General features: G+C 42.3%; 1 long non-coding RNA gene across 2 annotated transcripts; it reads right to left on the bottom strand.

Annotated features, from left to right (window-relative positions):
- Positions 1-53,233: 53,233 nt before the first annotated feature.
- Positions 53,234-61,496, bottom strand: LOC122214927. Of its 2 annotated transcripts, none has more exons than XR_006200161.1 (3): positions 61,358-61,496; positions 55,167-55,318; positions 53,234-54,999 (listed from the first exon to the last, which is right to left on the bottom strand). It is a non-coding gene; the product is annotated as an uncharacterized LOC122214927 (long non-coding RNA). The 2 variants fall into 2 exon arrangements; XR_006200160.1 differs by lacking the exon at positions 61,358-61,496 and adding an exon at positions 55,402-55,545.
- Positions 61,497-72,089: the final 10,593 nt, after the last annotated feature.

Raw genomic sequence — 72,089 nt, 5'->3', positions numbered from 1 at the left:
CACGGACCGCGAGATCGTGACCTGAGCTGAAGTCGGACACTTAACCGACTGAGCCACCCAGGCGCCCCTGTAAATATTTCTATAAAAGGTTGAGTCATACTATTAAGACATGTATTTAAGAGGTGCCTGGGTGGCTCAGTTGGTTAAGCGTCTAACTTCGCCTCAGGTCATGATCTCACAGTTTCTGGGCTCAATCCCTGCATCGGGCTCTGTGCTGACAGCTCAGAGCCTGGAGCCTGCTTTGGATTCTGTGCCTCCCTCTCTCTGTTTGCTCCTCTCCTGCTAGTTCTCTTTCTCTCTCTCTCAAAAACAAAAACACTTTAAAAAACTTGTACTTAAATTGTCAGAAAATGCCAAAGCATATAACACAGGACATTAATTGTAAAATTAAGGAAATTGATGTAATAGAAATAGTAAAAACTTTGAAGATGAATTCTTGGAAACTTTGAAGATGATACCCTGGCCAAGTCACTGATCCTCTCTGAGAATGATATTCTATATCATAAACAGAGTAGGATTTTGAAGACAAAATAGGTAGAGGCTGAATGTATGCAGCTGAAATAAAAGAGAACGTTAAAAACTTAATTTATCTTATATATTAGCAAAACTTTCTGAAAAATCAGTAGTTTCAGTAAAAACCAATCTGACCTTCAATTGTCATTCAGTACAAAATATATCATTCATTTATGTAAGTTGCTTTTTCACTAGGATATTAGCATCGACTGTTTCTAAACAGAGCCAAGAGCTCGGAAATAAATCAGAACACTTGTAGCCCCCAGAAGTGCCATCATAAAGTTAGGGGCCTTAAACTCACTCTCTCAGTCCTAAAGGAATTCCTTAAAGTATTTATGGAAAATATGGCCACAATTTATATATTAAAAGCTACTATAGATACATAAAAAAGATTAGAGGGAGCAACTATAGATTAGTCATGCAAGAAGAAAAACAAGTCGCTAAAAATATGTAGGAAAAAGTTTCAATTTCGAGAGCAATCAAAGAACTCCAAATTGAAATAAAAGACTTATTATTTTAATTGTTAAACAAGCCAATATTTACTTTTAATGATCGTATTGAGTATTTACAGGAGTCAGGGAGCAAGGTGCAGCTGGCTCTCTTCCTGCACCGATGATGGACATATAAAGCCGCACAGCCATTCCAAAAAGTAATGTGGGAAATATTTGTTAAGTTCCTTAAAAAGTGTTGTCCTCTTTAACAAGGTAACTCCCTTTCTAGCATGCTATTTTAAAGAAGCAATTCAAATGATGGGCAAAATTTATGTACAAAGATGATTCTTCCAGCCCTATTCATAATAGCTAAAAAAAAAAAAAATAGGTTGAGATATATGCAAATTAAAATACAGCTATCATTGAAAACTATGCCTGCAATTCTAATGAAAAGAAGTCCTAAAAAAATTATTAATATCCTGGGAAGATGCTCGTGGAACAATCTTAAGAGAAGAATGAATGATGCAAAATATTACATGCAGCTTTATCCCGATCATGTAACATAGTATAATATAGATGACAACCTTATACGTGTAAATAATGCCTGCATATTTACATATAAACACACAAAATGTATCTGCATGTTTATGAGTAAATATATAAAGAAACTAATTTCAAGAGGCTCCAAAGGTAGTAGTATCATCTCTGACTGGTTTGCATATTACATTTTCCACTGTCCTTTCCTACTTTTTTTTTCAGAGTTTCCACAGTGAGTCCACATGATTATAGCATAATCAGCATTAAACAGTATACTTAGAAAAATGACTCATTAAATACAATTAATTTAAGATGCTGTTCAGAGCCTACTTGCTACGTGTTATGGGCCCAGTTCTTTTGAAGACGGCCATGTGGTTTCCTGATGCATAACTGATTAGGATCTGTCCATGAGTGAATGTCTAGCAGCCATGCTTCTCTGCAAGTACCCCTGCCCTCCGTGGGGTCTGTCTCACCTGGCATGTATCAGGTACCCCCACTGATAAGTCTCATCCTTAGCCGACCCTCAGAGGACCGGGAATGGAGAGTGGAAGCAATACATCCATAAAATGTTGAGAAAGGTCTATCTCTGCATATCTACGTTGAGCACATGACATGATGGTCAAGCCCTGAGGTCAGGAGGGCTGGTTTAGAACCTCAGTTTTGTCACTTGGTGGTGAGGTAATCTGGTGAGACATGCAAATCATCCTGGGGCTCAGTTCCAAATCAGAAGAATGGGAACGAACATCACGCCTCTTCTATGGTGGTGTTGTGAGTACTGAACGAGCCAATTCATGGACGAATGTAGGATCGCACCTGACAATGACGTTTCATTGTTATGATTACTGTCATTTTCAAAGTGATGCTTCTGAAGGCAAGGTTTCTCCAAGTGTGAGTCCCCTGACTGCTTGGACCAGAATCAGGAGGAAAACTTGTCACAGATGCAGATTCAACACTACAGAATAAGAATTTCTGTAATGCATCCCGAGAATATATATTTTTGACGAGCTTCAAGTTTGTTCTTATATGCACCAAACTTTGAGGCATACTGTACTAAAAATGTTACTAGGATTATAATCGTCTCTAAACGTCCCTAAGCCATCAAGGAAATGTCCAACAACGTTTCCTAACTCTGCATAGGTAGCTGGAAAATGCAAATGTCTTTGTAAATTGATATCTGACAAAAAAAATGAAGAAATAAAACTTTATTTCTAAGTTCATTTTATTTCAAAGAGAAAAGCTTTCATTATCAGGAAAATTCATTTATGTGGAACACGTCATTCCTTGAAGATGCTCGTTAAAGAATGTGTTACCGTATTAATGTCTACTTAGGTATCGTTTTACTTGTTGTCTCACAACATGAGATAATTGCTTTAAAATAGACTTGAAAGTTTCCAAACTTTCTCTAAGCTATGGAGAGATTATGTCTACTCGTAATCAGGTAAATCTGTCTCCTTCTAAATAAAAAGGATAAAGTCAGAGGTTATATGCTCAATATGATAAAAAATTCAGAGTCTAATTTTAGATTTTTTTTCTTGGTTGCTTTTCTTATTTGTCATCTGTACCTCACAAACACAAAGATTTTTAAAAATTAGTGTTTAAAACTAGTGATAGCAACTTTTGATGTCCAATGTTTTCAAGTTGCATTCTGACTCACAAAGCCCGATGCTTTTCTTTTCTTTTTTTTTTTTAAGTTTATTTGTTTTGAGAGAGAGAGAGAGAGAGAGAGAATGCAAGAGGGGTGGGACAGAGAGGATCCCAAGCAGGCTCCACACTGTCATTGCAGAGCGTGACTCGGGGCTTGAACTCATGAACCTTGAGATCATGACCTGAGCTGAAATCAAGAGTCAGACACTTCACCGACTGAGCCACCCAGGCGCCCCAAGCCCAGTGCTTTTCTGAGCAACTCCACAGGCCAGCGCTCCAGAACATGTCTACGTGGGCTAAATCCACTTGTTTTTCTACTTTGGCTCCTAACGCCGTGGGGGGAGTCACCTTAGGTCAGGATGGAAAATTCATCAAACCCACTCCGCATACAATTCAGGTATAAAGGGAAGGGAGTCCTACCCAACAAAATGCAGACTGACATCAATACACATACCATCATGGCCATTGGAGCAAACTGCTACTCAAAATCCAAGCATTCATAACTTTTAAAAGTTCTTCTGTAAAATAGGTTTACCTCAGCAAGCATTATCAAGACTGATTTCCATGGCAATTTTAAATTTCAGAATTTTTATCACTCCGAATGCATATTAGCAAATTAATCTAATTTATAGACTATACCTTACTTAAGTAGATGATTTTGTCTAGGTTTCCCTGAAATAAATGAGGATTTTGGATGACACTGATCTCTTTAATTATACTAAAGAGACAACCATCTATTTTAAGTGCATGCCATTCAGAGTTATTTTTAGTTCACGATAGATATCAAAATATTCATTTGAAAAGTTGAAGAAACCCGGGCTTGTTAAATTGGGGGAAGATAATGAGCAAACTCAGGAAACTTTCAAGACTATGGCTACTAGCAAAAGTTACTCGTGTCAGCACCCAGATATGCCTCAAGTTCCCATTAAATGCTCCTGTTCTCAAAGACAGTCAGTCACTTAATGACAGTCACAGTAGACTTAAAACCTTTTTTTAAATTTGTATTTATTTTTAAGAGAGAGGGAGAGGGAGCAGGGGAGGGACAGAGAGAGAGACACACACAGAATCTGAAGTAGGCTCCAGGCTCTGAGCTTTCAGCACAGAGCCTGATGCAGGGCTCGAACTCACAAACCATGAGATCGTGACCTGAGCCGAAGTCCCATGCTCAACTGACTGAGCCACCCAGGCGCCCCTGCAGTAGACTTTTAACGCATCAGAGGTCAGGATGATTTAGACATTTTAGGGTACACCCTTTCTGTTCCCAAATAAAAAATTCAATTTCAAGTGGCTAAAGCCATCATAATGCTGAAAACAATTGTCCCATGGTTTGGCCTCCATTAGTCTCTTAGAAGCTCATTGCCATATGCCTTATCGAAATAATACAGTAGGAAGGTGAACTTCAGTGTGACATTGTGGATAAGTAGGTAGAGTTTGGAAAATATATGATATAACACAGATGGGTCCCTCTCAATGAGATCAACAGGGAACCACCATAAAGGGTTCATCCACATGGGCTCATGGATGCCCCAGAGGATAGCAAGACACTATACAACCCCAAACGGTAACTGCCATTTGTTTGGGTGTGTTTGTTGGAGATGCATCCATTTATGAAATGGCATTTTCTCCCTAATCACAACATTCCAAAACCTAAAAAATTAATGCAGTCCTTTTTAAAGATTTTGACAGGCTTTCTATAAGGCAGTTCATTTCAAAAAGGCCCCATTTGTTTAAAATGACATTGACATTGTCTTGACATTGATTGTTGTCATTCTGATTCTGATGAAAACTAATATCCTAATCATACCAAGTAAAATTTTATAAACCGAAAAAAAATTATTTCTAGCTAATGATATTGTACTTAAATGTCCTCCCACTGAAAGAAAAATTAAAGGGAGGAGTTCCCGATGTTGAGTAGAATCAATTCTTCCATGTAAGAAAGACATAAAAAGGAAACCTCCTAACTCAATTCTTTCATTCATGACATCATATATTTTCCCCAGGAAGGACCCTCAATCCAAATGTGGCTGCAGGTTTACGTCTAATGGATGCTTATGTCCCCGCCCCCCATTCATATGTGGAAATTCTAACCCTCAAGGTGATGGTATTAGGAGGTGAGGCCTTTGGGGGTGATTAAGTCATGAGAGTGGAACCCTGATAGATAGGATTAGTGCCTTGGTTAAAGAGACCCCAGAGAGCTCCCTAGCTCCTTCCACCCTGTAAAGACACAGCGAAAAGACAGCTCTCTGGGAAACGAAACTTCAGCAGATATTGAATCTGCCAATTCCTTGATCTTGAACTTCCCAGTCTCCAGGACCGTGACAAATAAATTTATGTTATTTATAAGCCACCAAGTCTATGGTTTTTCTGTTACAGCAGCCTGAACAGACTGACAATGGCTTGCTCTGCCTCTTAGAGTTCCATAACTAAGTATGGCTAAGCGATTGGCTCCCACTTGCTGCTCTAGGAAGCCTCCACCACTTCTCTTGAAGGCTGTTGCCCAAGCCAACACCCCACCCTCTCCCCCAGATCATTTGCTTCCACTCCACCCTTGAATCTAAACCCCTTCCACACACCTTTGCACACTTCTGCTGGCTTTCATTGTTAAAGAGGAAGATGCAATTCAGTCTCTTGAATTAGATTCTCTCCAGAGCCCTAGTAATAATGCTTTGTACGCAAAAGAAGCTAAGTGAAGTATATTGCTACTTTATTCTATTATCACTGCATTTCCTAGCTTTTAATAGCCTAAATGCAGGCACGGGGTAACCGAACTCATCCTGTTGGGGCTCTCTCTCCAAACTCAAGAACCGAGGAGATTTGGAGACGATTTCAGAAAATCCTTTGCTGTCAAAATTTTTTGATTCACTTTCTGAAACTTAAACACTGATACGATGCTAGGATTTTACTAGTTAGCAAGACACCCGGGTGTTAGGCCTCACCACCTTTTGTTACCTGGGCAATGCCGAGCTTGTCATTTTATTTTTTTTAATTTTCTTAATGTTTATTTATTTCTGAGGCAGAGAGAGACAGAGCACGAGTGGGGGAGGGTCAGAGAGAGAGGGAGACACAGAATCCGAAGCAGGCTCCAGGCTCTGAGCTGGCAGCACAGAGCCTGACGTGGGGCTCGAACTCACGGACCGTGAGATCATGACCTGAGCCGAAGTCGGACGCTCAATCGACTGAGCCACCCAGGCGCCCCATTGTCATTTAACTTCACTGGGTCCCAACTGCAACATTTAATTTAATTCGACAGACACTTAGCCAGTACCCACTAACAGCTCAGCACCCTGCCTGTTCAAGGAGAGGACCTATGCCAATGTCCTGAGCTGTCCCTTCTACACGCTCAATGGTGTGGCTATTAAACACTTGAAGTGTGGCTAGTGAGACTGAAGAGCTGAATTTCAAATTTTAATTTCCATTACTTTACACTTAAATTGAAAAGCTGATATTTTATTCAGTCACTAGAAAAGTTTCACTATATTTGGAACAACCTGAGCAGGTAAATTTAATTTTTAGCTGTTAATTTTATGAAATCTTAATACAGGTCAGTTATTCCCAGTGAAAATTTCATGACCAAGTTAGGATGTGCTGTAAAGAGTCCCACATTTTGAAAGCTAGTAAAAATAGGAGTACAAAATACCCATTAATAATTTTTATATTGATTATATATTTAAGTGGTAATTTGTTGGATAAGCTTGGGTTAATTAAAATATATTTTAAAAATTATTTCACTGGTTTCTGGGGCACCTGAGTGGCTCAGTTGGTTAAGTGCCTGTCTCTTGATTTTGGCTCAGGTCATGATCTCATGTTCATGGGACCGAGCCCCGAGTCGGGCTCTGCATGAACAGCACAAAGCCTGCTAGAGATTTTCTCTCCCTCTCTCTCTGCCCCTCCCTGCTTGCGAGTGCGCTCTCTCTCTCTCTCTCTCTCAGAATACATAAACTTTAAAAAATCTTACAAAAATGATTTCACTGCTTTCTATTTCAAATGTTTTAATGTGGCTGCCATAGCTAAGATGTAGCTTAGATTATATTTTTATTGGCTAGTGTGGCTTTAGCGCTCCAACAGAAAGGATCCCATGTAACACATCTGCCTTATCTCTAGCTAACTTTCCATGTCCCATGCAACTATCTAGGCTTTTTCCCTAGAAAAAACCCAACTGTATTATTTTAGTCCTTCATACCCTGCTCACTTCTGGCTCTTCTACCAAAAACTGCTTGTCACAATATATTTGCTTGCTCTGCTGTTTCTCCCAGTATGTTAAAATTCCACGAGGAAAGAACAAACTTGCTTTGCTATTGTACATTCAGTGCCTGGCATAGCACAATGTCACCAACAGAGCAGGGGCTCACATGGGTGTGTACAAAACAGTAAGTGTAAGCATTCCTGAAAAATGTCTACATTTAGCACTTGAGGTACCAGGCTGTTGTTTTTGTTGTTTTTAATATAACAATTCACCTTCAAGTAGAAAGACACCTAAATTTCTTTAGAAAACCTTTCCAGGTTTTTAGAGAACCACAGGACAGGAGTTATTTCATCAAAACCATTAATGGCAGTCAATATAACTTAGTTCTTAATATTTTCACCCCAATAATTTGAATTAAAATTGGCACATCTTTAGAAGCACACAGACCATTTTCTCCATACATAGACACAAAAATAGTAAGTACACAAATTAATTTCTCCACAGCAACTACTCTTGAAGATATAAAGGGATAATACTCAACTCCTCCATAAAATCATACGTTAGTGAAGCAATTCGGAAATAGATACACCAGTTCGACCCTTTGTTTTTCCTCATTATATACTTTAACTTGTGCAAAAAGGAGAGAGAATGACTTCCCTGGCATCTCTGACTGTCACTTATGGCTAACATAATACATAGCAAGAGGATTGCTATTTGTGGTTTAATTAGATTGAATTCCCACTCATAATGTTATATGCGTTTGCATATTATTTGCTAAAATGTAAAAATAATGGAGCAGTATTCTTTGAAAATTTCTTCTGCAATCTGAACTTCCATTACTAAATGGCTTTTGCTTTCATTTGTCTTTTAATTTAATTATTATAACAGCAATATTATCATTAAAGAAGAAATGAGCTCAATTTTCCTCTGTGTATGCTGATGTATATACTTACTAGGAACCCTCTGGATTCTGATGAAAGAGTACCTGAAAAATAAATAGAGCTCACAGCTGTTTCAAGAAAAATATTGTCTCTCTACCATGTTATCCACCAACACTTCTGCCCAAAATGTTAACAACTGATCAGATAACAAAAGTGTGAGTCCTGGGGGCTAGAAGCAAATGCCAAAATCTGCTTTCATTTCAACGTAGCCTTTTGCCAAAGAAACCCTACCAATGAGCTACTTATGCAAAATCCCAATACTCCAGAACTCAAAACACAAAAGATCCATTGGATTCTATAGTTACCTTGACATTAGCAGCAAGAACAAAAGATTAAAAGAAGCACAGGATGAATGTGTAGAATGAATTAATAGAAACAAGATAATATATACACATTAGAATAAAAAGAGAGACAATCATTTCTGGAATGGTAAGAGCCTCTGAAAATCTGCCTCTCCATAAAGGCAATGGCGACATGGGCAAAATGATCAAAATCAATTTTGTCAGAACTGTGGAAATTATCCAAAGACTTGCAACAATCTGAAGAATGTTTATTCAATAAAAACAGCTGAATCTCGGTAAGAACAGTGAGCTTTGGCGCATTTTAACTTGCTCTATTTCTATCTTTTACTCTCCAGCTCGGCAGTAGCCTTGAAAAACGGCAGGCTTGCAATCATGATAGCCATGAAAACCAGTAGACTTGTAGCCACTGGTGGGTGCAGAAAGGATCTGGAATTACTCCAAAATCTCCCTTCGCAGAAAACTGTCATTGTTTGACCTGTCTGGAGGTTCCATGGGAACCTTGACTTGCAAAGCTTCTTTTCATTCAACGGTGAAAATAACCTCACTGCAAACAATCTCTTCTCAGAACATTTTTCAAAAACAATTACTCGCAATTGCTTAACACCGTGGCTGCCTGAGGAAGTGATATAGTTGAGGCAAATGAAAAGCTGATCAAGAAACTTAAAGGAAAATCTGAGGAATGAGATGTACATAGAGTCTTTGAAGAACTCTGACATATTCCTGAAAATCAAGATGTCCACATGCATGTGCTATACTGTGGACAGGTTCAGGAAACAACTGAGTAAACCTTCATATCTCACCTCTGGTGGACCTTGAGCTTCTGCACAAACAGAAAGTAAAAGCTATCAAAGAGTAGTAACCTGCCCCCTGAAGAGCTAGACACTCCAGAAGGCACACAGAGTGTATTCAAAAAGCTGGGAGTTATTTGTTCAAGGCATTTCAGGAAATATTGGTGTAATCATTAGCTGGTCACTAAGCTAACTGAGTAGAGAACTCAGTGGTCATAAACAAAGAATAGAGACTTTATAGAATTAGTTCAATAAAATCATTAAGCAAAAACATAGCAGGGTGCCTGGGTGGCTCAGTCGGTTGTGTATCCCACTCTTGATTTTGGCTCAGGTCACAATCCCAGGGTCATGGAATAGAGCCTGTGTCAGGCTTGAGATTCTCTCTCTCTCTCTCTCTCTCCCTCTGTGCCTCTCCCCTGCTCATGTGCTCTCTTGCTGTCTAAATGCAAACACACACACACACACACACACACACACACCCTGGGGTGGGGGATCTGATTTACATATTAGACACATTATATTATTTAAATGCACAATTATAAAATTATATATATATATAATATATATATATTATATATATATATTATATATATATAATTTGGTCAAATATTCTTTCTTTCTCTCTCTCTCTTAGCATTCACATTATGCCTGTATTGACAGATTGGATTGTGTTACACAGGTCTCTGAGGCTTTGTTCATGTTTTGTTATCATTGTTATTAATTATTATTTCCATCTCATCTTCAGACCAGATAATCCCAATTGACCTATCTCATAATTTACTGATTCTTTTTTCTGCCAGTTCAAACCTGCTGTTGAGCCCTCTAGTGAATTTTTCATGTCAGCTCCAGAATTTCTCCTTGTTTTTTTTTTTTTTTTTTATCAACTGTGTCTTTTTATTCACATTCTTTATTTGGTGAGACATCATTTTCATACTTTTCTTTAGCTCTTTAGACATGTTTTCATTTAGTACTTTGGTCATTTTTATAATAGCTGATTTAAAGTACTTATCTAGGGGCGCCTGGGTGGCTCAGTCAGTTAAGTGGCCGACTTCGGCTCAGGTCATGATCTCGTGGTCCGTGAGTTCGAGCCCCGCATCAGGCTCTGTGCTGACAGCTCAGAGCCTGAAGCCTGTTTCAGATTCTGTGTCTCCCTCTCTGTGACCCTCCCCCGTTCATGCTCTGTCTCTGTCTCAAAAATAAATAAATGTTAAAAAAAAAAATTTAAGTACTTGTCTAATAAGTCCAATATGTAGGCTTCTTCAGGGAAGGTTTCTACTGACTGCTTTTTAAAAAATGTGTATTGGCCATGCTTTCCTCTTTCTTTGCATGATATACATCATACATATCACACACACACATATATATATATATATATATATATATATATATATATATGTATATAATATATTAAGCAATCATTTAAACAGCCAAACTGTAGAAAGCCAAAGACCAAAAGAGAATCTTAAAAACAGCACGGGAGAAGTCACTCATTGCATTTACAGAAGTCTCAGTAAGATTAACACCTGGTTTCTCATCAGAAACTATGAAAGCCAGAGGCAGAGGAATGACACTTAAAGTGCTGAAAGAAAAAGATTGTCAACCAAGAATTCTGTATCCAGGAAAACTTCTCTTCAAAATGAAGGAGAAACTTAGACATTTCCAGATAAATAGCTGGGAGACTTGTTCACTAGCATACCTGCTCTGCAAGGAATACAAAAGGGAGTCTATTAGACTGAAATGAAAGGACTTGATACAGCAACTCAAAACCACATGAAGGGGGGCGCCTGGGTGGCGCAGTCGGTTAAGCGTCTGACTTCAGCCAGGTCACGATCTCACGGTCCGTGAGTTCGAGCCCCGCGTCAGGCTCTGGGCTGATGACTCAGAGCCTGGAGCCTGTTTCCGATTCTGTGTCTCCCTCTCTCTCTGTCCCTCCCCCGTTCATGCTCTGTCTCTCTCTGTCCCAAAAATAAATAAACGTTGAAAAAAAAAAAAATTTAAAAAAAAAAAAAACCACATGAAGGATAAAGAGCATCAGTGCAGTTAACTCATAGCTAAATATAAAAGACAATAGAAATGTTCACTTTTTTGTTTGTAGCTCTTGGTTTCTTCTATCTGATTTAAAAGACAATTGAATACAACAACAATGAGAAAGTTATACCCATAGGCTTATAAGGTGTTAAGATGTCATTTGTATGACAATAATAGCAGAAAGGATGGAAGAGGCAACAGAGCTGTATAGAGGCAAAGTTTCTGTACACTATTGAAATTAAAGTGTTATTAATCTGAACTTGACTGGTATTAACTAAGATGTTAATTATAATCCTCAGGAAGTTACTAAGAAATAACTCAAGTAATATAGTAAAAGAAACAAAAAGGGAATTAAAACAATACACAAGAAAACATTTCTCTAACACATAAGAATGCAGTAACAGAGAAACTGATGAACAAAACCGACATAGATATTTAAAAAAACAAAAAAAAAACAAAAAACAAAACAAAAAAACCCATAGAAAATGGCAATGTCCTGGGCTGAATTCTGTCTTCCCCCAAATTCATATATATGGTGAAGCTCTAATCCCTAGTATCTCAGAACATGACAGTATTTAAAGATATGTTCTTTAAAGAGTTGATCAAATTAAATTAGGCCATTGGGATAGGACTTAATCCAATCTGACTAGTGTCTATAAAAAAGGAAACTTGGACTTTCAAAAGAAACACAAGGGATATACGTACACAGAAATATACCATGTGAAGACACAGTGACAAGGCAGCCATCTCCAAGGCAAGGAGAGAAACCTCAGAACACATCTAACCTGTTGACTCCTTGATCTGGGACGTCTAGCTTCCAGAACTGAGAAAATAATTTTTGTTTTATTATTTAAGCCACATCGTCTGTGGTTCTTTGTTATGGCTGCCCTAGAGAACTAATACAAGTATATGTCAATTCTACCTTATTAGTAATTACACTAAATGCAAGTGGACTAAACATTCCCGTCAAAAGGCAGAGATGGACAGAGTGAATGAATTGGAAAAATAAAAAAAACAACAACCATGACCTAACTATATGTTCTTTCCAAGTAACACATATTAGATTAGAAAACACAAGGGGCACCAAACACACACGTGCGCGCATGCGCGCGCGCGCACACACACACACACACACACACAAGGGACACCTGGGTGGCTTGGTAAGCTAAGCATCTGACTCTTGATTTTGGCTCAGATCATGATCTCAGGTTTCATGGGTCTGAGCCCTGCATCTGGCTCTGCACTGACAGTGTGGGGGCTGCTTGGGATTCTCTCTCTCCCTCTTTCTCTGCCCCTCCTGTGCTTACACTCTCTGTCTCTCTCAAAAATAAATAAACATTAGAGATGCCTGGGTGGCTCAGTTGGTTAAGCGTCCAACTTTGGCTCAGGTCATGATCTCACAGTTCATGGGTTTGAACCCCATGTCAGGCTCTGTGCTAACAGCTTAGAGCCTGGAGCCTGCTTCAGATTCTTTGTCTCCCTCTCTCTCTCTCTCTCTGCCCCTCCCCTGCTCATCTCTGTGTGTGTGTCTCTCTCTCTCAAAAATAAATACACATTGAAAGATAAGTTAAATAAATAAATAAACAAACAAACACATATTAAAAAAATTTTAAACCACAAATATGTTGGAAAAGGGTGGAAAATATATGCCATGTAAACAATAACCAGAGAGAAGTGGAATAGATCAGACAAAAAGCCTTAAGAAATGATACTGGAGACAAAAAGAACATTGTGTAATGATAAGAGAATCAACCCATCAAGAAAAAAATTCTAAATATTTATGCACCTAACAAAACCCTGAGAGAATTCAAGAGACAAGCCAACATTACAGTATTAATACCTGGACACTTCAACACTCCATTTGCAATAATGGAGAGAAAAGCTAGACAGCAGGTAACAAGGAACCACAATTCTTGAACAACACTATAGACCAACAAGACCTAAAAACTTCTATAGAAGAGTTCATCCAATAACAACAGAACACACATCTTTTCAAGTGCGCATGAAATATTCTCTAGAATAGACCATATGTTAGGCCATAAAACACGTATCCATAAATATAAAAGAGCTGAAATCATACAAAGTATGTTCTCCAAAAACAATGAAATTAGAAATGAATACCGGAAGGAAAGTTGGGGAGTTAAAAATACATTAAAATTAAATTACACACTTCTACATAATCAATGGGTCAAATAAGAAATCACAAGTAAAATTATAAAATACCTTCAGATGAGGGGCGCCTGGGTGGCTCAGTTGGTTAAGTGTCCGACTTTGGCTCGGGTCATGATCTCACAGCTTGTTGAGTTCGAGCCCTGCATCGGGCTCTATGCTGACAGCTTGAAGCCTGAAGCCTGCATCAATTTTGTGTCTCCCTCTCTCTCTGCCCCTACCCTGCTTGTGTTCTCTGTCTCTCATAAATGAATAAGTGTTAAAAAAAATTTTTAAATACCTTTAGATGAATGAAAATAAAAATAACATGCCAAGATATATGTGATGTGTCCAAAGCTTAGAAAGAAATTTATAGCTGTAAGTGTGCATATACAAAAAAAAGAAGATCTCAAGTAATTATCCTCTCCTTCTACTTTGAAATGCTGGAAAAAGAATAGAAAGCCAAAGTAAGGAAATTATAATAATTGGAGCAGAAATAAATGAAATAGAGAATAGAAAAAAAAACACTACAGAAAATAAAAAATTGGTGTTTTGAAAAGATCAACAAAACTGGCAACTCAACTAGTCTGACAAAAAGAAAAAGAGACAAGACGGAACTAATTAAAATCAAGAATGAAAGAAGGGATATTACCACGATCTTTACAAAAAAAAAGGGATTATAGTCAATACCATGAACTATTCTATGCCAAACAAATTAGACAACTCAGATGAAATGGACAAATTCCTAGAAAGACATAAACTATCAAAACTGACTAAAGAAAAAAATTTAAATATGAAGAAACATATAACAAGTTTAAAAAAAAGAAAGAAAGAAAGAAAACTCCCCACAAAGAAAAGTTCAGGCTGAGATATCTTCACTGGTGAATTCTACAAATATTTAAAGAAGAGTAATACTGATCCTTCACAAAATCTTTCCAAAACTAAAATAAGAGGGAGGACATCCCAACTCATTCTCTGAGACCAATATTACTCTGATAATAAAAAGACATCTCAAGAAATGAAAACTATAGTACAATACTCATTATGAAATAGACATAAAAATTCCAATTGTGCACTAGCAAAAGCAATCCAGCAACCTCCAAAAGGGATTATATGCCATGACCAAGTAAGATTTATTCCAGCAAAGGCAAGGTCAGTTCAGCATATGGAAATTGATCAATGCCATACATCACATTCATCCAACAAAGAAGCAAAAAAGCACACGAGCATGTCCATTGAGGAAAAAGCATTTGACAAAATCCAAAATCCTCTCATGATAAGAAAACCTGATAAACATGTGAACAGAAGGGAACGTCCACAACCCGAGAAAGGAATCTACCGAAAAGACTCACAAACAATATCATACTTAATGGATGAACAAATGAAAGCTTTATCCCTTAGGTAGGAAACAAGACAGGATGCTGACTCCTGTCACATTTACTCAACATTGTACTGGAAGTTCTAGCCAGGAAGATTAGGCAAGGAAAATAATAAAAGACATCCAAAGAAGAAAGAAAGAAGTAAAACGATTTCTATTCTCAGATGGCTTGAACTTGGACATAGAAAATGTTCAGGAACACACAGACACACAGACACACACAGACACACACACACACACACACACACACACGGAAAAATACTGTAGGAACTAATAAACAAGATCAGTAAGATTGCAAGGTATCAAATCAATACACAAACATAAATTGTATTTCTGTACACTAATAATAAACAATCTGAACATAAAGTTAATGACCCCACTGACAATGGCATCAAAAGGAATAAAATATCTATGAGTAAACTTAACAAAATAAGTGTCAGACAAACACTGAAAACTACAAACATTGTTAAAAGAAATTAAAGGAGATCTAAATAAATGGAAAACCATTCCATGTTCATGAATCAGAAGATTTAATACTGTTAATACAGCAAATATCCCCAATTTGATTTAGAGATTTAACACAGTATCTATCAAAATTCCAGCTACTTTTATTTTTTCTGCATAAATTGACAAACTGATCCTAAAATTTGTATGGAAACGCAAGAGAACCATAATAGCGAATACCACCTAGAAAAGGCACAACAAAGTTGGAAGACTGCATACTTCTGGAATCCATAATTTACTACAAAGCTGCAGCAATGAAGACAGTGAGATGTGGCGTAAGAATAGACATGTAGCTCAATGGGAAATAACTGAGGCCCAGAAGTAAACCCTTATATTTGCAGTCAGTTGATTTTCAACAAGTGCTGCTAGACAACTTGATACCCCCATTCCAAATAACGAAGTTATATCTCTACCTATACCATATACAAAAATTAACTCAAAATATATCAAACAACCTAAATTTAAGAGATAAATTAAAAAAAAAAAAAAAAACCTTCTTACAAGAAAACACAGGCTTAAATCCTCATGAACTTGAATGAGGCAATGGGACACCAAAACATAAGCAACAAAAAAATAGGGGCGCCTGGGTGGCTCAGTTGGTTGGGCAACAGACTTCAGCTCAGGTCATGATCTCACAGTTTGTGAGTTCGAGCCCCGCACCGGGCTCTGTGCTGACAGCTCAGAGCCTGGAGCTTGCTTTGGATTCTGTGTCTCCCCCTCTCTCTACTCCTCCCCTGCTCACGCTCTGTGTCTCTCTGTCTCTCAATAATAAATAGATGTTTAAAAAAATTAAAAAAAAAATAAGTACCAAAAAAATAAAAGATAATTTGACCTTCTTCAAAATTAAATGTTTTTATGTTTCAAGGAACTCCATCAAGAAAGTGAAAATACAAATCACAGAGTAGTAGAAAATATTTGCAAATTATAAATTTGATAAGATTCTTGTATCCAGAATATATAAAGAACATTTACAACTCAACAATAAAAATGCAAACAATCCAATTTTAAAATGGTAAAAGCATGTGAATAGACATTGTTCCAAAGAAGATCTGCAACTGGCCTATTAGTTGATGAAAATTTGTTCAACATCATTGGTCATCAGGGATATGCAAATAAAAACCACAATGAGATATCACTTCACACCCATCCTGATGGCTATAATGGAAAAGATGGACGATAAAGAGTGTTGGTAAGGATGTGGGGAACTCAGAACTCTCATACATTGCTGGTGGGAATGTAAAATGGTTCAGCAGCTATGGAAAACATTTTGGCATTTCCTCAAGAAGTTAAACATGACACTATATAACCCAACAATTTCACTCTTGGCTGTGTATTCAAGAGAACTGAAAATACATACTCACACAAGTAAGGTAAACCTGAGTATTCATAGCAGCATTAGCTGTAATGGCCAAAAAGTGAAAACGAACTAAATCTCCGAAGAATGAATAAACAAAATGTGGTATATCCATACAATGGATGATTATTCATCCATTAAAAGGAATAAAGTATGAATATATGCTACAACATGGATGAAACTTTCTCGAAGTTTATATCATGATAAGTGAAAGAATATAGTCACAAATGATCATACACTGTAGGATTCCATCTATATGAAATGCCCAGAAGTGGCAAATCCACAGAGACAGAAATTCGATTAATGTTTGGCAAGGGCAGGCTGGAGGAGAGAAAGAGAAGTAATTGCTAATGGGCCCAGGTTTTCTTTGGGGGGTGATTAAAGTGTTCTGGAACTAGATAGTGATTATGATTATGGCTTCATACCCATGGGGGTCTATGATACTATCTAGTTCCATGATTTAAAAGCAATTATTAGCAATATGTAGAACAGATAAAGGGAAGTGAGCCAAACACCTGGACCTTGTCACCTCAGCCACCCTCTGGACACCCACTGAGGAAAGTGATGGAGGCAATGCCATCTGATACAGTGTCTACCCCTTGTTTTAGAGATGGAGACACTGAAAGACAAAGGTTAAGCTGCTATCACCATAACACATAATTCGTTCTTGGCAAAATATGTCCAGGCCTCGGGGTGAGATGACAAAGGCAGAGATGAGGTGCAGAGAACATTCGGGAATGGTCAGGAAAAGAATAGCGCAGTGTGGTGAGAGCCAAGACAATTGCATTTCTCTGATGAAGTCATTTAGACCCGGCATGAGTTTAAATTAGGCAGTGATGTAACCCCCGTTGTGTGGGAGCACGTCTTAAACACATCTGTCTCTTTCACAATGCCCTGCCCACAATAAATGTTTATTGATTCAATGAATGAATCAATGTTCTCCTTGGATGTGTTCAACGGCAGCCCCTGTGGTGGCATCTGCTACCTGCAGGATGGTCACAGGTGGCCCTCGGCGAGGAAATAAGATCCTTCTCTCTACCCCCACATGCACCAGCCCACAGGGAAACCCTAAGGGAGAGCGTCCAGAAAGCTTCTCTCCTTCTCCTCCAGGCTGGAGAAGGACGGTGGCAAGTTTCCTGCGCATATGAAACAAAAAGAAAAAAAAAAGGCCTGATAACAATATACAAAGTTCACATTTTGGTCCTCAACTTTCATCTTTTTGGTCAACCAGATCAAAACTGAACTGGTCCATTCTATAAATACAACAGACAGATGTTTCCAAGGGGTCCCCACCAGTCCAGCCTGGCCTTCACTCAGCACCCCAACAATTGGTACAGTCACTGGGGGTGAATGTCTCTGAACTTAGTCATGGTGTTGGTTGGATGGGGACAAAAAGTATATGAACTTATCTGAGAAGCAGAGACTGGTGAAAGAGCCTTCTAACCCGGAAGTGAGAGAAACCCTTTGTCAAGACATTTCCTAGTGTTCAATGCCCAGGGAAGACGTACACAATAGGGAACACACCAACAGCCAGCGAGGAGGAAATCTATTTATTTGCACTGTATTGTTTCTCGCATTAGATCATGATTCCAAGGAAGTGCTGTTGTGACCGTTTGAATTCTAAGCATGACGAGATGCAGGTTATGCCTCAAGATGCTAATGTGAACATCAACAATGGCGATAGTTTGCTTTAAACACACAGTCGTGGCATTATCCAGTAAAAACGCGATCACACACCCCCCCCCCCCCAGACAATGGAAAGCAACCACCAGCTTAACTCTGGGGACATTTCACAGGATCACAAGGCTATTCCTTATTGAATAATCTCAAGGCAAAAGTCCAAGCAAATGTCTGCTTGTCATGGTAGAACTTCCTGGCTCGTTCTAAACACTTTTTATCTTTTCAGGTATACTTTTCTGTTATTAAAGTGGATGTGAAGGAAGAATTTCTTTTGGGACATCTGTGCCATATTGTCTTTCCTGAGGATGTAGCACATGGGAAGATGTTTAAAAAAAAAAAAAGACTTTTGCTAGAGGGGAAAATACTCCTGACATTAGCCATAATGCACTTTGTTCTCATTATCGTAAAATACAATCATTGCCCATAAACTTTCATGGAAGATATGGAGAGAACGTTCTGATCGCTAGGGAAAATTGCCCATCTTCATATCCCCAAGTGGCTGTCAGCCTTGGCACAAGGACACACGCCCAGAGGATGTTGTCGGGCGATCAAAGGCCAGCTGCTCTGGTCCAGCCTCCTTCAGGGGGACGGGTCAGAGGTGTCTCTTGGACGGAAATTGAGCTTCTTCAGTTCCACCAATGTGCCTCCGACCAACACCCCTCTGCTCCTACACGGCTGACCTTCGCTTCCTCAGTGGCTTCGCGCTGGGCACCACTTTTTATTCCATTTTAGAGCAGCTGCAGAGAATTCCTGTTTAGATTCATTAGCCCATCTTACATGTCCTTGCTACCTCCCTGGCTGCCCCTTCTCTTTCAGAGGGTGGGATTAAACAATAGAAATGCTTCCCTTGGAATCGAGAGCCACACTTGCCCTCGCTGCAGCACTCGGCAAAGGACTGGGATGAATGAAAGCCATGCTTCACGTTTTCAAAGAAAATGCCTTCTCAAATCAGATTTTGGATGACTTTAATTTCCCCCTTGGAGCCTCCAGTGGAATCATCATTCCCTTTATGTGGACGAAAGTACATTGGCTCCATTAACCAAAGACTACAAAGCTGCTGAGTGGAGAGCAAAGGACAGCTTGGCAATCAGATGCTTACGTAAAGGATCTTGTTTTATGGTAGCTCCTTCTAACGTTCGTGACTCTGCGCCAATGAGTAAAATGGGCTCCGTATATAAAGCTTGTTATGAGGTTATAATGAAACATCCTGGTCCATTAGTCCTCAAAGCATTAGGCTTTTTGTCGCTGTCTTTTTTCGGCTTAGTGGGCTGTGCTCCTCAATGCGGTGCACGGCTAAAGGAAATCAAATTAAATTAAAAGAAACAAATAAAAATGGAGCTGATAAGCACAAGCCTCACAGATTACCCTGTGGTCTCCATATAACCTCATTATTGCCCTAGTTAACTTTTCTTCTTCGTCTTTTTTTAATCCCTTGTGAAGGATAAGTAAACTTTGATGAATATCACAAAAGCTTAAATAATTTAGATGCCAATGGGATACCACCCCAAAAACATAAAGGAAAACAATCTTCATTGTTTTCCATTTTGATGAATATAAATTTTATTAAAAAATACTTTATCATTTTTTATTTTTATTTTAAAAATTATTGAGCATAGTTGATACACAATGTATTTTTTTAATCTTTAAAATGTTTATTTATCTTTAAGAGAGAGAGTGTGTGAGCAGGGGAGGGGCAGAGAGAGAGGGAGACACAGAATCTAAAGCAGGCTCCAGGCTCCGAGCTGTCAGCACAGAGCCTGATGCGGGCTCGAACCCAGGAACCGTGAGATCATGACCTGAGCTGAAGTTGGGTCAGACGCTCAACCAACTGAGCCACCCAGGTGCCCCTATAATGTATTTTTTTGTATTTTTTGCCTTTTTAAAATTGATGTGTAATTGACATATAACATTAGTTTCAGGTGCACAATACAATGATTCAGTATTTGTATATAGTGTGAAGTGATCACAAAAATAAAAACTTTAAATAAGCCAGATGTCACTGCATAATTCTCTAAAATCTGGAAAATGCTTTCCCTCTGCATATAGAAGGTGAAAAGAAATTCCTATCCCCCTGTTTTTTACGTGCTCTGGTCCCACTAGGTATGGGGACTTAGTTGCAAATCTAGAGGGAGGTCTCTAACTTTGCATATTCCAAAGCCTTGCTTATCCAAGATAAATTGGCCTAAATCACACTGTGTTGGTTGGTTCAAAGCATTGTTTTCACCACTATTGCTTGTGACCGTGTCTTTAAAGTAGAAAGAAAGAAAGAAAGAAAGAAAGAAAGAAAGAGAGGGAGGGAGGGAGGGAGGGAGGGAGGGAGGAAGGAAGGAAGGAAGAAAGAGAGAGAGAGAGAGAAAGGGAGGGAGGGAGGGAGGAAGGAAGGGGAAAGAGAAGACAGAAAGGAAGAAAGAAAGAAAACGGACAATTATACAGATGACCCAGGCCAACATAATGCCCTGTGCTTCTCAAGAGAGACCCAAGGAAAATTCCTGGGGGCATTGAATAAATTGCCTCGGTTCTTCATTTTACAAGCACAGAAGTGGCCTTTCTGGACATCACACCTCTTAGGGAAAGCTAAGGGCTTAGGGCAGTGGATATAAACAACCTCACTCTGTTTTTCCCTTCCTTGATTTTTATATGAAGCATAGGACTCGGAACAGAAAGAACTTTAGCTTTGGGACCTAAACCTGCATCTTGACTCTGTAACTTAAGCAGCTATGAGACTGAGCAGATGACTTAGCTAATATGGACCTCAGTTCTGGATGCCTAAAAATGAGGCAAATGTAACTTCAAATCCATGCTGTAAGGGTTACATGAGACAGCATATTTAATGAGCAGTTTTGTAGAGCATGCGTTCAATAATCATCCCTTTGTTTTCATTTGGATTGGCTCCTCAGGGCAGGGTGGAGAAGTCACAGATCTATAAAGATCCTTACTCTTATGACCCCCCCCCCCCCCCACCAACCAAAACCAAAACCAAAACAGAGATGCAGAAAAATCACATCAGTGTGTCCACCATATTTCGATATGGTTATAGCGAGCCTCACGGTTCACTTAGACACATTCTCTGTCTGTTGTGGTGCTTCAACAAACTGCATTCCTCCTTATCCGTGCTTCTCTCTGTGTCCTTGAGATACACGGGAGCACGAGTTGCGATGCTGGTCGATCCATCAGAGGCTCACTTAGGCATTATGAAAGCCAATTCCCAATCCGATACAGCCTCTCCCTTTTGTAAACATAAATTATATTTCATAAGCCTGGGAACAGGCGAGATTGCCAAAGCCTTGATGACTTCAGTGCGTTCTCAGCCCTTGATTACAATTTGATTTCCTTTGGCATCAAAAGACAAACTATTTTAGTGAACAATGTTCTTCCTTTAGCAAGAGTGAGATCCAGTCACTTGGCAAAGGACCTGTTCATTCGCCAGACGACATGTCCGACCTCCTAGCCACCGCTGAGACACCCAATCTTACACGTCTAAGGGTAGCGCGAAGAGAGGACAATGACAGAAGGTCTGTGGCTCCCTGAATTGCGCGTGTTGGAGCACCGGCTGGCTAATGACCGGGTCACCATTGGCTTCGCAGGCGTATCCTTGCCCGTGAGGTCGCATTTGGGAGAGAAAGCTATGCCTTTCACTGGTCCCTAGGCTGGACATTTAAGTTAGCATGTTTTGAAATATTATGCTCTACTCTCTCTCCCCAAAATAAATAAACTTAAAATAAATAAATAAATACAATATCATGTTCTACTCAAAATGCTTTTTCTTCCCCTGATGTTTCTCGGAGTTTACTTGAGGTTTAAAGCTAACTGTGTGGTTTCGGAACCACCTAGCCTCCCACTCACTCCAGACCCCGACAAGCTGCCCTCACAACATCCTTCGGCTTCTCTCGACAACGTGAACGTCTTTCCTAGGGAGTTCCTCTGAGGCTTCAGCTTGTGCATGGAACCACGCTTGATTCCCCGGGGAGTATTATTCATAGTATTGCTAGCCTCATAGTAGTTGGCTTACCTCTCATCCTGCCAGGAAGGATTTTCCTTGTGTATGTGTGTAAGGAGGAGCCGGGAGCATTTCTGCTCTCGAACTGGGCACTGGCAGGCGTGCTGGGACTCAGACACTCTGGGTTCCCTTTGCTTTTCTCATGCTTGAGGACACTGATCACATAGCTTTGTCCCCAGTGCATTCCACTTTGGACCAGTACTATTCCAAAGGAGAAAGTACCTAGTACTTTCGTATGGGATTGTGAACCAGCCTGCTCTGTTAACAAGACAGTATGTGAGCCCAATTACGCACCTCTACGGAATCTTTAATGCTTCTCATCTAGAAAACGATCTGCAGGCTCTGGAACCTGATCCTTTGAAAATCTCCAACCAATCAGACCTCGATGCTGGCTACCTAGAGCTCTCTAACCCAACTTGTGCCATAGGACTCTCCCCATGCCTAAGGCCTCTTCAATTCTGTCCTGAAAACGTATCTGTCCTCTGTCCTATTCTCACAGAAGGCTGTTCATTGCGGGTTGACGGACGTCAAGTCTAAGGTACTAGCAAATCCTCATGTATGAATGGTTCCCCTCTCACGTGCTGTATTTTTATTTGAGCAAAAGCACACTACAGACAACGAATGTAATCCCACAAATGTTGACTTAATTTGGTAGGAGTTTCAGGCACCAAGATAGAATCTCAGTGGAAAAAACATATTTTGAGGTAAATGGGACTTTGGGCATGTAATTAATTATATCACATAGGCATATGTCCAAGTAGGTTTAATTATTTGCTAACTAACCACGGCACAGAAATAAAATGATCTGAGTCAAGTGTGTGAAACACCAGAATTATCCATATCTGGGCACCCTGATGGAAAAAATCAGGCCATCACTTTTTTTCAAACTTAAAACTTCTGTGACGTCAATGTCACCACTAACAATCCAATAAGAACTTGGCGTGAGTGGATTTTATAATTCTTTTTTTTTTTAACAATGGAAGATTCAGTCAAGAGGTACCGTAAACTTGATGGGGAGAAGGGGGAGCGATTTATTAATACTTCAATGTCTTTGTCTTCAATATGACACAGTTGAGTAGGCCACTCAATAACACTTTTGATCGTCTCCTACACAGGAGTAATTCGACAACGATAGAAGACTTCATTCCTGACCTCAAGTTGTTTCTAATCAAGCAAAGAAATTAAGCATACATATGAAAAATGACCTATGTGGCATGCAAAATATGTTCTGATGAATAAAGAAGATAAAATTCCTGAGAAACGTAAGAATGACTTCATCATTTGGAAAATTAAAAAAGATCTCTGTAAACCTCTACTCATTTCTAGCAATTCTGCATGTCCGTGGCAGAAAATTTGGAAAACACTGAGTGGTTTATGGAACAACATGTGAAACAGTAAAAATCCCACCCTCCAGTGATATGATTAATTCATTCTATTCAAATAGCAAACTTACTGAGTACTTACATATGTGTGTGATACGGCATTAAGTTTACAGAATTGAGATGATATTACATAGGACACTATCATGCCTCTTTTCGCTTATCATTAAATTATAACTTTTCCCCCATACCATATAACTTTTTCAGAAACACATGTCTCATATTTTTGTCCAAATTGTCTGTTAGCATTACCTAAGCAGAAAATGGGAGAAAATCAAGAGCAAATCATATATCATGTTGGAAAGCACCAGGTATAGTTAAAACCATCCTTATTTAAGAAAGAAATATACTCAAACACTCACACAAACAATATTAAAACAGAAAGGAGGATGAACGCTAAAGGAGCCTACAAAAAAATGCCAGGCAAACGGCATATTGGAACACCATCTAAGGACTCAGAAGAAAACAATATCTCTGAACATTATTAAACAGAACCCATAAGAAATGCTTTCAAGTTTTTCAAAATTCTTCATAACAATAATATTGTTTACAGCTGTTGCTTCTGAACTTTTTAGCGAAAAGCATCATTTTTCATATGAGGGATCCCACTATAGAAAATTCGATAAAGGGTAGGCTTGGAGCCAGCCAACTGTGGGTGGTCAAGAAAAAGCTCAGCCCCGGTTTTAGATCAGTAACTGTCATCCTGAGCTCCGATTGGCACTGTTAGTATCCAGGAGATTAGAAAGTCCTTGACCTTCCTACTCCTTCCCACCTGGCCCTTTCATGGGCAGTATGCATTTCTGGGGAACATCCAGAGCGAGAATTTCAACTATAACATTTGGAATTGGCCTTCTAAGAGTCCCTCCCAACTTAAAACAACATTCAAGAGGACGGGGGAGTAGAAGTCTCTCTGCTAACCAAGTACAAGGAGATTTGGATTTGCGGTCAGGCCCGCCCTCGGGCGTCCCCAAATGGGGTTTGGATGTGAAAGAACTACTACAAGCCAAGGTTATATTATGTCCTGGCTTGACCTGTAACCCATACAGTTGATTTATTATTATCTCTGTTGGACTCATGAGAAACAGGTTTGGTGAGGCACATTGTGGAAATCATACGACTTGTTGGCACGGACAGCTTGCTAAGTCCCAGCGTGAACTCCTTCTCCAGGCCGAGCTCTTCTCTCCGCACAAATGAAGGCAGACTCCAGCTAGGGGTCCTTTCAAAAGCCGCTTTAGGGCAGTTCTCTGGGTTTTACCTATTTCATGTTCTTATTGTTTGGGCAGATTAAAAATAAAACATATATATAGAAATTAGATTTCAAAATAAATCAAAAAATTATGCAAGGGAAAATTCCCGTAAAGAAATATAGCACATGAACTTTGCGTGGCGCCCCCTAGAGGGTGGAACAGAGTGATTTATTTATTATCACCTTCGGTATTTGCGAAATGGCTATCAATGGATTAATAATGGAAAAAAAACGAGAGCTTATTTGTTAAAAAGGAAGTGTGGGTTAGTTAACTTTATTTCTCTGTCACGCACACACTGAGTACACGCGGGAAGAAATACACATACATACTGAGGATTTACAATTCACATATTCCTCTATATTTCTAAAATTTCTTAGATTTTCTATAATGACCACATAGTAGTTTTATAAGTGAAGAATATGACAAATGTTGTTTTTCAATGAAAAAAAAAAAACCCTGCCCATTGTTTTCTCTCAAATCCTACCTAGGATAAATCAGAATTGAGCACGGTTGGACCAGACAATATTTCATGCCAGCATTTATAGGATTTCTCTAACCCAGAAGTGGGATGAAAGTGCATTAAGTAACAGAGTCATCAGTTTTAAGAACTTTATACAGGCTACACACTGTTCCAGGGATATAAATGAACCCTATAAGAATGCAACTGTCATATTAGGTAAACTCAGTAATGCATTTCCATTTCATGGATGAGGAAACTGGGGCCTCGAGTTTAGGTATCCTTACCAAGTTAGTAGAGGCTGGTTGAACCCAGGCGGTCTGTCCATAGACCATGTGCTAACCATAAAGTGACCTTTCCTTAGAGACAGCACAGAGGAACACGGTGATGACACGTGTTTCCAGAAGACACGAAACAGACTTGCTCACAAGGCATCACGCATTCCTCCCTGGCAACTGCGAGGCTCAAGGTTGTCAGGGTGTCCACCCTGGTGTCTACACAAATGATGAGGCCATTTGCAGAATCAGAGTTCTTTCACTAACTAGAAGGAGGAGCTTGGTGCCAGGAAATACTAAGAATCCTAGCACATTGTGCACAAGATGCTTCCACAGTTCCACAGTTATACGACAAAAAAAGTATATACATGGTTGTGTGTGTGTGTAAGTTGTTTTCGTTTAGTTACAGGACCAAAATTTGACTTAGGGAGGGAATCATTGGTTGAATCGCTGGTATCACTTCCTTTAGCATCTTGACAATGATTTAGAAAAGGAAAAAGGAACAATAGTCTCACAATGTTCTTTTCCACGGGCGGGGGACGTGAAAATCAAAGACCTATTAAAGTTGAATGTGAGAACCTTCCATTTTCTGACACATCCTCCATGCTGGGAAGAACTCATAATCCTAACCAATTACTGATGAATAGAATTTGAAAGATTTGTGAGGACGCCAACCTTGGACACGAGCAAAGAAACAAATGCCCTCACGTGCGTCTCTCCAACAGGGAATCACCACTTCCGGACTTGCGTGGAGCAGGGATGGTGGCTTGGTCACTCAGTTACTCCTTCATTCATTCGTTCATTCATCATTCATTCATTCATGCATGCAGGCAGGCATTCGACAAATACATGTAACCATACTCTGAATGTCGGGTATTGCAGAGAATATATTTGTGAACTAGCTAAAATTTAAGTCTTCAAGCAGTTTCTCCTAGTGGGTGAGGCCAGTAAGAAACAAACAAATAAAAATGTGAACTAAGCTCAGGTAGGGATAATGCTATGCCATGAAATGAGGGAAGTTAACAAGGAGGAGAGGACAGATTTGAAGAGATGAGTTGTGTAAAGCTCATGGGAAGAGAAGCCCTGGATGTGGGAGCTGCAGTTCAGATGCTGGGAGGCAGGACTGGCTCCCGTGGTCACAAGCAGCGAGGAGGTGATCACTGGTACGTGATCCTAACCCCATGGGTGGGTCTCAAACCGGGACAGTGCTTTCAACTCTGGGCACACATGGCAATGCCTAGAGACACTTCTGATTGTCCTCTCCCAGGTGGTGGCGGGAGGTGAGTTTTCCTGGCATCTGGTGGGTAGAGAAATGCTGCTCAACACCCTACAATACACAAGACAGCTCCCGTCAAAGAATCAGTCAACCCAAGACACCAGCAGTGCCCACGGCTCAGAAACCCTGTTCTCACTTCTCCTCTTTGGTCTTTTACGGACTTCTCCATCCTTCCTGCGATTAGGGGGGACTGCAATTAGCAGATAATTTAGACAAGAAACCGAAACAAGCTTTTGTCCCAGATTGTATACCTCATGAGGAAGAAAGATGGGCGAACTGACCGCATAGTCACTGCACTAAATGAACAGGAAGGTGCAACGTGTAACATATGGTAAAAAGTTTAATATGGCATCGTTATTACCCTTATAAAATCTCTAGCTGCAATATTAGGGAATGCAAATAAAACGCAGCATAGATTCCTTTTCCATCTTGAACTCTCCCATACCTTAGTGCCATGACATGACCGTGTCTCATACAAGGCAGCACAATGCTTTCCAATTTGTATCCTAGAACGTGGGCAGCAAACGGTGCAGTCACCACGAGCAGGAAGAAGGGCAATCCAGGAAGAGTGAAAACTCACAAGGTGAAGGACAGGGAGACAAGATACAGCTTGCACGGGATGCAAATGAGACGGGAGTCAGGAGGTGAAGAGGCAAACAAGCAAAGAGCCTCTGCGCTATCCGGGCAAGACCGTGTTGTACCAACATCCAGACCTGCCGCACAGAGAACGGAAGGAGAGAGGAGTAGAGGAAACCCAGGTGAAAATATACACAGCTTCTCCAGTACCTGCCAAGGGAAATGTGTTCATGTCTGCTACTGAGATGTCTAGGGTTTGGTGGGGTCATGTTTGGGCGGGGGTGGGGGAATGAGAAAGTCGTTCGTATTTTGGCAAAACTTATTAAAGATCCACGCCAAAGAGTGTACATCTGCCCTTTCCTGGCCTCCCTCCACTTTCCCGGCGGTAAACCATCTCAGATGTCCCGACTCCGCGCTCGCTCACAATCAGCTGGTTGTGAATCTTTAATCTTCAGGATTAAAGAGAAACAAGAAAACACTGGGTGTCTTTTTCTCAGCCCTGGTCTTACAATTTCCTCATTCATTCAGGGATCCTGATGGCTAGTACTTTCTCTGCCTCGCAGCCTCACCTCTCTCTTCTGTGTTTAAGAAGTGGAGACCCCAGCCGAGAAACCAGGAGAGAAGCACATAGGCCTCGAAAGTTAGGCTCAGTTAAGTTACATCTGTGCAAATTAAATAAAATACGGTATACAGGCCCATAAAGATGCTTTGATAACTATGTCTAGCAGAAATGTGTACAGTCCATGAGATTTTTTAATCAGGCTGAAAATTTGGATATTTGCAGTAATTGTGGTAATGCTGATGACACACACCTGCCAGTTGTATTTCCCACCAAAATATGTATCTAATTAGCGAAGACAGTAAAAAAGTAGGAGACACTCGGTGCCCAAGCAGCATGAGACCTTCCGATAAGGGGATCGGAGACTATAGAGCAGACATTATTCCCCTGGGAAGTAGTATTACGTATTTATGACTGCATCTGCCTAGTTTCACAGTTCATTAACAAGACAGTCCAAGGGGCGATTGCACCGTTATTGCTTATCGCACGTATTGTCTGCGCCGCTGCATAGACACATACATCCCTGCATAAATAGCATGCGGTTCGGCTGCGTTCACAATCAGTCATCCTTCTTACAGGCTGATAAATGTCTCCGCACATCACTGGGTAAATGTACATTGTCTAGCGTTAGGGGGAGCGGAGAGCCCAGAGACACAGGAGCTACAGCAGTTCAGAACCAGAAAACAGGAGTGAAGGGTAGTGAGTCCCTCCCTTACCCTTGGACAGAGGAGACAGGCCAGTGACCTAGGAAAGGTCTAAGACACATCTGGTGCAAGGCTTAATGCTGGCCATGAATGGGTGGGAAAATAAAGTTGATAAAGATCAAGTCTAGACCTTAACAGAGAGATTCATCTTGCTTCTGTTTGGAATACACAAAGTGTGTGTGTGTGTGTGTGTGTGTGTGTGTGTGTGTGTGTGTGTGTGTTTTAAGAAGGGCTGCCTGGGACGTGAAGCTAAGCGTGGATGCTGGGGGTGGGGTGGCGGGGGAGGGGTAGCACAAGTTCATCATCCTCTTCTGCTTGGGGTTCCAAGGCTCCTCTGGGCGGCAGGGAATCCTGGACAAGGTTCCAGGAAAGGGACGGTTGGGCGTGGCTCCGCAGGGCTGCGGGCGGACAGGGCCTTGCTTTTCTTTTCCCATCAGGGTCTAAATTTGTCTCCATTGTTTCTTTTCTTTTTTTTTTTTTTTTTTCCTCTCTCCTACTAAAAATGGGACTTGGGCCCAGCGAGGGACAACAATATCTTGACAGAGCGCTCTGATGATCGGAGACAGGGTCATCTGCATTGTCCGGGCTCCATGTGCCACAGAGATTACGCCCGGGAGGAACAAAAGAAATGCGCAACAGAAGCGGGCGCAGCGGGTAAACAAGCGGAACGTGACCTGCGGGGACGCGCGCGCCTTCCTGCCGCCTGGAGTCGTGAGAAGTCATTGCTCGCCTCCCGCCCCTCCCCCCGCATCTGCCGGTGGCCACGCAATCCAGAATCCGAAGAGCTGGGTTCTCCTAAGGCTCAGGCCCTGGGAGTGGGTTCAGCACGGTCAGGAGCTGCGTGAGCGGAAATTTAATCAACGGTCTCCTCGCACTAAAGGGGACCCCGGTGGCCTCCAAGTTAATACAACTTACAGGAGTTCTATTATGACTGGGGGAAACCGACTCGACATAGACTACAGGACGGTGTACTCCAATATTTTTCATTTATATGGGATATTAGACTTCCTAAATCAATGGCACACAAGTCAGTGACCCAGATGATACATTTATTGTGCTGTAATAGAGCAAATCACTTCTGGGGCATCCACCAATATTTCCCTCTGCCAGGTTTCCGGCTCAGCACCGGCCTGAAAGTCGGCTGTCAGGCCACTGGGCACCTTTGCTAATATGAGCACTTCTGATTTTAAGAATCCCGTATCTAAAAACCCGATCGCCATAAAAGTTAAAAAAAAAAAGTGGGCACTGTTTCTTTATTTCAGAGATTCAGAGCAGGAAAATCTAGTCACCTAGTAGCCTTTCGTGGGTATATTTTATAAGATAGAAAGAATGCAAATATCCAAAGCCTTGCTAAACTGGATCAAGTACCTTGGTACTTTTAAGACTTCGTTTCTTTTCTTTTAATGTTTGTTTATTTTTGAGAGAGACAGAGTGCGAGTGGGGGAGGGGCAAAAAGAGAGAGAGACACAATTCCAAGCAGGCTATGAGCCCTCAGCACAGAGCCCCACGCAGGGCTTGAAGTCAGGAACAGCGAGATCATGACCTGAGGTGAAGTCAGGCACTTCACTGACTAAGCCACACACGCGCCCCCCAAGACATGCGTTGCAATAGTCTCTATCATTGTTGTTGCATCTTAGGAAATAAAGACAGGACCACAGAACTGAAGTTGACACAGACCTACCAGCCGAGACTCCTGATGTCCTCCGGGTGGTGCTTGCCAGAGCCCCTCCAACCCCCCTTCTCTGGGTTTGCTGATGCTATCAGTCCTGAAAGCAAGTTATGCATGGCCAGCCGCTCCCAAAGAGCAGATAGAAACTTGATAAGGACAAAAATGTGTACCCACTCCCCTCAAGTGAAATTCATAAAGATTTTACTGCTGTTTTTGCAACGTATTCAACTTTCATTTAACTTATTGTGCAGTATAATTTATGAACTCCCAACACTGAGGTTGGCGTCCAACATACGGGGGACCTGAAGAGAGGAATGAATGTGTGTGCAGAAGGTGGTGATAAGTGAGAGCACAAAAGCTACCAAGATGTGCTTTTTCATAATGTTATTACGGCTCATTTCAAACTCCCATAATCAAATTTCCAATCTTCGCGTCATTAATCACCTTTTCCAGATACCAAGGAAGTAAAACACTTTGCAATAATGGCCCTAGGTCATTTTGCATCCACTCATCTCATGTGCCTGTGATAATACTATTTCCCTTTGATTTTTGCAGAGGAATGTTGAACCTGTCATCATTAGGTATTTGGATCTGGAGGGGTGTGCCGACGAACACGGGGCCACGAGGCCCAAGGCAAGCAGGGGACATGCTTCCAAAATACATCAAAGTACCCATTAAGGTCATTTTACATGGGTGTTGAAAGTCAAGAGATAATGTCAGAAAACAAATGTTACCGGGATCCTAAAATCAGAAATAAGTGGCTCAGGTGGAATTCGGATTTGGGGAAATTGTACATCAGGCCCTCGGGGTTTCTTCCTTTTTCCACCAACTTCATCCCAGGTCTCAGTGAGATCGAGATTGTGAGAGGCAATGACAAATGGAAAAGTAAAACCGAAAAACTTAGGGTTTAATATACATTATGATTCACCTGATCTCAGGGGGAGGAAAAGACTTTCTTAGAAGAAAACCATGAAAGAAATGCTCAGAGAAAAACACTGTTTAGACTTATCTGATCCTTGCAGTGTATCAGATACTGCCATATGCACTTCATAAATACTAATCTCTCTATCAAATGTATGAGGTATACTCTAAATTAACCCCACTTTGCAGCCGAGAAAACTGAGACAATAAGGGAGGACGTGATTTACTCAAGATGCCGTCGCTTACCAAGGACAAAGACAGGATCTAACCCAGGTAGTCTGACTTCTGATTACATACTTTACACTCTCTGGAATCCGTGCCTGGACTTTATTTAAAGAATGCAAACATCTGTGAAAAATATCTAAAAAGTAAACAGAAAAGTATAACAAGAGAGCCAGTTAATATCTGGAGAGTCTAGATCAGTGGACCTCAACTCTGGCAACAGAATCATCTGGGAAGCTGAAAAAAATGCCAAAGCTAGTAACCCCAACCCAGGCCAACTGAACTGGAATCCCTGGGGAGGAGTCTGGCATCGGTAGTACCTTTATTAAAGCCCCAGACGATTCTACTATGCAGCCAAGGCTGAGGGTGACTGAGAGATAAGGGAAATTTTAGAACATCATTTTAACTTAAAAAAAAAAAAAATTGAGCCTCAGTAAATGAATCACAGAAAAATTTCAAGTGGATGATGGAAAATGATCACTCTCACTGGCAAGCAGAGAGAGATGGTTTCGAACAATGGGATACCATTTAGTTCCTATCAAATTAACAAAAGGTTTTAAAAAAAAAATGTTTGACAATGATAATGGTGAGGATAATCTCCCTTTTTTAGCAAAAGAAGCATATTAGGTCTACAATTTGGCACATGCTTCCTAGGAGTATTCGATGAATGTGGATTAAAACACTAAAATTGATTCCGCTGCGCAGAATCTATCTTAAGGAAATAGAGATGGGCACATTCAGTTATTACAGCATATCTGTAACGGTATTATTTATAGTGGCCAACATGGACACTTGTTCACGGCGAACGTCAGGAGAGTGGATAATTACATTATTGGTACATTGGTACAGACGGTGGACGAAGGCACAGAGGCATTACAAAGTCCCCTTCCTGAGCAGGAGATACGCCTATGGTGTAACACTAGGTGGGGAAGAAAAGAGATACAACTAGGCACCTTATGTTTCCCATGTAGGATACACATAATAAATTCCTGGGAGGAAACAGGTGAAACATGCACAGTAGTTATTCCCTAGGTTAACTTTGTTTCTTACAATCCCTGTAAATTACAGTGGACGTTGACGAACCTGTTCCAGCAGACTGGGTGACCACTAGTGGGGGAGGGCAGCGACGTCATTCAGACACTGATCGCATCATTCTGCTGAGAGAGCCTACGTAATTCTGAGCCCCATGGAATGCTGACTGCAAATCCACGGACCCGACATACAAGGAGACACACAGAGGTGGCATTCACCCGTGCCAGGACCCTTGGTGAAATATTCACCCTCTGTGCTTTCGGCTCACGGGTCACTTGCAGCTACCCATTTACTGGTGTCATGTTAGTGCGGAAGGGTAAGCAGGCATACGCAGATATTTCCAAAAGTCTAGAAGCAGAATCTATGTTATTGGAGCCCATTGAACAACTTCTAACATATTTATGCAAGTTATACATGGAGGCCAATTAGCATACGTGAATCAACACTGCATTCCCAATACATGCACATGAATTCCGTGCGTATGTGAACGTGTACAGCTATAACTTCTGAGAGTCAGTGATATGTCAAAGCTTTGGAGGTATGTCACCCATTCAAAAGACCCCTATGTCTGAGGATCAGCTGACACTCATAACCTCTGCACGTTGAGTGTTTTCGTGCCCCCCCATTCCAACTTCCAGAAAAGCCCAGCTGTACACAAGCAAGAGGAGAATTTTCTTCTGAGTTTAAGAGATATAAGGAACTAGTGCATACATATATATATATTCAGTTTATAGTAGTATATATAAGATATATTAAGTATATCTTAAGTATGTATATATGTATATATATATGCATATACATAGACACTCATATTTTTTGCTGAAATTCATCATGTAAAGAACCTTCCTTCCTGAAGCTGCCATTTCCTCCCTGAACTTGTCCGGTCAGTCATAACATCCCACCAGGATTAACTAGAGGCCACTACACAATTCCGTAGATGGGATCTAAAATGACTTTCACAGTGAGAACAAAATCAGCAGGGCTTCAGCAGGAAGCTAGAGCAAAGGAGCAAGAGTTAGACCGAGACTCTCTGTTGTTTGTGTTTCTCCCACGTTAACAGGTGTCACGGGGAGAGGTGGCTGACAGCCCTGAGGATTAAGAGGCCTAGGGTGGCCTGCTACCATGCACCGCTAATGGTAGGATACCTGTGGCCTGACTGTCTTTTCAGAACTTGGGGCTCATTTGTGCAGCTGGCTGTGAAGACATGGGAAGCTTTGACTCTCCCGGCTTTGTCGTGGCTCTCCCCTGCTCCCCTGCCTGGTATTCTGTGCCCACAAAGCTGAAAGGACCAACAAAACAACGTGGAAATGTCTGGGTGGGCAGCAGATCTGCGGGTACGGTCGTACATCGTTGTCATCGGTGTAAGAGAAACAAAGCCACTCGTCCCCACTGTTGGTTTTCCTAATTCAATAAGTGAGCACGAAGGAGGGCAAGCCCATCTCTCCCGAGAAGTATGGGCAACAGGTTGCAGAAGTGTTTTGATGTGGCAAAGAACAGGTTCCTGCCCAGCTGTGGAACACGCAGAATGACAACAGAGGAGAAATCGGACAAATCACAAGCTGAGAGGCTGGCTCTTTGGTTAAAGACGTCTGCCTGTGGCCTGTCAGTGGCTTTCAGAGTTAGAATACATTGGGGTGAATATGCCTTGCGGGATAAAATCCCCACCTTGCATAGGAACCTCTGATGTGTGGACTTCTCTGCGCTCCAAAATTAGGTCTGCATTTGGCAAGAGGCCAACAAAAGGTAACATCTGTCCCACCCTCGATGAGCTTTCATCAAAACTACAAGGATGAGGACAATGCTAATGACAATACTGCCGACGTAGCTATTTCTACACCCCCCATCACCTTGTTTACTTGTTTCAGACAGAAAGAATTGTCTCCTTTCTCGTCTTCAAGACTGACCCTGCCCCCACCTGCATGCCACACATCATCCGAACAAACTGGGTTTGCTCCCCGTGGGCCTTTCTCTACTGTACGTCTGACCTCTTCTTGTCTACACCATCTGTGCTCCCTATGGAATCAGAGCACATGTTCAAGCTGCTTCCTTTAAAGTTACAAGTCTTCCCTTCAAGCCCACACACCCCTCTCTGTCCCACCCTCTCTCTTCTTTCCTTCGTAGCCAAGCACCTAAGAGAATATTCAGCCCTGCTTGCCTCAGCTCTCTTGTTCTGTCTGCAACCTCAAGCAATTATCTTCTGTCCTTACTGCCCCACCGCAATTTTTTCACAAGGCAGAGTTTGCTGGTTGTCACCTGAATGGACTCGGGTGTCTGCACTCAGCACTCTACTTAGTATATTAGATGTCTTACGTCTGTAGCGTAGACCCTTCATCTCTAGACACAAGGCCACAACAGCTACGTAACTGGGTCACGTGGTTTCCAACTTCATATGTCGGTAATCCGACCTCCAGGCTTCTGCCCAAGGATCTTCCCCAACCCCAATCCAGCCATGAAAATCTTTCAGTGAGTCTTTACTGTCAAAAGACAACATAAAATGTTGTTGGTGCACATCTACTCAATGCTCTGGGTGCTGCACTGTGACAGGCACTGTGTTGGTGCAGGGCACAATGGAATAAACAGACATGATCCTTGCCCCGTGGAGTTTATAATCAGTGAGAGACAATTGAAGAGTAGGTAAAGTGACAAATGGTTTAGCTTCAGACTGTGATGAGGGTTACCAAGGAAACAAATCCTACTACAGAAATTAAAAGGAGGGGGGAAAATTTGGATAGGGAGGCGAGGAGCCTTCTCTCTGAAAAGGAAGCATTAAAGCAAAGTGGAATGGGGGCGCCTGGGTGGCTCAGGTGGTTATACGGCCGACTCTTGATTTTGGCTTGGGTCATGATCTCAAGGTTTGTGAGTGTGAGCCCTGCACTGGGCTCTGCCCTCACAGCACAGAAATTGCTTTGGATCCTCTGTCCCCCTCTCTCTGCCCCTTCCTCACTCGTGCTCGCTCTCTCCCTCTCTCAGAAATAAATATACATGAAAATTAAAAAAAAAAATAAAGCAAAGCAGAATTAAGATCCAAGTGAGAACTCAGGGAACACATGATCCAGGAGCGTCGAAGTCCCTGATTCAGGACAGTGCTCGGCATGGCAAAAGAAGGGCAAGGAGGTCGATGCAGCTGGACAGCAAGATGAATGGTGGCAAGAGGGAAGGCTGCTAAAGTAGGCAGGGGAAGATCCTGTGTGGTCTTCTAGGCCACTTCTAGGTCTTCTAGGAATTTGGATTTTATAATACGTGCAATGGAAAGCTTTTGAAGCACAATCAACAAGGGAGATACAATCTAGTTTTGTTTTTGACACAAACTTCTGGCTGCGTGGTGACCAATGAAATGTGGAACTTAGCAAAAATTATTAGAATGGGTCAGGCCAGTGACAACAGCCCGGACTATGGAGGTGGCAGTGAAGACAGAAGGAAATAGATGCAGAGCAGGGTTGTGGGGCTTGCCGAAGGAGCAGAAGGGAAGGCAAGAGGGTGCCAGAGTTTCTCATCCTAGCCACCTGGTGGGTGGGATGCCATCACCGAGATGGGGATGACGGGGAGGAACAGATTTGGGGGAAAATTCGGAGTTCAGCCGCAGATATGTTAACTTTGAGATGTTTAGTTAGAGATGTACTGTAGATAATTAGAAATATGAGTCAGAGGAACTATCTGGCTGAATACATAAGTCATCTATACATGAATTATATTTATAGCCATGGGGATGGATGAAATCATCCAGCAAGAGGGCGGCAAGTGAGAAGAGTGTGCAGAACAAAGAAACCCCAAATATTTGAGGTGCAAGAGACGAAGGGATGCCCGAAAAAGAAACAGAAGAGAAAGTGCCAGTGAGAGAAGAAAACAAGAGAGGGTGGTGTGAGAGTGGCCAAATGGAGAAAATGGTTCAAGAAAGAGGAGTAATCAAGCACGTCAGTAAGATGAGAGTTGAAAATCAGTCATCTAAATGGGAAGAGAGGAGATGACTAAAACACATCTGGAAATGTAGAGCTAAATGAATCCAGCAAGGCAGAGCTACAACTAGTAAGCTACATAGGAAACATACAGACCCTCGCAATTAATCAAAGATGTAAATGTCAATGAAAAGCACTTTCGCCAGTAGATTAGTAAATCACTTTTTAAAGTTATAATAACAAAACAAATACCATATGACTTCACTCGTATGTGGAATTTAAGAAACAAAACAAAGAAAGAAAAGAGAGACAGAAACAAAAAAATAAACAAAAAAACCCCCAGACTCTTAAATATAGAGAACAAATTGGGGGTCACCGGAGGGCAGGGTGGGGGAGCGGGGGAGAGGAGGGGTGAACTAGGTGATGAGCACTGAGAAATCTATAGGATTGTTGAATCATCATATTGTATACTCAAAACTAACGTAACACTGGATATGTTAATTATACTTGAATTAAAAAAAGTTATAATAGCATGATGCCACCTGAAGTATAGCAAGGTTGGCATTCTATGTATTGCTTTTGACATTGTAAATTGATACAACCCTTTAAAAGAAAAATAATTTGGCAGTAGATATATTAAGAACTTTGTTGCAGGAATTGCATTAATGGGAATCTAGCCTAAAAAACTAATCTAAAATGCTTGCATGCCCCAGGTTGTTCATTCTAGTATTATGTATAATACTAAAAACAAAATGCAAGAAGACAAAAAAATTAAAAAAAAAAACCCAGGAAAAAATATCCCCAGATAGTGAAATAGGTAAATTAAGGTGTATTTACTTAAAGAAATAATATGCAGACTAGAATACAAAACATGTTATAGAGGGAACTAAATAATGCACAAAAGTATATTTAAACTCTGATTACAATGTAAATGTTTTATTCCATTCCTACTTAAATTGTACCTCAGTAAAATTACCTGGAAAGAAAGGCACTCAGAAAAACAGAGTAGTTTTATAAGGCAGGTGCAATTATAGTTGATTATTTCCATCTATTTTCTGTATAAGCTATAATATGGTTTGTATCCCTTTCATAATAAAGAAGATTTTATTAAAGATTTTTGGCAATATTATTCTCTTTTGGCCATATGGACAATTCTGTCATGACTATAATTTTGAATAAAAAGGGACAATATTAATATTTATGATCTTTATATCACAGTTGTGGGATTTTTTTTAATGAATGCAAGACTACGTGTGCTGACATATTTATTTTGAGACCCAAGTTCCTTGGTTTATTCCATTTATAAATTTGTACCTTAGTGAGTTGTTGTAAATGTGTTCTGAATCTGCTTGGCTAGCAGTTGACAATCTCTTGAAAGATCTTTACTTTCAGGGTTTTTTTCCATTCCTACTTTGCCAAATCACCAGTCTCTGAGGCGGCTGCCTCCTCCACGAAACCCCCTCAGCTCTTTGAAAATCAAGACCCCAGACTCCTTGGGACAGAAGCAGAGACCCTACTAAGTAAATATTTTCAGAGCACAGGGGCCAAGAGGCTGTCAGCCCCAACCTGAAACCACATTCCCAGAGCAAGGATTGAGGTGACAGACAGATGGTTTTTCCAGTTTCAGTGAAGGATCTGGGCTGTGGAAGTAGGGAGGGGCCGTTTTATACCTTGTATTCAAAAGCATACACAGCAAATTCTGGTGAGCTTTTTCTGAGAGACATTCCATCCGATCATTGTATAAAAAAAGAAAAAAAGAAAAGAAAATAGATGGGGACGTCTGGGTGGCTCAGTTGGTTAAGTGTCCGACTTCGGCCCAGGTCATGATCTCACAGTTCATGGGTTAGAGGCCCGTGTCGGGCTCCGTGCTGACGGCTCAGAGCCTGGAGCCTGCTTCGGATTCTGTGTCTCCCCCTCTCTCTGCCCCTCCCCCGCTCATGCTCTGTCTCACTCTGTCTCTCAAAAATAAACAAATATAATAAAAAAAAGTTTTTTTAAAGGAAGAAAAGTAAACAGGAAAGGATGAAGAAGGTAGAATAAAAAAACAAAAATGCCTTTAAACAATGACTGCAAATTGTCTAAGTCAACCCCCAACTTTAATTTTGGAGAAAACAAATTTAATAATGTCAAATAAATTTACACTCACTTATCTCGACAGGAAACAGGAGGCAAGAAGGAGGGAAGAGAAGCCTGGAAGTGATGCTGTAGACACCATCTGTGAATTATTCAGGCACAGGGGAGAAACTGAGGCATAGGAGGAAAAGTGGGGCACGGCTCAGAGAATCTGCGGAGAGCAACGAGGAAATCTATGATCTTCAAATGTGATCTCCAAACAGAATAACAGGTTTCTGCCGCATTCTAGTTAAGAGGCAACATATTATTGAAAACCTTTCTGTGTAACGCTTTTCTAAGCGCAAAACACTGTAATGCAACTTTTAAAACACGCTTTCTCAGTGAAGAGAGCGCCCCCCGCAAAAACTGACCAAAGCTAAAAATGACATAAATCACATAGAACTATCCTTTCTAAATTCATCGTGTGAAGTAATTAAGGAAAGCATGGCTGAGTTTTAGGAGTTGAGACTTTGATCTGACAGGTGGAAGAAATATAGTGAAACGAGTCGGGATAAGGCCGTAACGTCAGGACTGAAATCGTTTGCTGTGCCAGTCACGAGCTTAATTACTTTTTTTTTCCCACTGACAGTCCCAAATTAAAATAAATGGACCACATCGAGACAAATCTCGGATGCATGTAGTGCTTAAGAATATATTGTTCCTGAGACAGCAGTAGCTTGAGGGCCATGAATAAGGTTGTTCCTTCGGTGTCTCGTGCAGAGGGTGGGGAGGAGTAAAATGGGCCATGGATGAAAGCAAACAGCTAATACTAGACCAACCTCCGTGGACAGCTTGGGGCTGCTTGGGGGCGCTGGGAGCTTTGCTTGTGGTCCTCTCTGTATGCGTGCCAGTGGGAAGGCTTTGGAAGAAAAGACAGCCTGGGGGAAGTGGAATAGACAAATGCCCTGTGGTCACCCAGCGTACTGAGCCGATTCCTTTCTAAGTGCAGGTAAATTGTTTTATATTTAGTGACCACGATCGACTCTATTACAAATTAATGAGGGGTCGGAAGCTTGATTGGAGATTGTCTGCCCACACATTTGCCATCATCGTGAAAAAAAAATAGACCAGTCGTAACTTGAAGCAAGGAGATGGGTGAAGACGTGAGGCTGCAAAGGTCTGGATGCCCTACGCACGGGCCGCCCCATGCCAAGGGGTCCTTCTGAGGACTTCCCTCCCGGCTCCTGGGCCCTTTGGTGAACTCATTGCTAGAGTTCTCACTTTCTCAGAATCCATCACCAAGAGAGTTCTCATGTCACCCGACCTTCTTGTTTTTAAATCCCCAGTTTCCTCGTGTTTTCCCAAGACGCATTGTATCTCATTAGAATGGCTCGGAAAATAGTCGTGTCCCGTGGTGGTAAACAGGAAGCGAGTGCGCCCTCAGAACCAGGGGCCGCTGCCCTCGGAGCCTTCAGGCTTGTGACGCAGAGATAAGAGGCAAAGAGAAACAGTCCTGAGTGTGTGGCGGTCTGACCGACCCCCCTGAAGAGGCTCAGCAAACATTTCACACACGCTTCATTCCAGAGATGACGTTCCTTCCTGCCCACACGCCATTTTCATGAGAAAAGCGTGTGAGGGTCTGTCTGCGTGGTAGTGTGGTCTTGTGTCAGCTGTGAACACCAGCACCGCGAGAACATGGAGCCTCCCTCCCCCAGTCACCAGGGAGGTGTTTCCAGAGCTTCGATTTTCCACAGACCTCCCCTGACCCATTCTCTCAGTAGATGACCCCCCTCCTCCTTCGCAGAGAACATGGCTGGATAAGATGGCTCCCATTTCTAAGAGTCCCTTGTCCTCCAACCCTGCAGACTTTGGTCCTCTCTGTGTCTCCAAGACCTCACCTCATTCAGCCACTTACTAACGGCCATTCCCTTCGCCAGAAGCCTGCTAGGCACCTTTGGTCATCTCTGCGAAAAGCTAATCATGAGAAGGCACCACTTCGTCTGGACGACCCCTCTTGGTGCCACACCAAGGCTGAATCTCATCGCCAGGGTGGCCCCTCCCCACACGGCCCTGCCCCCCGCCCAGTGTCATCAGCATGTTTTTCTGTTCCTTCAAACCCCACTGTTCTTCTGGGTCCATGCCAGCTCGTTTTAAGAAACGCAAAGAAAGAGAGAAAATTAAGACCTAGCCTCAAAACTGTCGCCTTCCCTAGCGAATTCCTTTTTCTCATACACGAACTTTCTGGAAACATGGTCTATATTTGTCTAGTCATCTTCCTCGCCTTCCATGTAGTCCTCAGTCTCCTAAAATCTGCCTTTGACCTGATCTCTTTGCTGAGATGATGGTCACAAAAATCTGGTTTGCCCTTTGCCACCATTGCTGTGCTCTGATGTGGCTGGCCACTCTCTTCTCAAGGTTTTCTTGCCCCGCCATCAACTCTGCTTTCTTCCTGCCTCTCTGACTGTTCCTTCTGAGTGTGCTTCAGCTGGCTCTTTGAATATTAAAATCTTCCCAGTTACTGTCCTAACGTGTTTTCCCTTCTCACCCTAAGACTCACACTGGCTGGTCCCATTCATTCCAAGAATTTTCATAACTCTCTCTCTCTCTGCCAATGACTATCTCATGTGAATCTCCCAAACTTCAAACCTAGAGCCAACTGCCCAATGGACATCTCTCCTGGGAGAGCCTACCTGCACTTACGATCAACAAGGTCTGGAACTTGTTACAGCTCAGTGAGGGATGTAAGTATCGACTCAGCTGCCCTTGCTGGGAACCAGGGCAGTACCTTGATTCTTTGCTATTCCTTCCCATCTGCCTACAAACCAATCAACAAGTCGCATCTATTCTGTTTGCTAAGTGACTCTCGTCTCCACCCAGTCATGGGCTTATGCTCACTACCTTCTCTCCAGAATTCTACAAGTGTCCTAATTGCTCTTCCAACCTCCCTTCTTGCCCATTTCTATTCTGCTTTCCAGAATTATCTTTCTACGACACAAGTGTGGCTTTGCCCTCTGCTGCTTAAAATCCCTCAGCCTCTCCTTGTCATTCAAATACACCATGTAAAACTCTTTAAAGTGGCTTATACGGCCCTGTGTAACCTAACATCTGTTTTCTCTGTCCTCGTCTGTCACTGTTAACTCTGTACACGAACTTCCTCTGGTTTCTAGAGCACATCTTCCCTTATACCGTCCATCCCACATAACATTCCACCTGCCTAGGACGCCAGCTGTCTTGACCCACACCCGATCGCCACGTAGATCGAACCCTGCTCCTCCTCCTCCACAGTTCAGCCTCGCCATTACTTCCACCGGAACACCCTCACTGACCCCCAGCATCCCACCACCTCCAGGTCTGGGATAGGTACTGTACAACTTAATGAACATTATTGAGTCACATAAATTATGAATTCAAAGAAGATTCTAGCAGGGATCCTGGGTGGTTAAGTCAGTTGAGCGTCCGTCCAACTCTTGATTTCAGTTCAGGTCATGATCTCACAGTTCCTGGGTTTGACCCCCACATTGGGCCCTGTGCTGATAGTGTGGAGCGTGTTTGGGATCCCCTCTCTTCCTCTCTCTCTGCCCCTCCCTACCCTCCAAATAAATAAATAAACTTCCAAAAGACAAAGGAGGTCCTAGCTTTAGTCGCGGGAGATGCAGAGCTCCGTTTTCCTCATGCTTTAGCAATGCTTCACTCCGGTGTGGATGACATTGTTGTGTGACTTTTCTTCGGAGGGCAGGAATAATGCCCAGCCTGCATCTCCGCTGCCTGCTGTCCCACGGAATGAGTAGCGATGAGAGAAGAGTAGAATACCAGTTACATCAGGGAACGAAGTAAAAACATCAGACTAATCCAAACAAGTATCATTTAAGCCTAGTCGACGATGCTGAAACGTATCATGCATGAGGTCCTAGACCATTCTTGAAGCCATCCATCGTCACTCCCAGCCTAAAATGACCGTTCCTTTCTACCAATCGTTAGATGGGTTGGGGGTATTTACTATGGATGGGATGACAAGTATTGAGAACACACTATCAAATAAGACATGGTGTGTCTGACAGCATCTGGACAGGCTGTAGGTAAGTGAGCAGGAACAAAACAAGGACCGGTTGTTACGGTGGAAGGAGAGGCTAGGACCCCACGGGAGGCGCAAAGTCCTGTTTTGTAGGTAGAGATGAGGGCCATTGTATTACACCTGTTCCGGGACCTGGAGTTCAACCAAAGGGAAGCCGATGATGAGTTTTAGGACAAGAAGACAGGCCGGTCTATTGAGATCAAGAAGGAGGTAGGACTGAAATGGCTTTTGCTAAGGGCAGTGAGAATGGGGAGGGGAATGAGGGGGAAAGATTGGAAAGCTGCCCAGAAAAGTACAGAGGACTCGGGGGTGGTTTAGGAGTGCACAGGGAGGGAGAAGAAAGCATCGGGAATGATTCTCAAATGATCCTACTGAGTTATTGACTGAGCTCAGGAAGACCGTGTGGGGCAAGGTGCCTGTAAGTAATCCTTACAGTAGCACCAATTCTGGCCCTTGATTACTCTGCACCCACAAAGAAATAATGCAGGAATCAGCTTCCGTTACGTTAGAAAAATGATAAATCCTGATAGGGACCGTGACATCTGTATCCCACTTCTAGGAATCTACTAAGGAAGACAATTAGGAGAACAAAGAAGCTGCAGAGATTCCTTCCCGAGAATTCTACGAGGTGGACTAGAAAACCACAGGTGTTGTTGGATGGTTAAGGAGGGTTCTGGCCAGCTGTCAGAACACGGTTGTTGTTTTTTTTAATTTCTTTTCCAGACTGTTCGACTTAACAACTTCAGCAGAGACCCTTGATGCGGCCTTTGGATTGTTGAAGCATCTTATTTTCATTCTAATTCATTCCAGAATAGTTTTCTTCCTATCCAGAATCATCCTCTGAGGAACTGAAACCATGAATTTGGCAATTTTGCATTGCCGGGAAGCACATTAATGAAGAAAAGTAAAAACTATAAATAGTCTTGATGATGATAAGTAATCAGATCAAATACCACAATGAATACATTTCACTTAAGTACTTTGAATTCTTTTTTTTTTTTAAGTATCAGAACATTTGAAAATCAGGATATAACTTTCCTTCATGAAATACCCAGAAAACTGCCTGCATTTTAAGAAACCAAAAGATAGCAGTGAGGTCGAGAGGAAGCTAAAGAAGGATACTTGTCTGCAAACTAAAAATAAAGTTGACATGACCCTGAGAAGGAGTAAATTAAAAGTATCATTTAAAGGTAACAAAGTTCTGGGGCGCCTGGGTGGCTCAGGCGGTTGAGCATGTGACTCTTGGTTTCAGCTCAGGTCATGATCTCACGGTTTGTGGGTTCAAGCCCCCCATTGGGCTCTGCACCAAGAGTATAAAGCCTGCTTGGGATTCTCTCTCACCCTCTCTCTCTCTCTCTCTGCCTCTTCCCCGCTTGTGCTGTCTCTCTCAAAATAAATAAATAAACGTTAAAAAAAAAAAAAAGGTAACTAAGTTCTGGGTCTTCCTAACCCAGTTGAGTTACTATTCCCTCTTCTCTGCAAAAGAAAAGCTACTGAAGAAAAAGTTCTCAATGGTGGCTGTGCTATTTTCAGTCAGGCTGCCAGTTAGGTATAAATGAAAAATGTATTTGTTCAAGTTCTGTAAATTGGGGGGAAATCGGGGGATGGGATTGGTAACCTGACGAGAGAGAGAATGAATGGGGATCAGAGAGAGGCCCTGAAACTCACCAACAGACTATTTGTCTTGTCGCTTTATTGTCTCCAGATGGGGCCATTAAAATAGCACAACACAGAAATAGTACATTAAGCTATAGCCCGAGTTCAATCTTCAATTATATGCCTTTTGATTAGCACGGAAAACCGTATTCAGATTTGCTCCTCCACCCACAGTTTTTTTTTTTTTTTATCTGAGTTGAGGACGCCTGGACGGAAATCAGAAACGTTATTGGAGTGACCCTTTCCTCCGGAAATCTTCGCTGAGCGCACGATCTGCGAAGTTGCTCTCCCTTAGCCCACCTCTCCCGTCTGGTTTGGCCCCGTGCGAATGTATCATGGAAAAGCTTTCGAGTGGGAGGAAACTGATGTGATAGATACATGTGTGACACAGTTACTCAAAAGGGCAGTTCATCTGAGCGTGTGTGCACGGGTGTACGGAACAACGCCTTCTCAACACCGTCATGACTGGGACCGCGGATAATGTCGTTTACAATGACATAATTTTTAAATCTTTTCTAGGATTGCAAAACAGTTCATTAAGAGAGATTGTCTCGTGCAGTTAGGCGAGTGAGTGGGAAGGTTAACCTAACAACCACAAACAGCCCATCCTATTTTTCTCTCTGCATCAACTAGATTCTTAACTGAATTGATCCACCGTCTCGTATTTACCGGAAGGCAGCTGGAGTCAGCTCTGCGGTTATGCTAGCTTCATGCAGGCCATCTATTTGTGTCCTGTGTCAGCTCTGCGGAGACACTCCCAGAACGAGTCAATATCGCCATCTCACACACATTTCAAAACATTTTCTAATTTATTTTACGTAATTCTTTTTTATTCCAGAACCGTTCTCCTTTCTCTTTCCCCCTCTATTCCGAGAAGGTAAACGAAGCACCTTGCAGCAACCTGGGAACTGGTTACATTTCGACACATGGTTAGAAATTTCACATTGGTGAGAAAAAGACTTTGGGAGTAAAACAAGAGCATTTTAGGAAGTTAGTGAAGAGGAGATCATCAGTTTGAAGTATGAGCAAAACCATATTCTCCCGGAAGAGCAGCTACATACTCATGGGGCGGGGTGGTCTCAGAGCTAAGGACAGGGAGAGTCTTTTTTAGGGTTAAGATTTCAGACGGTGGGAATGAGGGTGCCCTCCTAGTCAGATGTAATAGGGGGCAGGAGTTGAGAGCAGGGAGTGCTCAAACTTGAGCACAAGAGTGGGCCGGAGGGCTTATGAAAACAGATATGTGGGCAACAGTCCCCAGAGCTTCTGGCATAGCTGGTCCGGAGTGAGGTTAATGGTGCACTTCTGAGCCTACAGGTCATGCTGAGAAGGCTGGTCTAGGTACAGGGGGACAGATCCCAGGACCTCCCAGCCTCCTCCACCCTGAGGGGGTCCTCAGTCAGTGTCCCCACATAAGCAGCATCTAGAAGGGGGACACTTGATTTGTCCTTCCTCCCTGCCTTCTCGGTGACTTCCAAAGGACTAGATCAGGGCTCCTTGACAAACCCAGGCCAACGATATACCATGTACTTTTGTCTATTTTCTGAACTCCAGAACAGTTCACATGCAGTATTATAATGGTTTCACTTGTACAATATAGTGATTCACCAGTTCTATACATTTCTCTGTGCTCATCACGGCAAGTGTCCTCCTTAATCCCCATCACCTACTTCCCCCATCCCCCCACCACCCTCTCCTCTGATGACCCATCAGTGTGTTCTCTATAGTTAAAAGTCTGTTTCCTGGTTTGTCTCTCTCTCCTTCCCGGCCACCGCCCCCCCCCCCACTCCCCTCTGCTCATTTGCTTGGTTTCTTAAATTCCACATATACGTGAGATCATATGGTATTTGTCTTTCTCTGGCTGGCTTATTTCACTTAGCATTATGCTCTCTAGCTCCATCCATGTTGCTGCAAATGGCAAGATTTCATTCTTTTTTGTGGCTGAGTAATATTCCATTATATGTAAATTGGCCGCTTCCATAATTTGGGTCCTGTAAGTAATACTGCGACAAACACAGGGGGGCACGTCTCTCTTTGAATTAGTGTTTTTGCATTTTGGGGGTAAATGCTGAGTAGTGCCGTTACTGGACCACAGGGTAGCTGTATTTTTAACTTTTTGAGGAAACTCCATCCTGTTCTCCACAGCGGCTGCACCGGGTTGCATTCCCACCAACAGTGCGCGAGAAGGTTCCTATCTCTTCACGTCCTGTCCCACTTTTCCCCTAATGTCTGCCTCCAGAAGTACCTTTCTTTCCAACCTCTCTTTGCAAAGTATTTTGATCTAGGGGCAAGAGCAAACAATTTCTACAGGGTCGTCCTATAGTCTGGTACCATCTGCTACTAGTTTCACGAGCTTGAGTGAGGTCAACCCTCCAAAGCACAGTTTCCTTAGGTATAAAAATGGTAGTGGCAGTAAAATATAACCTATACCTCTCCAATGTCATGTGAAGATCAATGAGACAAAGACAAAGTCCCTTTGGAGCTGCGATGCATGCCAGAAATTGCGAGGGCTGTTGCGATAGATTCCTGAAAATCTTTTAATAAAGGGAACAAGGTTCTTTTGGAGCAAAGAAAGAGAAGACTTAAAATGCACAGCTACGTGGAAGGCGAATAAACAGAAACCACGATAAAACGATTCAGTATAAAACAAGAATCCTGTCCAGTCATCTGAGTGTTTCCAGCCTGGCTGCTGAAGAGAGCCAGAAACCTGAAAAGACAGGAGGAGAAAGTGCGCGAAGAGGAAAGAGGAGGTCGTGATGATGGGAGGGGGCAGGTCACAACCTCGTCTGAAGTCTTTGGCCCTGGGCGGAGCGAGGACACGGGAGTGTGGGGTTGCTCCTTTCCAAAGCCTCCACCAGTGATAGAGAGCTTTGTGCTTTTTGGTTCTGGCCAATGCATTTTAAAAGAATTTTCAGTTAGGGAAATGTTCTTTTAAAGCCATCATCCTCAGAGGGTGCGATATTTACATGAAACAAATATTGCCTTTCATTGAAGTGATAATATCTTTTCTGCTGTTCCACACCTCTTAGACCTGGAAGTCACAGGAAACCTTTTCTGTTCCTATCTCCTCTCATTCTATGAATTTTTGTGTCTCAGATGAGTCATGTATAATTTGGTTATTACAATGTTTATCTCAGAGAGAGATTAGGAGCCTTAGCCAATGTTTTTCGAATAGTCAGAAAGTCCCCACTGTAAGATTCAGAAGGAATGAAAATGACATTAATATATTATAAATAATCAAAACCCAGTAGCAAAAGAGATGATTGAATTCCAAAGGTTTCCATCACTCTTTCTCAAAAACAAATTTTTTTAATAAATGAGCTCCTGCTGGATGTCTTCTTTCTTGAGTGATAATCTTTCCATTAGTGGGGTAATTTGCAAAGCAAAACCTTTGTATTTCCTTGTTTTTCTTCTTCTTAAATAAATAAAAGTTCTGTGGACAGGCTATTGAAGGGGCCGTTTTCCATTTTCAGTACACGGGAGCCCCAGGCAGTGGAGGAAGGGGACGTTGTATACATCATGTGTGTGTGGTTTTGCTGAGAGAGAGAGAGAGAGAGAGAGAGAGAGAAAGAGAGGCACCCCCTGAGACTTCTATCACCAGTCTGGCTCTGGGATCAGTTTAACAACTTGCTTTGAATGCATATGAGTCCCGACTGCTAAATTTGCAAATGCCTCCCCATAAAGGTTATGCACCCACTGTAAATGCAGCATCTATTCAAAAAGATGGTCAGGTTGGTTGCTAGGAGATGGTGGGATTCTCTTGGAGACAAATCAGCCCTGACAAAAAAAAAATTTTTTTTTTACATAAAGACCTTTTAAATATAAATACCTTTGACAGGAGCTATTATTATTCACTGAGTTCCTTCACATCTGAATAAATGGCAGAAAAATGATATTATTCATATGCCATTATACACTAAAGTGTTAAAATAGAAGAATCTTATTCCCTCCTCTCTCTCTCTCTCTCTCTCTCTCTCTCTCTCTCTGTTATTGCTAAAGAGAAAGGAGAAAGCTTTTTTGTTGTTGTTGTTTCTTTCCTTTGGATTTCTCTCCTTTCCTTTTTGGATTCCCAAAACCTGGGATTCCCTCTCAAAACCTGACACCAAAGATGCGGATAATTGAATTTTCCTTCCAAACCCAAATGCCTATTTTTAAAGGAGGATAGTAGTGGCGAGGAGGGGCCTCTCAGCAAGACTGAAAAGATACAAGCAACTTCCCCAAAAGGGGGTTCAGGGCCCACACGTGGGGGTCTGTGTTCCTTGATAGCGGGCACCGTCCGATTTCATTTCAATGATGTTTGCGATTTTCTTCCCACTGGGTCAACTGTAGGCATAGCTGCCCTATCTGTGGGTCCGTGTGCTCGACTTTTGCTAGCAGTGACCCTAACAAATAAAATGTGCAGCAAGTAAGAACTTGCTGTTTATAAACTGTGTTGTGGGTAAATGAAGTTGCAATCTTTCCTAATTTAGTGTGCCCTGCCCGTCCATTGAGGACCTGAGAATCTCCCAGCTGACACACACAAAGGCACAGGGGGACACAATGTGGGGCCAGGGCCCTGCCTCCCTTTGACTAGAGCCCCAGAGACTTGTCGCCCCAAAGCCCACAATAAGGGATCAGTGTTGAAACACATTTCATTACCATGAGAATGGCCACCCCCAACTCCAAGTGTATTATTTTTGTTGTTATTTGGAATACTGTACAAAGTTTCTCAAGAATTTTTTTTTTTTTGTAGCGTGCCTTAGACTTGGACAGAGCCGTGGTTCCTTACACAAATATTGACATGAATCCCTTGGTTTATTTAGCATTTTCCTGTGAAAGGCGCAGTATGGTAATGTCCCTTGGTCCCCTTTCACACATTTGTTCTGACTCTTGGCACCAGGAAGTTCTTATTGTTCTAATCAATGCTCACTGGCCCAATGACATTTTTTCCCTTTTAGTGACAGACATGGTATGTTTCCTTTCCTGAAGTTCTCATGAGAGTTTCTTGTACTATGTTCGATAGACACCCAAAATAAAATTAAAAAAAAAAAAAAAGGCAACACATTTGCGGGTTCTTCTTTTCCTGGTTCTGTTTTGCTTGCCTTCTTTGTCAAAGCCTCCCCAGCCAATGCTGCTGCCAATTGTATAAAACGCCAGGATGCCAAATGAGAAAGCCCCTCAAAATTCCAGTAACTTGCTCTAAATTCATGGTACATGAATCCACTATTGCATCGTGGCAATAGTCCCTTTGTGAGTGTGCCAAGGAGGTTACCTTTTGCTTTTTTTTTTTTAGTATTATTTTTAATGTTCATTTTTGAGAGAGAAGGAGACAGAGCATGAGCGGGGGAGGGGCAGAGAGAGAGGGAGACACAGAACCCAAAGCAGGCTCTAGGCTCCGAGCTGTCAGCACAGAGCTGGGCAGGGGGCTTGAACTCAGGAACCACGAGACCATGACCTGGGCAGAAGTGGGATGCTCAACTGACTGAGCCACCCGGGCTCCCCCATTTGGCTTTCCTTTTTTTTTTTTTTTTTTTTTTTTTTTATGAAGGAGCTTACTCCAGTGTCTGGCCTTTCCAGTTCTTTCATGCACTCCCTCAATTATATAATTTACTGGTCAGATAGCATTCTCTCTGCTTGTGATGATTATTTCGATTTCAAGAGTTGGTTAGTGTGCATTCCTCGCTGTAACGGAACCCGTTCCTTGATTTCTACATTGAAATGCGGAACAAAAATGGAAGCAACTGGAAACTGCCAGAATATGGAGCCTCCACTGACCGCAGTGGGGGATGGGAGATGTGCTCTCCAGGTTGGGAGGAGGAGACTCATTTGACCCTCCCTCCTTCGCAGCTCCTACCCATTCCGTATTTATCCCGGGGACCCCAAGTATTGCTGGGCCTGGTAAGTGGGGTAAAATGTAGCAAACAACCCTGAACTAAGCCCTCAGTGGGAAAGGAGCCTCCAGGAGACTAAGAAACTCAGGGCCCACGTCAACCTCACAAGGGGGAAAAAGGGACCACCCTGCCCCTCCCGGCTTCTTAGCTCCTTTTTGTCAAAAACATCACATCTATTTTGGGAAACTGGTTTGATCGGAGGAAAACCACTGCGGGTGAAGGCTCCGACCCCTAGAGATTCTGGGCATGTTGACAGAAGACCTGTCAGGCCCAAAGGGCCATGAGCAATCCAGCTGAGATCAGGACCACACTGGTTCTCATGGCCCAGGAGCCAGACCCAGAGAAGGATCTGTACCCTGGCTCAGCGCCCAGCCAGGCTTCCAGGCCCAGGAAAGGGTGGCCCCGTGCTGCCCGGACAGGCTGGGGTGCATCGTAGAAAGGTCAGGGAGAGGAAGCTTTTAGGTAGCATTATCCAGCATTTGTGACAGCACTGACCGTAAGCATTCCTCAGTGTCTCTGCCCCCCACCCTGCCCACCATCCCCCTGTGGTCTACTCTTACCCCAGACCAAATCAAGTCCCCCTCCTCCCTAAAGGGTGAGCCAGCAGAATTGTGGTCTGCTGTGAAGGTTTCCAATCGTCTCTCCTTGCTGTCACATTCTTTTGCAAGTTACACTCCAGGTATGATTTATTTCTGGTTCATTTCCGGTGACTCAGTTACACAGGATGCAAAATTACAATAATAATGCTTGTCTCCAGATAATGAATAAGGGGTTTGAATTTCTCAGAGCAGAGATGTTATACAAATGCGAAGTATCATTACGACGAAAATCCATGACTAAAGAAATTAAATTTCCTGGAATGTTTTACATCTAACAAGAATGCTTGTAATCCTCTGCATTTACCGCTAAACGAGGTAGACTACAAGAAAGAAGATATTTAAAGGGAAGGCATGAGTTCACTGGGGAAAATTAACAAATGGGAAAATTGCAGCACTGTATTCTGTATTTTATGGGGAAAGAGAGTTTGGTAAACACGCAACAGGAAACCCTGTTTGATTTCTGCAAGGGAAATTTAACCAGTAACAGACTCATGTCGAATCTTCAAAGGAGAAGTTTCTCTACTTGTTTACCTTTTGATATGTGGCTGAAAGAGGACACCAAGGCCTCAGCTTTAAAGGAGCGATATCACGAACAGTTTACGCAGGTCTGCAAAAAACTCAACAGCCAACTGGGCATAGAGAAAATGAAAAACTGTACTGTGGAAAAAAGCCGAAGAAAACATATACTAGGAAGGGGTGACCTATCCTGAAGCATTTCCCAAATTCAGTCCTTCTTATTGTTTCATAAACATGTAAGGCAAGCAAATCCAGAGGTGTGTCTTTTCCATGCCAAACGTGTTTTGAGAAAACGCGACCCCTCGGCCATTTTCCACACCTACGTCCATCTCCCTTTTTGTTGTGGGGTACCCACTTCCGGCCTTATGAAATCACAACAAAGGCAGAACCGGTACTTCTGGACATCTCATACACTCGTGACATTGCGCACACCGACTTAAAGGTGCTTCCTCTCCCGAGGTAATGGCTGGTATTGCTTTGGGCTATCAACTGACCCAGCCCACCTCCATCAGAACTCAGGATTCCTCTTTGAGCCTCCACCATGAAACTGCTAGAACCATGGCACGCCAGCGCATTTCTGCGCTTCCTGAGGGACAAGAAGGAGACGGCGAGGTTGGTGGCAGGGTTGGGAGCAGTGGACAGAGTTTGCTCAAAAAATATATACCCTCTACCAACTGCAGCTCTCTTACCCCCATAAACACCTCTCATCTTTCAGTCCTGAGAGAGTTCTCTCCGTGCTATGTGAGTGCTCTCTTCCTCCAGGCCATCCTGGATGGAGGTGATGTTCCCTCGTCCCAATGCAGGGCTGTTTGCAGATCTGGGTACCAGACTCTGCAGAACAAGAGGCTGATGAAGAGGCTCCCCAATGTCTCCAACCTGGACTGGGGTGCACTGTGCCTACCTCGGCTTGACCCCTGACCCCATACGTCGTGCAGAACCCTGAGGTCAAGCCCCTTCACCTTACACACATGTCCTCACCCGCATCCCCTTCTGACACACCGCTAAAGGACCTTTCCTCAGACAGATGTCTCCCACCTAGGATCTGCAGACATGTCACTTGACTTAGCACTTTGGAACTCCCTTCGTACTTGACATATAGGGACAGATCTGGAGCTTTCTAAGGGAGTCCCAGAAGATCGAACCCACCTCAATGCACTCACTCAATGGCAGCAAAGACTTCACTTATATAAATCATATAAAATGAGATTTGCTCAGGATTTACTTTGGGGACAAACAAGTATAGTGGGGAAGCTGAAGAAAAGAGGCAAGGCAGTATATTTTAGTACATTCAAGTTGAAGTCAAATTCAATTAGTAACATTTTTAATCGTTTAATTGTTAATATTTCAAACCTGTAGGCAGGTGCCAAAAAATGTAACACACACCTACTGACTTCCCATAGACATTAAACAAATTTTGCAATATTTGCTTCAAATATTTCTAGTTTGAAGAGATTAAGTTAAACATTTTAAATTAAACAATGTCCTTCGTCCTCTCTCTTACTCATCCTTCTCCACAAAGGTGGCTTCTAATCTAATAGTTGTGTGTGTTATTCCCATTCTTGTTTTTGTGACTTATCTGTGTAAGGATGAATATACAAAATATATCTGCCTTTGCTTCTGTGTCTTAAATTTTTTATAAAGGTTTTTGTGCTGTTCAGTAGTTTTGTAGCTTGCTTTTAGTTTTTTTTTAAGTCTATGTATTTATTTTTGAGAGAGACGGAGACAGCATGAGCAGAGGAGGGGCAGAGAGAGGGGGAGAGAGAGAATCTCAAGCAAACTCCACACTGTCAGTGCAGGGCCCGACGCGGGGCTTGAACCCATGAAACCACGAGATCACGACCTGAGTTGAAATTGAGTCTGACGCTTAACAACTGAGCCACGCAGGCACCCCTGTAGCTTGCTTTTAGACTCAATAATATTTTCCCACTTTATCCGTATAGTTATACGTGGATCTAGGTCTACACACATTGTGTACTATCTCATCCTATGATTAAACCTCCGTTTCTTTATTCATCACACCAAGAAAGGATGTGAAAGTTGTTTCTACTCTTTACTGCTCTGCGCAGGGCTGCAATGATAATCATTTCACACGCCGTCTTGCACATTTTAGAACAAGACACGTAGAAGTGAAGTTGCTGACGCCTTCAACTTTCCTCCAGTTTGTCAGTTTCCCGTCCAAGAGGTGATGGTAATTCGCAATGCCCAGGGATGAGTGCACATTCCTGTTTTCTCACATGCTGTGAATATCTTCTCCAGTCTGGTTTCCAATTAATATTAAGAAAAGCCAGTGGTTATGATAGGTAACTTATAAAAATATCTAGAAATAGCTTTTCTTTGGATAAAGAATTTCCTTCTTTTCAGGGCTGAGCATAAGGTTACCTACGATTATCTAAAATGTTATGGTGTATATACTCCTGAATGTTATCAAAAGACGTAACAGTCTTTAATGTTCATATCTTGGCCTCCTTTTGTTTTTATGAATGTTGCTAAAATTGATTTCTACAATAGAAAGCAGATTCTATGTCTGCTAAGTCTGAGTGTGAAATGTAGAATGCCAGTAGAACATTCTCCAGCAACTACTTATCTTAGAAATCATTTTATAAAACAAATCCTGTTCTTGGTGACATAATTTGTTCTCTGCCCAGAGTACCAGGGAGAGCTTCATGAGAAGTAAATGTAGATCTGTGTACATATGTGTATATTTGTATATGTCAAGGGAGTATCTTTATTTTAATCTTACACTCCACTTGATAAATTAAACTTTGAGGAAACTATGTTTTTATGGCACCAATGTAACATATGCATCATGGAAAAGTAATTTAGTTATGTCTTAATTCTTCACTCATTTCCACTAAAATAAATACAGAACAGATTCAGAAAACTGATGCTGAGGACAGACTTAGTGAATCTGTAAGCCTGTGGCTGGAAGCCTAAAATATTATTTTGAATTAGGCTATTAACTCATTTGAGATAATTCTATCCAGATTTTGGTCTGTATTTGTTCAACTGATTTATTGTCTGTTTTTCTCCCTCCCAAATGGGGCTCATTATGTCTCTTTAAAGCAATGTTTTCCATGTTTTCTACCATTTTTTATTTTTCAGGGTACTTTATATCCTAATTATTGAGTTATGTATCATGTACTCCTAATTATGAAACTTAGATTTGCCGTATTTCCACTTTAGTGGGCGAGTTTGGAGGTATGTACGTACACACACATACATGGCCTCAAAATGGTCTCTTTAAAAGATAGTGGTTACACTTTTAGAAGCTCTGCTCCCCTTTAACTACTTGTACGAATTTAGGGAGGCTTCTGACATGAAAAGGGACTCCCCCCACGTGACTGGAAATACTACAGCCAAACGCAGCCCGCTCGGCAATCTACCTGCTGACTTTGTGGATTTTCCCCAGAAGAACTAGGTGAACGAGGTGGCCTTCTCTTTACAAATAGCAACATGGGGACGGAGCCTGGCAGTGTGGGGTTGGGACCTTGTCTCCGTAACTTGCTGTGATCTTGTTAGAGTCACTCAGTGTTTGTTGATCCGTCCGTTAGAGTGAGAACACCCATCTTCTGAGGTTGCTGTGAGACTGACTGTCCCGGCTGAAAGCAAGACAGAGCAAACACGCAGTAAACATGAGCTCCTTCTTGGCCCCAACGGTGTCTCCCTGACTTCTAAGAACATCCTCATTAACAGGGTCCTCCTTTAGTTTTCCCACGAACTGGAAAGCATCCCAAAGTAAGAAAGCGTTATGTTGATCAGCTCTTACCAACGGCACTGAAAGTCAGGTACTCGTGAGCCCTCCGAGATGCAACTGAAGGAAAAGAAGATTCTCTGCCATGAGTCAGGCCTTCGTCACATTCCCGGGGAAACTTTGATATCGTCACAGCCTCAAAGGTACCAGCAATTCCGGAGATCTACCTAAGTACCACAGGAAAGATCATCCTAATAAACTGTAACACAGCCCAGGGAATCAGACCTTCCCATCGGGAACAGCAGGTTACCTTTTTATAGAGGCCGACAGCTTACAAAGGGTTTTCATAGGCTTTATCGGCTTCCCGTTCTCTGTGTGAAGGTCAGGCAGATGGTTTCTCCCTCTCTTTTCAATACAAAGGACACTGAGGCTCAGAGAGGTCAAGAACACAAAGTGATGGGTGGAGATGGGAGTTTAGAGTCTCCTGACCAGCTGGATCCTATTACGCTGGGTGGAACCTTATGAATTTGTCATTTTTGTAGTAGAATTGAAAAGTGCATGTGGTTTTCTCTACACAGTGTCATCTTATTCAGAAACAGTGTAGCCACACAAGGTCACAAACTAGCCTAAGCACAACTAGGAAATCTAATTACGGGAGGGACTGAGAATCCCGCAGCGTGGCTGGCGTTAGGTGGAGACCCATCAGAGGCTCAAACATGGAGGCCCATCTCTGTCTCTCTCTCTCTCTCTCTCTCTCTCTCTCTCTCTCTCTCCTTATCTGGGCAATCCTTGTATTGGCTTCGTTGCTGGCAAGCCCTCCTCACGTGGGCTGAAGGCCCCAAGTTTCCCCGGTCCTCACAGTCTGAGATGTCAGCAAACAGAGGGCTCCTCTCTCTTGTTATGTCCCGTGATGTCCTGGTCTGAGTCTGCGGCCTAGCTCAGGTCACCATGTCTTTGATGGAAGTTTGGGGGATGTGTGATGGACTGCCCTATCAGTAACAAGCAGGAGGCGAGATGTTAAAGAGGAGCTCAGTTCCCAGAAGAAAGGGGGCAAAAGGGCCGCCCAAGCCAAAACAGCACATGTGCATTGCACGTAAAATACACATCGACGGAGTGTCTAATATTCGATCCAATACAGCACTTCGACTCACCCGATACGAAGAATCAAAAGAGAGAAAAGCAGAATCAAAAGAGAGAAAAGAGGGACAGTGACTAGAAAAGGCAGAGAAAACTTAACTGGTCAAAGACCAAGTTAAAAACAACACCAAAAAATGGCCATTGGATAACTACAGAATAGAATTCATTCACTTGTAAAGAGGAAATGTATTTCCTTGACATTGGTAACATTTTTATCTAAAAATAGGAAAAACAGTCAAGTTTTATGGAGAGATTTTAAATACCAAAAGTCGGCTTTTGCTCACACAAAGTCAGGCTTACTATTTCATGTATCAAGTCCTGGGGTGTCGTTTAAAAAGTAAATAATGCTCACTTACTGGACAGCCTATCTCCATGGTCCCAAATTCCTGTCGAGCAGGAAACAGAATTGATTTCAGGTCAGAAACAAGCAGGCTATTCGCATCTGCCCTACAGATTCTGCTGGAAGAGTAAATGGGAAAGAGCCCACCCTGCCTTCGCAACACATTTGGGGCTAAACGTAAGAAGCACCGTGTTAGCAAGGGAAGCAATCAGTTCAACCTGTGTGTTTAATATTTAATATGCTCGATTTCTTTCATTTTTTTGTAAGTAAAAACTAAAATTAGATATTCCAACAGTTTCCTCCCACACCCCAATCAGCTACTGGGCATCACACGGATGCATATGATGCCCATGTAGACGCTGACATGGCTGCATGGCCCCAGGCAGGGCTGGCCCAAAGCTGTGGAACACATTATCCTCTTACTATTTATCTTATTTTTTAATGTTCGTTTATTTTTGAGACAGAGAGAGAGAGACAGAACATGAGCAGGGGAGGGGCAGAGAGAGAAGGAGACACAGAATCCGAAGCAGGCTCCAGGCTCTGAGCTGTCAGCACAGAGCCTGACTCGGGCTCGAACTCACAAACCGCGAGATCGTGACCTAAGCCAACGTCAGACGCTTACTGACTGAGCCACCCAGGCACCCCTGCTCTTACTGTTTAAAGCAGCCCACTAGTGACATAGAGACGCTTGGGAGAAAATTCACTTCAGGAATATTTCCTGACTTTTTTCAAACTCATAGAACTGAATTACTCAAACGACACACTGAGAAGTCATAGTATTCAAGAATGACGGTCCTATGCTTTAATGAAGACCTTAAAAAATAATTTCAGAAGTATTTTAGCAGAACATTTTAACTGAATTCACTACTTTCACCCCCAAACCTAAGTTGTTTCTTTGATCAATGAGTAATTACATACAGCAAATCTTTCATTTAAATGCCATGACACCTGATCTTGCCACAAATACACCAGAAAAATGAAGTCTCGAACGTGTCTTGTTTTTCATAAACCTTTCAAAGGCTTCATATAGCAGCCAATGCTCATTTTTTCTGCACCATATTATTACTAAGATGAGCTCTTCATTTTAACTGTAGACTGATAAAAAATTTTGACATCTACACATTTCACAGGGAACAAGTTGAGAATTTCTGCCAGTAAGTAAAGAGAAAATTCCATTAGAAAACACAGATATCTCTACATTTTCAAACATAAATGGAGTGAAGTGTTCATTATTAGACTTGAAATTATCAAATCAATTCCTATTTCTGTTCAATAGCAAACGCATTTTAAGGAGACTGGAAGATCTAACTGCTCTGACTCTTTTTACACTGACTCCTAAAATCTTCAAAACATCTCCAATCACTTGCCTCACCTTTCTAAAGATGGGTATAACTCATTGTTTTGTAAACAGTAGAAAAAAATTTTTTTAACTTCCAAATAATGCCCTTGAGAAATGGGATAGTCACCCATTAATACCACGACTAGCATTTCAGGACACTGCAGAATAACTGTAAAGAGAATTCAAGGTGAGAAGAGAATCATGCATGACTCAGTTTGATTTCCAGTTGACTCAGCACCTCGATAGTATTCAGTATTGAGGTTTACTGATTATTTCGTTAGCATTAGGCAAGGGGAAAAAAAGACATTAGTTGGCCATGTTTTGTTTTTCCTACTAAAAGATACTGTTTTAAGATAGTAGAGTGAGGGGCACCTGGCTGGCCCAGTCGGTTAAGCGGCTGACTTCGACTCCGGCCATGATCTCGAGGCTTGTTGAGTTCGAGCCCCGAGTCGGCTCTCTGATGTCAGTGCGGAGTCTGCTTTGGGTCCTCTGTCCCCTCTCTCTCTGCCCCTCCCCATCCTCAACAATGAAGAAACATTGAAAAAAATAAAATAAAATAGTGTAGTGAGCACCAAAGATTTTAAAATACATTTGCAAAAGCTATTTTCTTCTTTCAACTACTATGTTTAATTTCAAGAAGAATTTATAACTCGGCAACTGCAATAATAGTGTTTGCTGTGTAAAAAAGAGCAAATGGAGAGTACATCTGACAAGATTAAGTTCTATTTCAGGGCTTAGTTACAAGTAAAGGAAGAGGGGAAGGAGAGAGCGGTGAAATTACAGAAGGATCATGTGTTCCAAGAGAAATCCATCATCCAACTCTTGCTGCAGATCTCAGTTGATAGCATCAAAAGATAAAAGTCTCATTTGCCAATCACATCTCCTAAATAGGAAAACATTTTAAGTGCCAGGCAGAACCCGGGTTATAAATGTTCAGATGTGCTCCAGATTATGTCCTCAGGAAGTCTAAGTTACGTGTTCTTCTAAGAGAAATCTTAAAAGGCATAATTATTGAAATGATATTACCCTGAGCTTTTCCAGACTGTTCCTGTAGACACAAGATTTTCCTGTGGTTTAGGTTCTCGCCCTCGACTGGCCACTCAGTGCCGGCCCTACAGTTTCCTGTTCCTGACATCCAAGTCACCTTAATTATACAATGGTTTTCATTTGCTTTTCATGTCAAATTCAAATTTGAATAGTCTTCTAGTATTTGCCTACCTCTAAACAAATAAGAGAGACCTGTGTGGTGAGAGGTCTGTTAATCATATTAGGTGAGGCACATGCAACTAGAAACAAAAAGAGGGAAGCGGAACATTATTTTGATCTTCAAATATCCAAAGGATTGCCAAGTGAAAGTGACATGATACTGATCTTGTTAACTTCAGATGGCTTAACTAGGACCAAGCAGGTTTCAGCCCAGGAAGGAGCAGACTTCCACAGTCATGGTTGTCCAAAACTAGAATGAGCTGTCTGGTAGAGAATTAAGTAAAGGTGGTTATTTACCTGGTAGAAGAATAATGCAGGGATATCCTAAGTGGGAAATTTATTAATCTGATCACAGCCAGGAAATCTTGCCACTCCAAGAGAATCTGACTTCCTCCAGACTTTTTTTTCAGTCCCTCGCACCATATATCTGCCACCTAAGTCCACCCTCCAGTCTATCCTATCTGATAACCTGGCTTAGATTGGACTTTTTGCTCCTGTTCGTTAATCACCGAACTCTCTCTGTTTCAGCCCACAGTAACCTCCACGCTACATGATCATAACCAAATTATTTAACTGCTCAGGTCTTCAATTTCCTTTCTACCTCAAGGGGTGGGTTGCGAGGAATAATTATATCATTTATGTGAGGCATTTAGCACAACCCGTGGCACACAGTAATTACTAAATAATGCTTGCTATTATTAGCTATTATTATTGTGCCCCCACTCCCAGCTCACTGTCTCCAGGAGGCATGCACGCACTAATCAGACCCAGGTTTGGCTGACTCACTGGGGCAAATTTTCTCACTCTTCGGCATGCGGTTATTTCCAGCTGTTTCGGATTTGCTTAGAGACATTTGGAAAGAGCAGTAGAATTGCCAGGGACCCCCACATGAGAATCCTACCTGTAAAAAGCAAAAGTCTACGGATCTTGGTGTCACTCAGTCCAGAAGTCTTTAGAAATACAAAATGCCCCCTCGAAGCAGAAGGAACATCAGGCTTTCAGTGGCTTGTAATTGGACATGCTTATAACTGGAAGTCAAATCAGAAAGTAGCATAAACAGCGGGAGGGACTTCCCTTAACAAAAGGAACCACAAACCCAAATTCAACAAAATAACCCGCCGGTACTCCTCCAAAGTGCCAGGGACAAGGAAACTGAGACATGGCAACAGGTTAAGAAGACCAATGAGTGGAGGACACTAAATGCAACACGGAGCCCTGGATTGACCCTGGAGCAGAAAACAGGCATTGCTTGAAAAATTGGTGCAATTCTAACATGGCCTGTAATTTCACTAATGGTATTGTATCCTCATTTGTTTCCTGAGTCCGGTCATTGTCCTGTGGTTGTGTAAAGTGTTGACATAGAGGATGCTAGAGAAGCCGGGTAAAGAGCATTAGGAAACTCTTTGAACTGTTTCTAGAAATTTGCTATAAGTCCAAAATTATTTTAAAATAAAAAGTATAAAACATGTAAATTGTAAACATTTTTTAAGGAAGCACATTTTATTTTATTTTTTAAATGTTTGTTTATGTTGACAGCAGAGAGAGAGGGAGAGGGAATCCCGAGCAGGCTTCACACTGTCAGCACAGAGCCTGGTGCGGGGCTCGATCTCACGCACCATGATGTCATGACCTGAGCTGAAATCAAGAGTTAGACACTTAACTGACTGAGCCACCCAGGGGTCCCTAAAGGAGGGACATTTTAAAGGGAGATATTATAAGTACTAATACTCTTATCCCCCCGTTAAGTACATCCCTGAAATAAAGAGGTATAAAACTTGTAAAATCAATTGCTATGGACAGAATTGTGTTCCTCCAAAACTCTCCTGTTGAAGTCCTAATCCCCAATGTGGCTGTACTTGAAGGTGGGGCCTTTAGAAGGTAATTAAGGCTAATGAGGTCATAAGGGTGGAGTCCTGGTCTGATAGGATCCTATCCTGCTGAGAAGACCACCAGAGAACTCTCTCTCTCTCTCTCTCTCTCTCTCTCTCTCTCTCTCTCTGCCATGTGCAGACACAGTGCGAAGGCTGCAAGCCAGGAAGCAGGATCTCACCAGACCCTACCCGCCCAGACCTTGACCCTGGACTCCTGGTCTCCAGAACTATAAGAACATACATTTCTGCTATTTAAGCTGTCTGATCTGTAGGGCGGCCTGAGCTGGCTAATACATCAATGTATTTTCTATTCCTGCCATTACAAACTGCCACAAACTTGAGGGCTTGACATAGTACAAATGTATAATCTTACATTCCCAGAGGTCAGAAGTGTGATTCGAGTCTCACTGGGCCAAAATCAATGGTCAGCAGGGCTGTATTTCTCTTGGGTGCTCCTTCCCAGTTTCTAAAGACACCCTGCTTCCTTGGTTCCTGCCCCCTTCCTCCATGTTCAAAGGCAGAAACAATGCATCTCTGTGACCTTGCTTCGAATTGTCACATCTCTCTCGGACCACCACCAGAAAGGTCCTGCCCTTTTAAGGATTTGTGTGACTCGATGGGCCCACCCTGAGTGTCCAGGATAATCTCCCTATTTCGAGTTCCATACGTTTAATCACATCTGCAAAGTCCCCTTTGCCTTTTGGCAACACACCCCCAGGTTCCAGGGGTCAGAGAACAGGCCATCTTTGGGTACCATTACCTGCCTACCACAATCAATCTGTCATTATAAGAAAACTGAGAAGGATTCAAATTCACAACACAGGAAAATATAAAAACATTTGGACCAAATCAGGATGGTTACCGGGCCCCGGTATACAACTTCCCTGACTCGCGAGCACAGGACAGCACGACCAGAAATGCCACATATACACATTCTGGCCTGGCAAATGAGGAGGGAGAAAGGAAGAACAGGAAACACAAAACTCGTTCATTCATGTTCACGTGATGTTCTCTCACATGCCTTGTGGAGCAGCTTTCTCTGCAGCCCTAGGTCAGAGATGACAACAAGGGGAGAAATATGCACTTACCAATCAGTTTACAAGTCAGTTTAAACCCACCTTTCTCATCAAACTGATGGACTCAGGCCAAAATGAAAGGCAGACCAGATATGTGGGACAACACAAATGTATAAAAATCCATCATTTCCCAGGAATAAGCCAATTAGAAAATATCATGGAAGAAAAATGGCATTCACCAAAGTTACTCAAATCATGAAATAACTAATAAAGTATAAAGAAAGGTACAGAGGGGCACCTGGGTGGCTCAGTCAGTTAAGCATCTGACTTCGGTTCAGGTCGTGATCTTGTGGTTTGTGAGTTTGAGCCCCGCATCTGGCTCTTGTTGTCAGTGTGGAGCCTGCTTTGGATCCTCAGTCCCCTCTCTTTCTCTGCCCCTCCTCCACTCACTCTCTTTCTCTCAAAAATAAATAAACATTGAAAAAAAGGAAAATTACAGAAATTTTAAAGTTATACCAAGGGACAGGGAAGCCTCCCTCCTTACATGGGGGATATATGTCATGCTTGAATAGAAACGTTCTGGTTCGGGGCGCCCAGGTGGCTCAGTCGGTTGAGCATCTGACGTGAGCTCAGGTCATGACCTCACGGTTTGTGGGTTCGAGCCCCGTGTCGGGCTCTGGGCTGACAGCTCAGAGCCTGGAGCCTGTTTCAGATTCTGTCTCCCTCTCTCTCTCTCTCTGCCCCTCCCTCACTAGTACTCTGTCTCTCTCAAAAATGAATAGACGTTAAAAAAAACAAAAACAAAGAAATGTTCTGGTTTCCAGCCTTGAGGAAGAAGGTCAGAACCACAACAAGCTATACAAAGGAAGAAATGCAGTTTCATACCTTGGGCTTGTCAGTGGCAAGTTTTCGATCGTATTAGTGTCTATTTATGCTATATCAAGTACTTTGCCCAGAGCCTGCTTGATTGTTTCCTTGAACACAACCAGGGATAAAGCAGCCTGTTCCATTACTTTTGTGTGTGAAGCTTTCATGTGTGAATCTCAGCTCTCCCCACATGAATTGAAACCTCAAAAAATAAGAATAATTTTTACGTAGCCTCATGATGCCCACTCCAATTCTTCTCACTTTGATTTACTGATATTGAAATTCTAAAATTCTAAATTATTTGCTAAGGAACAGCTGGTAGTGGATGGGAATTATTTTCCATTTTATAAGAACGTCTACCCTACTGTTCCATTTTTTAAGCAGCCTAAGTACTGTAGGATACATTAAAGGGTGAATAGGCTGAATTGATTTGTCTTGATTTTTTTCATTTTTTAAAATGCCCTTCATATGGACTTTATTATCATGAAATCTGCTTCGCATTATTAAAACCAGCAGGGTAAGACATTGACAATCATAGAGGGGGTTTGTAGTTTATTTTACATTATGGCTTAAAATGCCATCTTGGCCCTTTATCCCTAACATCCTTAAAAAGATGAGAGATTTTCTAGAATATTGAAATTCTAAGTATTGTTACTATATATTTTAGGTTTCTCTTTCTCAGATAAATATGTCTAAAGTGATCATTCATAGGGGAGCCTGAGTGGCTCAGTCGGTTAAGCATCGACTCTTGGTTTCGGCCCAGGTCACGATCTCACGGCTCGTGAGTTCAAGCCCCGTATAGGGCTCTGAGCTGACAGTAGATAGTCTGCTTGGGGTTCCCTCTCTCTCTCTCTCTCTCTCTCTCTCTCTCTCAAAATAAATAAATAAACTTTAAAAATAAATAAATGAAGTGATCACGTATAGGTTGGAATAGCGAATCTGTCACGTTTGGAGATTTGCGACTTTATGTGGAGGAATTTCGCATGCTTAGAGATTATAATGAAAATCATGAACTCTAGGTATTACAGAATTAAAGGTGTTCAAACATTATAGACAAAATATGCAAGAAGTAATTTTTATTACTTCTTGGTAACTGGGAACTCTCCCAAATCTGCTTCATCATCTACCTGTTCTGGAAAAACAAAATTATTATAAAGAGATTAAAGGCACTCCAAAGGCTTTTACCTGGCATGACCTCCTTAGCCCTTTCCTCATGCCTCCAGCTGGGCAGCTATAATCCTGTGGTCAAATGGTGGCATACTTGCCTCAAATATTTTTGTCATTTTGATGATTTACAAAACCTGCCCCGCTCTTCATCCGGTGGGGAGCAAGACACCACGGGGTGCGCATGACCGAGGCAGGGAAATCCCGTGAGCATTTCTAACACTGAAACCGGAAGGAGAGGTGCAATCCTAGAGAACATGAGTAGCTGGGCGAGTCCAGGATAGCATGGGACAAGAAGGTGAGAGGCTTACGTAAAGAGATGTGCTCTTGAAAGCAGGAATCACCCTTGGGTGAGGATAGGTGAGCTGGTCACTGTGGGACCCATTTCCCTGAGTGAACAGGAAATATTGAAACCCTTTGAGCCTCTCACTTGGTGTGTAAAATATAAGAGGAATAAAACCGACGTTTCTTGCAGTCTTTCACCCCCAAGGTCGTCGAGCTGACCCTGTGGCCTCTTCTTTCATTGTAGCTCCTGTCAGCGAAGCCTTGTTCTTTTCTGTCTACAAGTGTTTTAAAGCTGTTTGGGGAGATAATCGTATCTCTATGGACTGTTTTAAACTTCAGGAAAATGGTAGTGAGGTCTGACCAGTGCTGGGCAGCCTGAGATCTGGGACAGAGGGAGATCAGAGTCTGTATAACCCCGCATTTCTGGAGAGCAATATGTAGACGGTGAGAATGGTCCTTGCGGACGGCTGGGGCGTTCTGTCTCACAAGACCCCTGTTTCTTGTCCCTCGCTCATGCCCAGCCTGAGTTGTCGGAGCAGATCCAGCTCTCGTGGGCGCGGGACAGTGGGAGAAACCACGTTCACTAGACCTTTCTTCTGCTTCCTTCTCTGGGGACTTTCAGTGTAAGTTAGGGTGTGGAAGGAGGATGGAAATCAAGTTTCAGAGTGAATTCAATGATAGTGTCTGTTGTGAGAGTCTGTTCCAACAGTGTTTTTTGGCGGGGGGGGGATCTGAATCAAGCAACGTAGGCTTAAGGCAGAAGGATTTGACCCTTCTCACAGAGCACAAGTACACTCGATGCCTAAGGAGGCGAGCGCATCGGCTTCAAGCAGCTGGGTTGACCCAGCCACGGTCAAGAAGGTAGAAATGGCCAAGGCGCCCACGCCATAATCCAATTCTGAAAGAAAATAAATCGCTACCATTTGAGGTAGAGGGTGAGAAAATGTGGTCTTAGAACCCGGAGTTCCACTCACAGATACCAGTGCGAAGAGTGTATAAGAAACCAAGAACTCTGCTGGAGGCCAACGCTTGCTTAGAGAGTAAGGAGAGCCAATGCCATTAAGTAGTTTCCAATCCTACGTGGATCAAAACAACCACAGCAACAAGTGTATTGGCTACAATACAGAATTCTGCATTTCTTTTTTTTTTTTTAATGTTTTATTTTATTTTGAGAGAGAGAGAGAGAGATGGCAAGCACAGGAGTGGCAGAGAATGAGGGAGAGAGAGAATCCCAAGCAGGCTCCGCAGCTGTCAGCACAGAGCCTGACATGGGGCTCGAACTCACAAACCGTGAGATCGTGACCTGAGCCGAAACCAAGAGTCAGACGCTTAACCGACTAGGCCACCCAGGCTCCCCCAGAATTCCGCATTTCTAAAGTATGATCAGAGCTACCTGAGCTATATAAGCAGAAAGAGCCAAGATCATAGAAGACAAAAAATATAAGCCTGAATAAATATATTATAGACACAGGGTACCTAAATGTTATATCTCAATCCTGCGTGCTCTGACCTGTTGCCTCTACTTTGGTTTTCAGTGAGTGGGGAGGAAGAGCAAAGTGCAACATGACTGAAGTGTGCGATTTCACCCAAGGGATTCAGTCTTCCTTGTGTTTTTCTCCCCTCATCCAGGCCCTTTCCAGTGGGCTCCTGCCCCCTGCCCCTGCTTTCCAGGCCCCACCAGAGAAGTAACTGGTTAGCACATGCATCATCAAATGATGTTTCCGTGTAAAATAAAGAGTCACACAAGGAACCTGAGAGGTCTTTTCCCCAGATATATAATCTAAATAATTCTCTTTTTTCCCCCTTAATATAGATGGCGTTGTTTTTAGTCTGTTGTTTGTTTTTGGAATTACGGAACAAAAAAAAACTTTCCCTTACCTGAGGCTCAAGTCCTCAAATCAACTACCCTGCAAAGATTTAGGAAGTTAATTATAGAAATAACATTTCTTTGTCTTGAACTATTGTGCAGCTATTGGTGTAAAACCAGATAGCAACTGCTTGCTTTACCCTGAGGCATTAAACTGCAATGGTTGGGAGGGAGGAAGGAGGGAGGAGGGAGGGAAGGAGAGAGGGTGGAAGGAGGGAGGGGAGGAAGGGAGGGAGGGTGGAAGGAGGGAGTGAGGAGCGGGGAGGGAGGATGGATGGAGGGAGGGAGGGAAGGAGGGAAGGAAGGAAGGAAGGAAGGAAGGGAAGGAGAGAGGGTGGAAGGAGGGAGGGGAAAGGGAGGGCGGGAGGGAGAACAGATGGAGGGAGGGAAGGAGAGAGGAAAGAAGGAGGGAGGGAGAGAGGGAAGAAGGAGGGAGGGAGGGAAGAAGGTAAGGAGAGAGGTTGGAAGGAGAGAGGAAGGATGGATGGAGAGAGGGAGGGAGAGAGGGAAAAAGGATGGAGGGAGGGAGAGGGGAAGAGGGGAGGGCACCCAGGGAGGAACGGAGTAGGAGAGGCATCCAGGAAGGGGGAGAGGGGGAGCCAGCCAGGAGTGTGAAAGGAGAAACCTATGTCTCCTCAGATCTTTGTCACCTTGTCGACACTGCCTCCTGAACTCGTTCCTTAAGAAAGTACTCAGTTTCCAGAAGAGCTCCTTGTTCCCTAAACCCAGACGGTGAGTCTGCAGGCGGTAGCCTGAGAATCAGCCCAGGCCTCCTCAAGATCCCACCTGCCCCACTGCGCTCTTCCGGTCCTCGCATCAAACTCCCGGACGCTTCAGCCAACAGTAAAACGCAATTACAAGGAGGAAACCTTGATCTCCCCCAAATATGATTCACGGCAAACACTTGCGCCCTTAATGCTTACAGCCAGGACAGCATACTTTTTAAAACCCTCTTAATGATACTCTTTTACTTATTATTCTCAGGATAGAAAAAAAAAAAATCCACCACGATCGAGCCTCCGCTCACCTTGCTTCTTTATTTTTCCTTTTGGTTCAACCAGAATCTCGTGGCTTTTTCTCACATCGGCCCGTTACACCCGGGCACCATGGGCTACCCTGTCCGAGGTCGACCTACTGGCAGCCTACTCTGGGGAAGAAAGAGCTTCTTCCACCCACAAAAATGAAATCTGTCCAGATTTAATCACTCGGTTAAGAATAATGCAGTGGACGACAATACTTTTTTTTTAATTCTCGCTAGGGACCAAAGGACGTTTAATTAGGCCTTTAAAAGCGACTGTTAACTTATACAGACCTCATCACAAATGGTTTTTCAACCAGCTCAGTGATCTGAAACACCAATTAGTTTCAATTCACACTTATTATCTGTCCCTCGATAAAGCATTTACTTCAGAATGTAAATTTCTTCATATTCAAGAAGGTGTTGATGTTTTACGAGGCTAAGAAGAATATATATTTTTCGTCCTTCTTAAAAGGTGTCCTGCAAGATATCTTCCTCTGCATTTTCTTTTTTAATTATACACACATGTGGAACTGCTTCCTTGAAAACGCCCTTTGTGGAGACTGATGTTCTGGCTCTGAATCCTATTTATTCCCTTGAAGCCTTTGTGGAGGGCCTGTGATTTCTCTCCCAGGACCCTCAGCAGCTGCATTGGTCACGGACCTACGGGACTCCGAGGCCAGGCCCCCTTGACCACTACATAATGTATGGCCTGTCTGAATACCCTTGTCTCAAATGGATTGGACAGCTCACTGCTCACTCACCAGTCCAGCTTTTGGGGACACCTGGGTGGCTCAGTAGGCTGAGCGTTCGACTTCAGCTCAGGTTATGATCTCTTGGTTTGTGAGTTTGAGCCCCACGTCGGGCTCTGTGCTGACATCTCAGAGCCTGGAGCCTGCTTCGGATTCTGTGTCTTTCTCTCTCTTCTCTCTCTCTCTCTCTCTCTCTTTCTCAAAAATAAATATTGGAAAAAGAAAGAAAGAAAAATTTTAACAACAACAAAAAATCCAACTTTCAGGCAACAGGATGCACGTAAGGAAGTTTATTAGTCAGGTTTTTCCAGAGATAGATAGATGATAGATAGATTTTTGGGGAACTGGCCCACATTAGGACCTGGCCAGTCCAAAATCCGTACATGGGGTCATCAGGCCAGAATTGCAGGGGAGAGTTAATGTTGCAGCCTTGAATCCAGATTCTGTAGGGCAGCAGTCTGGACATTGAGGTAGTCATCTATGTTAGTCTTGAGAAGAAGTCTTTTCTTCTTTCAGAAACCTCTGTCTTTGCTCTTTTATTTTATTTTATTTATTTATTTTTAGTTTATTTATTTTGAGAGAGAGAGAGAGAGAGAGAGAGAGAGAGAGAGAGAGAATCTCAAGCAGGCTCTGAACTGTCAGCACAAAGCCCAACACAAGGCTCGAACTCATAAACCCATGAGATCATGACCTGAGCCAAAATCAGGAATCGGACACTTAACCGACTAAGCCGTGCCCCTCAGTCTTTGCTCTTAAGGTCTTCAGCTAGAACTAATGAGGCCCACCCACACCACAGTAGGTAATCTGCTTTCTCCAAAGTCTCATTTACAAATCTATCACATCTAAAAAATAACTTCATGGCAAAATCGAGGCTGGTGTTTGACCAAACAACGGGTCACTGTAGCCTAGCCAAGGTGATACATAAAATTGACCATCATGGGAGGAGACCACACACTAGACTTGAATGACAGCTGTGTCATTTAAATGATTTCAAGACCTTCCTCAGGCTTCAGTTTCCTCATCTGTAACACGCTTCAATGGCAGTAAATAAACAAAGGAGAATAATTATGCCATATGCCTGTCTCAAGGATGAGAAGCATTTGGTTTCTCTTACTGTTTTCTACTTACTGATTCTCTCTTACTGATTTGCTATCAATCGTGTACTACAGGGACATAAGTCAGTCTTCAAGCCATCCAAATTTAAATTCAGACAATCATCAAACTGATCACATTTGTTGTATTCAAACAAACACTGTCTGGAGGTAGGGTTCAGGTAGATTCCAGTTGATGGTGATTTGGGGGAGCCTCGGTCTTGAGGGTCTGTATGGGTATATGCTCAACACACAGAGTTAACTTAAACCCTTCAAAAATCTGACCAGATCGCCTTGTGCCAGGAAGATAATTTATTGATGTTCAATGGAAGTATGACTATATAGTGTGAAGAATACTATAGTAGAAGTTACATGCCCTAATTGTGTGACACTGAATCAGTCACTTGACCTGTCTTCACCTCAATTTCCTGTCTAGAAGATAGGAGATTTGGACGAAATGACTTCAACATGCCTTCCCATTTCCAACTGGAATATATTAGGACTCATGTTTTCTTCCTGAATGGTTTATATTCATTAAGGAGTATTTGATGTTGGTTAATTGAAATGTGTTATGCTTTTAAATGGATTAGGCATAAAGGTAATCTGAAACTGCAAATCTAAAAGATTCTGTTTTCCTGGGTTTGAGGTCACTCAGTGTAATAACTGTTTATATTAACTGCGGCAATGAATGAACTCAGTTAACGGTTCCATTTTTATATTGTCTCCTCAAACTTTTTATTCTCAAAAGATCTTATGACTAAATCTTCCTTTAGCCAAGTTGGTTTCAGCAATTTTTCTTTGACAGTATCTAAGCTGATATTTATTAGACCTGGCCTTTCTCTAATTTAATACTCCACAGTGGAATACTCTACTTTTAGGGATTAATGGTCCATATTATTACACCTTTTTGATCAGTTTAGATTCTTCTCCCTATCTTTAACTGTTCGGTCTTTGCTTCTAAACTGCAAGGTGCATTAGAGGATAGCGTTGGAAACAGGACTCGTTTCAGAAACAGCATCCAATGGTAAAGTCATATTTTGTAAAAAGAACAAATGATTGTTAAGTGAATAAAGAAGTCAGTGAACGAAGACTAACGAGGGACTCGTCCAATGACTACTAATCTTCTCAGTCTTTGTCGTGTGTCCCCTAGTGTCTACCACGGGGCATATACAATATGCCAAAAAGAGGCTTGAAAGATGAGAGAAAACATATCCACGAAAAGAAGGAAAAAATATCTGAGTGTTGGCTACAAAGCCATATACCCAGCGCTGTCTTCACATTTCTCTCACCCCGTCTACCATTCATTCGACAAATATTGCTTGAGCACCCACTGTGTGTCCGGCACTCTGTTACCACTGAGAACATGAGCAAAATAGGAAGGATCCCGGCGCTCCCAGAACTTATACTGCCTCACCTCGCTACTAAAAACCGGCAAATAAAGATGATGCCTTTATTACAAACTAAGATCTCAGGAAGGTGTTGGTTTTGGTTTTGGTTTGTTTGTTTAAGTAGAGTTGTTTTTTTTTGGTGTTGGGTGTTCGGTTATATTGGTGTGGACACCCACTTCAGTCATCAGATCGCCTTTTTCTCCTTTGAAATAAAGAATGTGAGCCACGGGACTCATGTAAGATACTTGGGCTCTCACCTACACATGGCCGAGACTGTCAGCAGGAAGGAGTCTTTCTGGGCTTTGTTATTAGTAATGACCTCAGAAGACTCACTGTGGACCCATGAGGAACTCAAGGAAACAGGTGTCCTTTTAGGCCCCCGGCAATGCCAGTTGGGGATCAACCCGGGTATGTGGAAGCTTCAATCTGCATACAAGTTTGTATGGTACCCCTGCGGGTTTGTAGCCTTGGAGGGTTGGGACGTTGTATCCTTTGAATTTGGCATGTAGACATATTCACTCACAGACTGCTTTTGGGCCTCTGTCAAGTATATTGGCACCAAAAATAATTTCAAGAACAAAATAATTGATTCAAAGCCTTCATAAATACGGAGTCAAAAAGAGATAAAATGCCAACTAGTCGATTGAAACAGGTATCGAGCGCATGAATAAAAGATTTTGTAGGAAATGTGGTTGGAATTACTGGCTAGCATCAGGCTTGGGGTTTTCAATGGTTTAAAATTATTTACGCTGCTTAGCAATCATGGATGGAGCCCTTGCTACTTGCCAACATGGTACAAGACCCTGGGGACGCAAAGATGGATACAGATACAGCCCCTACCTCACGGCAGGGCCTCAAACACCAGTCAAATTTGGTTTAGTGCACAGAAATTAACCATGTAAGCATTTGATTCAGCTGTATGCCAGAAAAACATCAGTTTTACAATTATGACTACGTCCCTTTTCAACGTTTCTCCTTCTGAAGATGTAACTATGTTTATGATGAACGGTCATTAAAATGCTCGGCACACGATATTCATACTCTATTACGAATGCTGTTTCCCTATGTGAAAATTGGCAAACTCATCATTGTTGTTAATCAGAACATTAAACTAACCACATCTTCCCAGGCAGTGTTAATAACAAAAAGATACTAAACTTGGAGGAGAGACTTATCGTAAAGGTTATATTCCATTAGAAGCTTTTCAGCCGAGAGGATTTCCAAGCATAGAGTTTGCAGGCTTTTCTGCTATCCTCTCCTCAGTCCGGAAATGAGGACTGTTGTCCAAATGATTATTTTATGCACAGGAATCCTGCACCATCACCCAGCCTAGCATATAAATGCAGATCATTTCCTTCTGTCACGCCTGAAACCCTCTTCTCCTGATTACATCAGTCAGACGAGATGCCTGCCGATCGTCATCTCAAAGATGGTTCCAGAAAAATGATTTTGAAGACTCTTGATAAACCTCCTCAAAATTCCACTTACAGTCCAGATAGAAGGTACCTCCATTTTGCGGGTTGGAAATTCACTGAAACTCTTCACCCCCATCCTAGTCCCTCTTTCCCATTTCTATTCACAATCTGGCTGAGCCGTAAGTAAGATTTAAAGCTGCACGGGTCTTACCTACCAGAGGGAAATCCTGTGTTAAGCTGAG

The sequence above is a fragment of the Panthera leo genome, chromosome A1 (genome assembly GCF_018350215.1).
Source record: "Panthera leo isolate Ple1 chromosome A1, P.leo_Ple1_pat1.1, whole genome shotgun sequence".
Classification (NCBI taxonomy): domain Eukaryota; kingdom Metazoa; phylum Chordata; class Mammalia; order Carnivora; family Felidae; genus Panthera; species Panthera leo.
This window is presented reverse-complemented; position numbering and strand designations above follow the sequence as displayed.